The 72,089-nt window shown below is 39.8% G+C and overlaps 1 protein-coding gene, 2 non-coding genes and 1 pseudogene across 3 annotated transcripts; 2 read left to right on the forward strand and 2 right to left on the reverse strand.

Annotated features, from left to right (window-relative positions):
- Positions 1-15,979: 15,979 nt before the first annotated feature.
- On the reverse strand, positions 15,980-17,510 carry LOC148211944 (GDSL esterase/lipase At5g03980-like). Its single transcript, XM_088122957.1, has 5 exons — positions 17,249-17,510; positions 16,940-17,152; positions 16,688-16,836; positions 16,317-16,590; positions 15,980-16,197 (listed from the first exon to the last, which is right to left on the reverse strand). Exons 1-5 carry the CDS (start codon positions 17,508-17,510, stop codon positions 15,980-15,982), a joined length of 1,116 nt encoding a protein of 371 aa, XP_087979083.1.
- A 1,900-nt stretch (positions 17,511-19,410) lies between these two features.
- On the forward strand, positions 19,411-20,946 carry LOC148211945 (acetylajmalan esterase 1-like; annotated as a pseudogene).
- A 15,674-nt stretch (positions 20,947-36,620) lies between these two features.
- On the forward strand, positions 36,621-36,725 carry LOC148211946 (small nucleolar RNA R71). Its single transcript, XR_015790587.1, has one exon. It is a non-coding gene; the product is annotated as a small nucleolar RNA R71 (small nucleolar RNA).
- Positions 36,726-48,077: 11,352 nt separating this feature from the next.
- On the reverse strand, positions 48,078-48,184 carry LOC148211947 (small nucleolar RNA R71). The gene has a single exon (XR_015790637.1). It is a non-coding gene; the product is annotated as a small nucleolar RNA R71 (small nucleolar RNA).
- Between the last annotated feature and the right edge of the window lie 23,905 nt (positions 48,185-72,089).

Genomic DNA, 72,089 nt, shown 5'->3' on the forward strand with positions numbered 1-72,089 from the left:
ACGTGTAAACCCTCTCTCATCTACGTGATTCTTTGACAATTCAACAAATGACCTAATCTCTTCTTTATATTCTTTGCTTAACCAAATCCGGTCTTTTATCCAAGTTCTATCCATAATTTTTCTAATCAATAGTAGAATACAGTGGATCAATAAAGCAATAAATCTCTTCAACAAATATGCAAGCAGTGATAAACAATCAACCTATATATAATTGGCTATATATATGTTGTGACATATGACATTATTTATGTGTAATATAAATTGAGAATTTAAACACACAATTTTATACTATGATATCATGTCAAATTGTCAATAACCTCGAACAATTAAATTAATAGGTTACAATTAAAGGCAAAACATGTTACTTTTTAAAATAAATTTAATGATAATTTTGAAATTTAGAAAGGAAAAAAAATGGGGAAAAGGAAATCGTAATTTGTTGGAAGGATTAGGCCCACTTAGATGTGTGAAGAAAACGATTGCAGATTGCATGTCACTGTGAAGACTCTTATTTTGATTGAAATTTTAAAATTGAAATTTTTGTTTTTGTTTTTGCATTCGAAAGAAACTTTCACATTCACCACTCACCAAATTAAATCTACTTAGAGATATTATCATACAGTTCTATGTTCACAACATAAAGATTACGTCAGTCTGCATGTACAATGGCATTTCACAAAATGGAAATTTATTTGCGAAAATGAACAATGACATAAATCCAACATTTTCTTCCAAGAGTTCTAAGCATGCGGGATTTTAAATATAGCAACATTTTTACTATTCTCACAGAACCAGTCATGTACAAACTAGAGATTGGGGATTTATCCTATTTTTACACAATCTACTACCTGGACAAGAAATATTGTCTACTTGAAAATATGAGTCATATACAAATATAGAGGGAGAAAGATAGAGGTAGAGCTTACGAATTCGATAAGGAGACGACAAAGAAAAACATTCAAATGCTTCTCAATCCCTCAATGGGGGTGGCTACAGATCTCTTTTGCTTTTGAAAAACACCCAAAATAAAGATTACAATTTCAATCAAACAAATCAAAGCCGATTAAAAAGGGAGTTAAAAGCCAAAAATCAGATCTAGATTCACCCATCCTTCTTTCTCGAAAAAAACTTTCACGGCGGCGACAATAGTGGCGGCGACGAACGATGGTAGAGAATGTCACAGAAGCGGCGGGGGGCGGTCGGGTAGCGAGATTTTAACAGAAAAAAGAAAACTGGGGAAGACGCTGAGGGCTCGCGATTGGGGAAGAGGGGGGGACGAAGATTGAGGGGAAAAAAGAAAAATGGGGAAGAACTGAGGACAGCTGGGGGGGCTCGCGGCAAGGTAAGAAGGGTGGGACAGAGATTGAGGGAAGAAGGGGACCACGATAGATTTAGGGCAAGGAGGGATAAATGTCGCTCATCGCACGACGTCGTTTTCCCAGCGTTTAAGCTAAACGCCGGGAAACGTTGTCATTTAAAAGCGACGAAATAGCATTTTCGTCGCTTTAATCAGCGACGAAAACGCGTTTCGTTGCGTTTTTAAGCGACGAAAACACATTTCGTCGCTGTTTTAAGCGACGAAATACGATTTCGTCGCTACATATGCGACGAAACAAGTTTTCGTCGCTTTTCTAGCGACAAAAATGTTTTCGTCGCTTAGTTTCATCGCTGATTCCTACAATTCTTGTAGTGCAACGAAGTTTGGGTCAGAAACATTCAAACTTGATAGAGAATGGGTCATACCTTTTGAAAAAGAGGAAGATGATTCCTCCATAGCCTCATTTGAGACATCCATAGGGCGGATGCTCTTTCTTGCCCTTGTACAGGGGATTCCTCGTCATCTTGGGTTGACTCATGTATCGGAGTACGTATTCGCACTTCAAGGAATTACAGGACAGCCCGACCGACATTAATGGAATAGTTGCAAAGCGGCCCCAAAGACTTCACAGAGGAATTCTTTATGTTCCTTACTTTGATTTCGGAAACACACGACAGTTTAGAAGACCGTGATGGTAATAGTTTGAAAATTTTCAGTTCTTGATCTTAGTTTTGACATTTGATAGCCTGAGTGTCTGCGTTTGATTAAACCAAGACTCTTGTTGATTGAGTTTAGATTTAACCAAAGATTTAGTTTAGATTTTTATCTTTTAACCATCTTTATAAGTGCTTCAGATGAATTTAATCTTTTAGTTTAGCTAGGATAATATATTTGTTCTCTTTAAATGGAGAAGCCCGCCCATCACGCATTTTTCCATCAGAGAACTGAATAATGAAAATTTTCATATTTCTCTCTAAATTTAGTTTTAGGATTATTCAACAATTTTCATCATGTATTCACACTGTAACATACATTTCATTCTTATTCACCTTTATGATTTCTCAATAATCTGAGTTGTAACAGCATTTTAACTAGGAGATAAAATAAACAAAGATTTTGTCTTCCATAAATCATTTTTTCTATTTGAGCAGCGGTGGCTCGGCTGGCGGCCAGATGTCTGTCTGCGGTTAGTGCTTACGATAGAACATTAGAATATGTGGACACATTGGATTCTGCGCAGGCCAAATTTTATGATATACTGAATTCTCCCTCACTGGATGTGGCTTGTGAGAAGATTGAAAGTCTGGCAAAGGCAAAGGATGATTCATCATTGATTCTTTTGATAAACATTGCATGGGCTTCTGCAAAAGAATCCACAACCATGAAGAATGAGGTAATGTTTAGGTTAAATCTTATCTTAGTCCTTAAACGTTCATATTTATATCATTTTAATACCCGAACTTCCAAATAGTTTGCTTTAGTCGTTCAACTATCAAGTGTTGTGTTTTTGTCTTTGGACTTTAGCTTAAAACATTAATTTAGCCCTCACTTTTAATTTCTCATTAATCATTAAACGAAAGTCTAATTCCGTTTAAAATTAGTAATTACATTGAAGCCCTTTTTCATATAGACATTTATTAATTAGGTAAAATGCACGCAACAAAGAAAAAGTACCTATGTCAGATTTGTTAAAATATTAACAGACAAATAATAAAATAGTTATTTTATCTGAAGGCAGAAACTAAAATTGAATGTTGGAAAGTTGAGGGACAAAAATATAATTAACACAAGAGTTGAAGGACTAATATAGAATTTAATGTGTATCAAACAACAATTAAATTTGCTCATTCTGCTTCTAAACTATAATTTAATAATGCATTGCCCACAATACTTGTCCAAAATATTAATTCCTGGTTGTTAACTTTGAAGTCGATCTATGAAAGCGTTGGGGAGCTCTCTCTTGTTTTAACATTAACCATGTCTATTGTTTGGGAGAAAGAATACCCTAGACACGTGGAGGACAGCCATTGGTGCCCCAAGGTGACCATGAGTCATGCCCCAGCTCGGACCGCAGAGATCACCACCACTAGCGTTGACAGATACTAAGTATGAGGGCCGAGGTGAACCTGGCCGAGGTCCGACCTACCGGGAAGCTCAGTGGGGGCCGATGTGAGCTACTGTCAGCGGCGTGATTATCGGGTCTAACCGTCGGTCCCGAGATTACCGGGTGTAACCGTCGCGAGATTAGCGGGACTACCACCCATAAGTAGAGGACTTCACTCCACGATCAGGTACGATGATTTCTGACCTCGAACTAAACTGGGAATCCGACCTATACTGACTTGATCGTCGGAGTGCTCACCTTTTTGTGCAGGTCCGCCCAAGTATTCAGATCGGTCCTGAGGCCGAGTTCGAGCTGCAATCTGAAATACACTGTTGTGCATATCCTTGCATAAACATTTGGCGCCGTCTGTGGGGACGACAATCTAAGTCATCCCAATCCTTTTAAACCAATACGCGAGCGAAAATGGTTCAACCAGCAAACTCGACCAATACGGCAGATCGAAGGACTCTAGCTGCCAGCGATGCCCACCAGAGGGAGGTCGGAGCAGCAGTGGTAGAGGGGCAAGGTCACGACGGCCTAGCAACAGAACCCCTCCGCAGGTCGACACGAATCACCGGGCCTGTTCTACCACCTGCGCACCCCCCAAGGACATCCAAGGCCACCCGTGGCCGAGGTGGAACCTCTAAGAAGGGCACCCGGGGTCCAGCCCCGGCCCCGACAAGTGAGAACTTGGATGCACTCCAGAGAGAAATGGAGGCAATGCGCACGAAAATGCGGTCCATGGAGGAAATGTATAACGAAATGATATTAGCTGCAGGCGCAGGGTCTCGACCTGAGAACCGAGTGACGCGAGTTGGCATACGCGAGCAAAGGGGTTCCCACCTCGGCCCAGTTGAGGAGGAACATCCCGAAGACAACGAGAGCGAGGGACACACTCGCCAAAGAGGAGACCTCCGTGAACACCTCAACAGAAAGAGAGGCTCATCTCTCCGAAAAGGACAGTCACCATCCCGCTCACACAGGAGCTCCAACCAGCAGGCTGAATCCTCTCGCAACCCAGCAACTCCTGCAGGAGTGATTACAAGGGAGGAGTTCGACCAGCTGAGGGGCCAGCTCGACGCTCAGGTGGAGGCCTTAAAGGCCAAATGTGAGCAAAAAGAAGGTTCACTGAACAATGGCGACTTGGGAGAATCGCCCTTCACCTCGGACGTTTTGGAAGCACCGATCCCTCCGAAGTTCAAAGCTCCTACCGTGAAGTCTTATGATGGGTCGAAGGACCTCAAGGATTATGTTGAGGTCTTTAAAGGCCTCATGGATTTCCAAGCAGTATCAGACGCAATCAAATGTCGCGCCTTTCAGATCGCGCTTACTGGCAGCGCGCGATTGTGGTATCGGAGACTGGCAGCCAGGTCGATCTCGACCTACTCTCAACTGAGAAGGGAGTTCCTCGCCCAGTTCTCTTCTCGGCATTATGACAAAAAGACAGCGACCCATTTCGCCACCATCAGACAGAAAGAGGGTGAGACACTGCGAGAATATGTCACCAGATTCCAGGAGGAGCAATTGAAGGTCGCACACTGCTCCGATGACTCGGCCATGTGCTATTTTCTCACCGGTCTAGCCGACGAAGCCCTCACGGTGAAACTTGGAGAGGAGGCCCCGGCCACCTTCGCCGAGGTGCTTCAGAAGGCGAAGAAAGTCATCGATGGATATGAGCTCCTCCGAACCAAAACCGGCCGACCAGAACGAAAGATCGGCTGGGGCAGAAGTGGAAAAGATATAGAAAAGGCAGATCCCAAGTCCAAGGACAAGGGATCCTTTTCCAGCGGCCGAGCTGAGTATCGAAGGGCGGAGAACGGACCTACCAGGAGCCGACCTTACGAACGCTTCACCCCGACCACGATTCCAATTTCCAAGATCCTAACGAACATCGAGGAGTCTGGAATGGAAAAACTACTCAAGCGTCCTGAGAAGCTTCAGGGAGCCCCGAAGAGGCGCAGCAAGGACAAGTATTGCCGCTTCCATCGGGAGCACGGCCACAACACGTTGGACTGCTGGCAGTTGAAGCGCCAAATTGAGGATCTAATTCAAGATGGCTACTTCAAGAAATTTGTGGGAAAGCCCAGGACCAGCTCGGCAGAGAAAAAGGAAGAGCGGAAGCGTTCGAGGACGCCGCCCCGGCGCACTGACCGACCTACGGTCATCAATACCATTTTCGGAGGGCCAAACGGGGGTCAGTCCGGACATAAAAGAAAGGAGTTAGCTCGTGCAGCCAGGCGCGAGGTGTGCATCATCAGGGAGCAGAGGCCGACCTACCCAATCACCTTCGACAGTACAGACTTAGAGGAGGTCCACCTGCCCCACAATGATGCACAGTGATCGCTCCCTTGATTGATCATGTGGTGGTCAGGAGGGTGCTGGTAGATGGAGGCGCATCTGCTAACATCCTGTCCTTACCGACCTACCTCGCCCTGGGATGGACGAGGTCGCAATTGACGAAAAGCCCGACACCGCTGGTTGGGTTCTCTGGAGAATCGGTCATCCCAGAGGGTTGCATCGACTTGCCGGTCACACTTGGGCAGGACCAAACTCAGGTCACCCAAATGGCCGAGTTCGTGGTAATTGACGGTAGATCGGCCTATAACGCCATCTTTGGGAGACCCATCATCCACTCATTTCGGGCCATTCCCTCAACACTTCATCAAGTTTTGAAGTATTCCACCCCCAATGGCGTCGGCACGGTCCGAGGAGAACAGACCGCTTCGAGGGAGTGTTATGCCTCCGCACTCAAAGGCTCATCGGTCTGTGCCCTCGAAACTCTCGCCGGTAGGGATGGAACGCTCGAGTTCGAGGCCGACCTGCCGATGAGGGAGTTTACCGCACCCACTGAGGAGCTCGAGCTTGTTCCTCTACTCAGTCCCGAGAAGCAAGTAAGCATAGGAACCAAGCTGGGGGCCACCGACAGAGAGGAGCTAATCCACTTCCTCAGATCCAACTCAGATGTCTTTGCGTGGTCCCATGAGGACATGCCTGGCATTGACCTGAAAATTATGACGCATCGCCTCAGCATAGATCTATCATTCCTACCTGTAAAGCAAAAAAGAAGACCTATAAACAAGGAGCGGAGTGATGTAATTGTTGAGGAAGTTAGCAAACTTTTGAAAGCTGAATAGATAAGAGAAATTTTGTATCCCGAGTGGCTCTCCAATGTTGTATTAGTTAAAAAATCTAACGGAAAGTGGAGAATGTGCGTAGATTTTACGAACTTAAATAAGGCATGCCCGAAAGATTGCTTCCCACTGCCGAGGATTGATCAGCTCGTGGACGCCACAGCCGGGCACGAACTGCTCACCTTCATGGACGCCTACTCTGGGTACAACCAAATCAAGATGCATGTCCCAGATCAAGATCATACCGCATTCATAACAGACCAAGGTCTGTACTGTTACAAGGTCATGTCCTTCGGTTTAAAGAATGCAGGAGCGACCTACCAGAGAATGGTGAACAAAATGTTCGCCAAGCAGATCGGCCGGAATATGGAAGTGTATGTGGACGACATGCTTGTCAAGAACAAGCAGTCTAAGTCGCATCTCTCCGATCTGACCGAAGCCTTCGAGGTTCTGAGAACATATCAAATGAAGCTCAACCCAGCTAAATGTGCCTTTGGAGTCTCTTCGGGAAAATTCCTTGGCTTCATGGTGAACAACCGGGGAATCGAGGCCAACCCCAAGAAGATTAAAGTCGTGCTCGAGATGGAGGCACCTAAGACGCTGAAGCAGCTTCAGTGCCTCAATGGCAGAATTGCGGCCCTGAACCGGTTTGTTTCAAGATCGACAGATAAGTGCCTTCCTTTCTTCAAAGTCCTATGAAAGAAAGGGTCGTTTGAATGGACAGCGGAGTGCGAACAAGCATTTCAGCAGTTGAAAAGTTACCTCTGCTCGGCACCTTTGCTCGCCAAACCCCTGCCAGGGGACAAGCTCCAGTTGTACTTAGCAGTGTCTGACAGTGCCGTCAGCTCGGCCCTAATCAGGCAAGAGGAAGCGCGGCAAAACCCGGTCTACTACACAAGTAAGGCTATGACCGAAGCCGAGACCAGATACCCTCAAATGGAAAAGTTGGCTCTAGCTTTAGTCACCTCGGCCCGACGGCTTAGACCATACTTCCAAGCCCATACTGTGGTGGTGCTCACTAACTTGCCCCTAAAAAACATCTTCCATAAGCCAGAAGCTTCTGGACACCTGATGAAGTGGGCAATGGAGCTAAGTGAGTACGACATCTAGTTCGAACCCAGAACTGCGTTGAAAGGACAAGCAGCGGCAGATTTCATAGCCGAGCTCACACCGCCTTCCGAGCTGAGCGAGTCCGACCTACCGTGGACAATCTATGTCGACGGATCCTCCAATGAGAAGGGGTGCGGGGCCGGGGTCCTCTTGCTCGGACCAGGAGGCGAGCGATTTGAGTATGCCTTGCGGTTCGGCTTCCAGACTTCTAACAACGAGGCTGAGTATGAAGCCTTTATTGCCGGTCTGCGAATCGCTAGAGCATTGGGGGCCTCTTGTGTTAAGGTCTTCAGCGATTCCCAGCTGGTTGTGAGCCAGATCAAGGAAGAGTACCAAGCCAAAGACTCCCGAATGGAGAAGTATTTGGGCAAGGTCAGATCGTACCTCGCCCAGTTTCGAACTTACGAAGTAAGCCGGGTTCCCCGAGCAGAAAATTCTAATGTTGACGCCTTGGCCAAGTTAGCATCGGCGTACTAGACCGACCTGGCCAGGTCGGTCCCCGTCGAGATCTTAGATAATCCCTCGATCTCAGAGCCAGATCTGATGGAGATCGGCGCTCCAGAGTCCTCATGGATGGACCCGATTGCGGACTTCATTAGGGGCAATTCACCACAAGACCCCAAGGAGCGCAGAAAGTTGGCAAGGCGAGCAGCTCGGTTCGTGGTCCGAGGTGGAGCATTGTACCGACGCGGCTTTTTCTGCCTGTATTGAGATGGCTAACCCCTGAAGAGGGCCTGTACGTCCTCAGAGAAATCCACGAAGAATTGTGCGGCAATCACTCAGGCGTCCGGTCGCTGTCAGCCAAAGTGATCCGACAAGGATACTATTGGCCGACCCTCAGCCAGGACGCCAAGAAGTTCGTTAGAACTTGCGACAATTGCCAACGCTACGGAACCATAATCCACCAACCTCCCAAGCTGCTCACCCCCATCTCGGCCCCGTGGCCATTCGCGCAGTGGGGGGTAGATATCATTGGTCCTTTCCCTTTGGGCAAGGGCCAGACCAAGTTCGCTGTGGTTGCTGTGGATTACTTCACAAAGTGGGCCGAGGCCGAGGCGCTCTCCCACATAACGGAATCCAGAGTCACGTCCTTCGTATGGACAAATATCATATGTCGCTTTGGTATACCGTAGGCCATTGTGACAGACAATGGGAAGCAGTTTGACAACGCGAAGTTCAAAGACTTTTGCAGCAAGCTTGGCATAAGTCACCTTAGCTCGTCCCCCGCACATCCGCAAGCAAATGGACAGGTGGAGGCAGTGAACAAGATCATTAAGCGAGGCATCAAACTTAGACTGGACTCCAAGAAAGGTAGGTGGGCCGAGGAGCTACCAGAGGTTCTATGGTCGTACCGGACCACCCAAAGAGAATCGACGGGTGAGACCCCGTTCTCCCTGGCCTTCGGCTCCGAAGCTGTAGTCCCGGTTGAGATCGGCATGCCATTTGACAGAGTAGAGCATTACGAGCCTACAGCAAATGAGGAAGAGCTGCTCCTCAACCTCGACTTGTTGGAAGAAAGAAGAGCAATGGCCCAGCTACGCCTGGCGGAATATCAGGGCAGAATGGCCAGACATTACAACGCCCGCGTTCGACCTCGGACCTTCCAGGTCGGACATCTGGTCTTAAGGAGGGTCCAAACCCATGTGGGTGCCCTTGACCCGACCTGGGAGGGGCCGTTTGAAGTCAAGGGAATAGTCCAACCTGGGACGTACATGTTGGCCGATCTGAAAGGAGACGTCCTCGCGCACCCATGGAACGCGGAGCACCTGAAGCGTTATTATCCTTGAAATGCCGAAATGGTTTTCAATGGATCTGTAAAAACTTTTTCAATCGGAAATGTGATGATTTAATTTCATGATTCCGAGTTCGATCAGAAATTAAATGGGGGCCACGGACTCCCACACGGTCACATTCCAACAATCGGTTAAAATCCAATCCTCCAAAACCTAAGGGTACGAGGTGCGATGCCAAAACCACTGACGAACTTAACATTCAAACCTTCAAGGTAAAGGGGCGATGTGAAAAGTTCAAAATGATCAAGCCTTTGAACTTGAGGGTACGAGGTGCGATATGAAGAACAGCTACAGACTTAGGATTTTAGCCTTTTAACGTTTTTTAAGTTGAGGGTGCGATTTTAAGAAATCCAGAGTTGGTACAATGTATTGAATACTAGACAGAGATTCGAATTCAAAATTTCAAGTATTTTTGAAGGCGCGACCTCAAAAGTACGAGGTGTGAGGTGACATTGGCTTTAGCTTAAAGAAAAAGCAAAGAAAGGAATGCAACAAAGTAAAAACAAATGGGAGCTTCTTTATTGAATGGAGAGCAGAACCAAGGCTTATAGACCTTGCAGCTCTGCCCTGACACTTACAAACAAAGGAGAAGAGAAGAAAGACAGAGAAAGGCCTCATGAAAGATGATCGCCTAAGAGCCTGCCTGAGGAGCGCCCTCTTGAGTGGTGCCGACCTGGTCCTCTTCGAGATCGGAGTAGTCAGAGTCCAGATCTCTGACATACTTATCCACCAACGCTTGGGGGCCAGGGGTGCCGCCAGGCCCAGACGCCCACTGCTCGGCATACCACTTTTTCAGACCACTGAGATCGATCTGAAGGTCAGGCATGTCGGAAGCAATGCCCTTCATGAGGAACTTGAAGCCCGCGTCAGAGAAGTCTTTGGCAAATCCATCGAAGTCAGGATGTTGCCTAAACGATTCCTCCAATATGACTCCATTGCTGAGACGCTCCTTCGCCGTCTCCAGCTCGGCAGTCGCATGCTTCAGCTCCTCATCCTTCGCTTCAAGCGCCTAGAGCATGTCGTCCTTCTCCTTCAGGAGTTGGAACTTCTCCTTCTCCAAGCCCCTGGTGATAGCATGGGCAGCTCGGAGCTGGGCCTTGCGTCTGTCCTCTTCCTTCTTCAGCAGCTCGGCCTTGGTCTCCACCTCGGCCTTCAAAATTTCCACCTCAGAGTGAGCCTTCAGCAGCTCATCTTTCATGGTGGAGGAAGCAGCCTCCAAGGCAGCAGAGAACTCCTCTTTCTCCCTCGCTGCCAGAACTTCCCTCCTATCCAGCTCGGCCTTTACAGCCAGAGCCGATTGAATGGAAGCAACAAACGCCTGAGGAAAAACACCAAGAAGAAAATTAGACCGAGCTACCTGTTAGGTAAATTGAGCAAAAATGGAGACACCAGTCTTACCTCGGCGGCGTAGTCGATGGTCCTCTGCAGAACGGACCCTGGGTCACTTACAAATTTGGACGCCCTCCTTAGGCAGCGGTCCAAACTTGCAGCCGAGATGCGGGACACCTGGTCCCTCACCTCAGAACTTGACGGCTCAACTCTGAACCGTGCCGTCACGTCGGACGTCCCGCCCATCCTGGCTTCAGGATCGTCCACCCGATCTGCGAAGCTCGCAGGCAGGAGGACCCCACGAGCTCTGACCTCCAAGGGGGAGGTGGTCTTCTTCTTCTTCCTCCTTCGCTTCAGAGGGACTTCCTCCCTCACCTCCTCGCCCAAGGGCGAGACGTCCACCGCCTCGATCTGATCCCTGGGGCGCTTCTCCCTCGAAGGACCCCCAGAAGACTCCAGCTCGATCACTGGGGCTGGATCTTCCGAGGCTGGCCCTACCACAGCAGGAGTGGCAGGTTTCGAATTCTGGGCGACCTCAAGAGCATGGGCTCGGCCCTTGGACTTGCGTTTCACGTTACTCGCAAACCCGAAAACCATGGCTGCAAAACAAAGGAAAGAAATCAGCACAAAGTTGAGGAAAAGGAGGGGGTAGCAAGCTCGGCATACCTAATTCGGAGTTCGGCCTTGAAGATTCAATGGGACGAACTGCAGGGTTGTAATCTAGCAGCCCGGACTCAAGCAGCAGCTTGTCGGTCACCAAGGTTCCGACCTTCCTACCCCTCGAAAAATGCTCCTTGTAATATTTCAACGTGTCGAAGGAGGCTTGCGTAAGCTCGGGGACTGGTCGGATTGAAACTGCGCGAAGACAAAATCCGAGTTAGACTTGAATGACAGGAAAAAAGATCACAAAAAGTAAGAACTACTCCGTACCTAGGTTCCCAAACCTAGTGGGAACGTCAAAGAAGGAACGACCTGACTCGTCCTTTGCAAGCCATTCCCCAGAAGCGTAGAACCACTTCCTCACCCATCCCTTGATGGAGGTCGGCCCCTTAACTATACCGCCTGCGCCTTTCCTTGCGCACATATAGAACCGACCAGGCTTCTTAGCTATCCTTTTCGCTTCGAAGCACGCGAGGAGCTGGTCTACGTCCAACAGCTCGACCTCTTCACTATCCCGAGCTCGTAGCCAAAAAAGGATGGCCAAAGCGAAAATGACAACCCACCCATTGGGGGCCACTTGAGCCGGAGCCAACCCAGTCCGGAAGAGAAATTCTTGGACAAAAGGGTGAAGGGGAAGCCGGAGGCCGTACTCAAACATTTTGAAGTAGAGAGTGACCCATCCCTCTGGAGGATTGTCAGCTCTCTCCCCCTCCTCCGGAATCCTAAGGAGGATGTTCTCAGGGATAGCGAACCCCCTACGAAGGGATCCGAGGTAGTGCTCAGGTATCCTAGAAGGGTATTCCAAACCCTGACCCGAGGTGGAGGCATCACTATCCTCCCCGTCATCGGAGAACCTAAAGTTTTCTATCTCCTCGAGCTCGGACTCTAACCTACGAGCTAAATCCTCATCGGATCCTAAGTTGCTGCTAGAAGAGGACGACATGGCAACTACGTTCGAAAGAGAAAGTGAGGGAAGAGACCGACTTACCAAGGGTTCGAGCTGCCTTCAGATCGAACTCCAAGAATTCAGGAAACGTAAGGTATGACCTGAAGGGTTGGGGGTATTTATAGCTCGTCGGAAAATTTCCCCACCGTACATGTGTAATCAACGAGCGGCTAGGATCCTCCCGGAGATCCGAAGCGTCGGAATATTTGAATATTCCGATGATAAATCCACCGCAACGGTTATGTTTTCCCACGAATGGGGAGTCGCCACGTGTCCGAAGCAAATCAAATGAACTTCTCTGCCAGGTCAAGATCGGACCAGACAGAGAGGGGGCCAATGTTTGGGAGAAAGAATACCCTAGACACGTGGAGGACAGCCATTGGTGCCCCAAGGTGACCATGAGTCATGCCCCAGCTCGGACCGCCGAGATCACCACCACTAGCGTTGACAGATACTAAGTATGAGGGCCGAGGTGAACCTGGCCGAGGTCCGACCTACCGGGAAGCTCGGTGGGGGCCGATGTGAGCTACTGTCAGCGGCGTGATTATCGGGTGTAACCGTCGGTCCCGAGATTACCGGGTGTAACCGACGGTCCCGAGATTACCGGGTGTAACCGTCGCGAGATTAGCGGGACTACCACCCATAAGTAGAGGACTTCACTCCACGATCAGGTATGATGATTTCTGACCTCGAACTAAACTGGGAATCCGACCTATACTGACTTGATCGTCGGAGTGCTCACCTTTTTGTGCAGGTCCGCCCAAGTATTCAGATCGGTTCGGAGGCCGAGTTCAAGCTGCAATCTGAAATACACTGTTGTGCATATCCTTGCATAAACATCTATGTTGAAACAAAATACTGTGTCATTTGTCGTATGCTTGTGTCAACTATTTTATCGTATTCTAACGAGTATCGTATCATATAAAATAGATGTTGTACCTTCTCATTATGATTGATATATTGAAAATGTTTCTATGTTCCAAAACTTCTAAATGAAGTATTATGTCGTCCCCTTCTATCTCTATAATGTAGGTGAAGGAAATAATGTATCAATTATACAGAGGCACCAAAATCAGTCTTAGAAGCATGGCCCCAAAAGAAATAAAGCTGTTAAAGCATTTGCTAAATATCGTTGATCCCGAAGAACGATTTTCTGCTTTAGCAACAGCCTTCGCCCCTGGTGATGGAAGCGAAGCCAGAGATCCGAATGCAATGTACACGTGAGTAAGCTTCATCTCCATCATATTGAAAACTTTCTCAGTGTGATTACATATTTCTCCTACAAGTTTCATTAGTCACTAGTCTGCAGAGTTTACCTCATATATTAGCCAAAATTCAAAGTGGGGAATCCACCTACCACCCCTCGTTTTCGTTTTGAACTTTAAAATTTATTCTGTGTTGGTCTCTGAACGTTTAAAAAAATTACCATTTCGATCTTTACTTTTGTTTTGTTATCAACAAATAGATGACGTAGCTTCAAATATGTATATCAATGTGTTTTGACATAATGAAGCCACATTGGCCGGCTAACACAAGTACTCGGTATTGTATGACACGAACACTCAATACATGTCCACATCATCCCCAGTACCCATCTTAGCCAGCCTATCAAGTCCCAATACATGCCCATGTCAGCACGTTAACATACAAATTTGAGGCCACATCATCCACCTAATAGGCGTAATTTGTGAATATTTGTTTTGTGCTAGCATTGCTCAAATATATATATATATATATATATATTTTGTGATTGAGCAGAACTCCAAAAGAGCTGCATAAGTGGATAAAGATAATGCTTGATTCATACCATCTGAACCAGGAAGATACAGAGATGAGGGAAGCAAGGAATATGAATCAGCCTGTAGTCATACAAAGGCTGTTCATCCTCAAGGATACCATTGAAACTGAGTATTTGGAACAAACTGAGTTTTAGAATTCTCAAACAAAACAAAACTAAACACTGTCTCTAAAGATCAAATATAGTTTTGGGAGTCACCATTTTTGTAATCTAGCCAACACTTTCAGCATCCACCTGGAAATTACAATAACAATATTACTTTTTATCTTTACTTCTGTCCTGAGTGATTTCGCTGGGTTTGGTACATGTTCTAAATTAATTACTTCTTTGTTCTTAAACTACAAAAACTGCCAGGAACAGGTTAAAAATTACTTTTGGTCCATCGACTTTGAGAGAAGTGATGAGTGAGCTTTTGCCTTTTTTTTTCTTTTATCTTCGAGGTTTCATTATCTCCTTTCAACAAAAGATGAAACCTTCAGATGTAATGGTGGATCTTGATATGGAAAGAGTCGAGAACTTCCTTGGTCTTTGCTCAAGAATTGGATGAAGGATTGATTTTGGTATGTCCATTGATGCTGGAATGTCAGCAAATTCATCAGATATTTTCTCGAGGGATGGATTTTCTACATCTTTCTATGAGAAAGAATGGGGATTATTCGCCAATCGAGTGTCCTTGTACTTTTACTAAAGTAATGATTTAGTTTATAACTTTAGTTTTTAATAAGTTAGTCTCTATACTTTCCAATTTGTAACAATTTAATCTTTGTATGATGTGAAAATGTAAGGTTAACCTAAAATTTATTTAAAAGAATTTTGGAGAATTTAATTAGATAATAGAGACTGAAACAAAATCGAGTATAAATTAATCGAATTAACTTTTTTGATTGGATTTTTTTTTTAAATGATTGTATTCTTTTTCATTTTTAGTCCCAATATTTGTTTTAAACGAAATATCTAAGCTTTGAAAAAGATTTTACAAAGATTTGTTTTAACGTTGTTGGCTTAGTTACAAAAAATACTTTCACTTTATCAATGGTTCATTCATATTCTTAAAAACGATACTATCCTCAACTTTTCATAAACGTTTTGAAAATATCCGTTAACGTTTCAATTTTAACCTAAAAATATTCTTAGAAACGATAATTTATTCCACATTTTCTCTCTTTTTTCAAACTTAACCTATGTAGGCTTCCACATTAACTATTACGTTTTGCAAGTATAGAAGTATTTTTTAAACCAGTGACAAAATTCACGAATATTTTTTGTAATTTAACCTATATTGTTTGGTGAGATGAAAAGAAAGTGAGTATCAAAAATTTCGACTCCATAAATTGAATTAAAAACTTTGATTATATTGCCGTTAATTATTAGGGGACAAAATTATGCATATTTAATTATATTTTAGATTATATTTAATATTAATTAAAGTACATGAAATTTTTATAAACAAAATGTGCATGTGGCGGAGACTTCTGAAATTTACTTGAGATTTCATTGACAAATAATTGGAAAAACATAAATTTCTATTGGAGTTGATGATTTTTAGTTTACTGCCAACTCGGTTTTTTTAGGCCACAGTACATGAAAAATATGAAAGAAACGGTTAAAAAGAAAAGAAAAAAAAAAGTAAACATGGGATTGTATTATAAATGTAATATTTGAATTTCACTCATGAATCAATAAGGACCTAACTAAACCATAAACATTATCATCGAAAAAAATAATAAGGACCTAACTAAACTAAAACATAAAAAAATAATAAAAATAGAAATAAACAACTCAAACTAAATTTAAAAAATGCAGTGCAATTTTGGGAAGATGTCGTTGATGATCCAATATGCCATGAATTTGTAAGCTTTTTCCGTTAAATGGATTCCGTCCCAACTTATATGTTCATGAGGGTTTGGGCAAACTGGTACACCAGGAAGTCCGCAAATCTTCATGAGGTCAAAGTTGTAGTTGCCCCCAATCCCGCAACATGATTTTTGCAAAGAAGCTTCATCAAATCCTGCTCATATGAATATGGATAGGAAACAAAATATTAATAATTTATAGAAGAACAATACCAAATAAACAAAATCTTAATTAAGATCTAAATTTTATTTTGTAAAATGTAGAATAGCATACCGAGCACAAAAGCATGGCGAAGAATCCAAAGCAATGCATTATAGTAATCGCCATACACAATAACAGTATGTGGATTCTCCATTCTCAGTACTTCAATGACTTGCTTGATTCGATCGTTGTGATAACTTGCCAAACTATTCAAACCCTTTAAGCAATGAAGTTCATCATAAGCGGTTGTATCATTGGTTTGGAATCCAGTAAGATAGATAGGTAAACATCCAATTGGAAAGTTTCCAGGAATGATGACTCGAGTAGCACCATAACTGATCACTTTCTGCAAACATCATCATAAGCAAAAAGAGGAGATTAGATTAGTAGGGAAAATCTCGATAATCAACATCACTTTTAAAAAATATATAAATATAAATTACCTCAACTGCATTCTTTATGGTTTGAACAATATCCGGTACCATATCTTTCACCTCTTGCATAGTTTTACCTTGGAACAGTGCATAATTATAATCATTCCCGCCAATCTCGCCCACCAAGAACAAAGCACTCCTTAACTTCTCGATGCAATCTATAGCATATAAATAAAAAAAAGATCAATATGTATAATAACAAGAGAAAAAGAAACTGAAAGTATTTACGTATATAAAAATAGAAGGTTAGTGAACAATTACCTCTCTCATTTAGACAAATAGAGTTAAAATGAGAGTGCATCCAACCAAGCTGATGATCGAGAGAAGAATTGGTAACTGGAGAAAAGATTTTATTGCGGAGAAGAGCCTCGAAAGACAAAGCTGTAGAACCAGCCACTGCAAAATTGACTCCGTGATTTGTCAAAGCGTCCCTATTTAGATAAGGATTCACCAATGGAAGTCCCGCGTCTAAAGCTGCAAAATCACCATTAACAGAAGCCTTTATTAGAAAAATTGCAATGAAAGTGAAATTAGAGAAAGAAAGAGAAGATAGAAGTAGAAATAAGTTACCGAAGTAATCGAGTATGAGCAAGCCGTTGGAGCAACGGCCAGTAGCACCATGAAAAAAGGTTTCACCATAGGGAAGGTGAGAGAAGGTAGTATTAGGATTTTCACGGATCAGATTTCCGGTGTCAGAGATTGAGTCGCCGAATTGGTATATTGCGTCAAACATACAAGCCCTTAGTGGATGTGCGGTGGAAGGAGAAGAGAGAAGAAGAAAAAGAAGAGGAAGAAGAAGAGAGAAAGATGATGTTGTAAAGGAAATCACCATTGCTGCAAAAGGAAGAGAATTTTGGTGTAAAGTGAATTCGTATGGGAAATTGTGAATGAGTGAAGAGTGGAATAATGGTGAGGCCTTATTTATAGATTCTGATTTCTTCCCACCCATTTTGGGATAAAAGAATTTTGAATTTAATTTTCAATTTCCTTATCCTTTTTTAAGATTGGGAATTCCTTCCCATTATTTTTTAAAATTAATAAAATAAAGTAAAATTATTATAATGATTATTTTTAAAAGAGAAACACATTTTGAGATTTCAAATATCATAATAAAATAAAGCTATTAGATTTAACCTGGAATCAAAGGCCTTAATATCGGCACGAATACGCCGACATGAATATCCTGAGCCCTGAAAAAACAGCCCGAGGATCGACCTATGCTACTACCAAGCTCACCACTACCAAGTAAGGGATGACAAACCCGAATAACGTCCGATCTTGTTTCTGGATTGATTATTACCTCTAATTATATTAAATTTATTTTAAGAATATTATTATATTAAATTTAAGAATATCCAGAATCTTGAATTTTAAAAATATTTAGAATTTAAAAAATTGTGTAAAAAAGTTAATTCTTTATTGTATACTTCTACGCCAATAAAGTATACATTTACAGTTTAATGTTATTTGTTATGAAATTTTTTAACATGTATTTTTTTTTAATAATACTTGAATTAGTCTAAAATATTATTAAACTTTTGGAAAAATTATACTTTTAGTCTTAGATTTGAAGTCTATTTAGTTTATTCGATTTCAGAATCTAACAATTTAATTCCTAATATTTTTAAAATTGTTTTAAATAGTCACGTAGTATTTTTATGTGCAATATATGAGACATAATTTTTAATTTAACATGGAAAAGTTGGATTAAAAATTAAAATATTCTTCTCTTAACTCTTGTAGGCACTTAAATTTATCACATATTTTATTTTATTTATTTCACTTTTCACTATGTTTCATTGATTTTGCGTCGCAATAAATTTGTTCAACGGGGTAAAAACAAAAATATCAATTAACCTCTTTCCCTCTTTTTACGTTTTAAATATCAGTAAACAAAAAATACAATTTGAATAAATAAGATTCCTTTTCTTTTTATTTAAATAAAATATTTTTTAATTAATTTTTTCCTTATTTTGAAAATTTTAATTAATTTAGCCCGAACAATTTAAATAATCAATTAAAATCATTTTATGTTATTTCCTTTTCAACTTTGATTGTTTAATTGGTCAAGTAAAATCATATTATTTTGTTTTCGACTGAAATTTGATTAATTAATTAAATTGAATAATTTTCGATTTTGATCATTTGATCTTTTCTATTAATTAAACCTAATTATTTATTTTTGACTTTTGTGTTTCCATAAATTGTCCAGACTTCAGTCCAAAGAGAATTTTCATTCATACACATATAAAGAAATTCAAAATTAAAATTTAAAATCAAAATTCAAACTCTTTTATCCCATTAGAATTCGGAAGAATCAAACGTATAAATAATATTTTACTTTTTTTAATAAATAATATTTTAGACTAATTATAAGTATTAGTAAAAAAAATAAATGTTATAACATAATGAATAGTCATTATTAAGCAAAGCGGCTTTATTTTATTATGATATTTGAAGTTTCAAAATGCGTTTTTCTTGTAACTTAAAAAACAATCATTTTGATTTTTGGATTTTTACTTTTTTTACTTTTAAATTTAAAAATTAATGAGAAGGAATTCCGAATCTTAAGAGGATAAAGGAAATTAAAAATTAAATTCAAAATCCTTTTATCCCAAAAGGAATGGGAAGAAATCAGAATCTATAAATAAGGCCTCACCATTATTCCACTCTTCACTCGCAATTTCCCCTACGAAATCACTTTACACCAAAATTCTCTCCCTTTCGCAGCAATGGCGACTTCATCTACAACATCATCTTTCTCTCTTCTTCTTCTTCCTCTTCTTTTTCTTCTTCTCTCTTCTCCTTCCGCTGCCCATCCACTAAGGGCGTGTATGTTCGATGCAATATATCAACTCGGCGACTCAATCTCCGATACTCGAAATTTGATTCGAGAAAATCCTAACACTCTCTTCTCTCACCCTCCCTATGGTGAATCCTTATTCCATGGTGCCACTGGTCGCTGCTCCAATGGCCTACTCATGCTCGATTACTTTGGTAACCTATTTCTACTTTTATCTACTTTTTATTTCTCTAATTTCACTTTCTTTGCAATTTTTCTCATAAAAACATACGTTAATGGTGATTATGCAGCTTTGGCCGCGGGGCTTCCATTGGTGATCCTTATCTTAACAAGGATGTTTTGACAAATCATGGAGTCAATTTTGCAGTGGCTGGTTCTACAGCTTTGTCTTCCGAAGCTCTTCTTCGCAATAAAATCTTGTCTCCCGTTACCAGTTCTTCTCTCGATCATCAACTTGATTGGATGTTCTCTCATTTTAACTCCATTTGTCTTAATGAAAGAGGTAATTATGCACTTACCTTCTATTTTTAGGTATAATATTTTCATTATTTTCTCTCATTGTAATATTGACTTTTTTTTTTTAATTTTTACATTTATATGTTACAGATTGCAACGAGAAGTTAGGGAGTGCTTTGTTTCTGGTGGGCGAGATTGGCGGGAACGACTACAATTATGCACTATTCCAAGGCAAAACTATATCAGTGGCGAAAGATATGGTGCCAAATGTTGTTCAAACCATAAAAAATGCGGTTGAGGTAATTTATAGTTTGATACTTTTTACAAGTGGTGTGGATTGAGATTTTTCCTACTAATTAATATTCTAATCCCCCCTCTTTTTTTTACGATGATGTATGCAGAAAGTGATAAGTTATGGTGCTACTCGAGTCATTGTTCCCGGAAACTTTCCAATTGGATGTTTACCCATCTATCTCACTGAATTCCAAACCAATGATACTACTGCTTATGATGAACTTCATTGTTTAAAGAGTTTGAATAATTTGGCAAGTTATCACAATGAACAAATCAATCAAGTCATTGACGTATTGAGAAGGGAGAATCCACATACTATTATTGTATATGGCGACTACTATAATGCATTTCTTTGGATTCTTCGCGATGCATCTTTGCTCGGTATGCTATTCTTACATTTTACCTAATAAATTCAGATCTTAAGACTTTGTTTGTTTGGTATTGTTCTTCTATATAAGTTATTAATGCTTTGTTTGCTGTCTATATTTATATGAGCAGGGTTTGATGGAGCTTCTTTGCAAAAGTCATGTTGCGGGATTGGGGGTGACTACAACTTTAACCTCGTGGAGATGTGCAGACTTCCTGGTGTACCAATTTGCCCAAACCCTGATGAACGTATAAGTTGGGATGGAATCCATTTGACGGAAAAGACTTACAAATTCATGGCTTATTGGCTCATCCCAAAATGTTCCCAAAATTGCAATGCATTGTTTAAATTTAGTTATTGTTATTTTTTTTTCTTTTTTACTTTTTCAGAATGTTGTGTTAAAACCAATTAAACTGTGGCCTAAAAAAACGGAGTTGGCAATGAATTAAAAATTTTATTTTTTCAACTTCAAAGAAATGTGAAAATCAATTAAACTGTGGCCTAAAGAAATAGAGTTGGCAATGACTCAAAATTATCGACTCGAGTAGACATTTATTTCAGATTTTCTCAAGTAAATTTCAGAGACTCCACATAGTTTGTTAATATATATTATTTATTACTTTAATTAAAAATTTCGCCTCCAAATTTTCTATTCACTTTATCTAAATTATCCTGAAGGTTAAATAAAAAAAAATCCATATACTTTGCTATTTGTTTTTAAAAATAGCCTCATTTTTCTTAAGTTTCAATTACTATCTCTAACTCGTTTCGATAATATAGTAAACATCCATAACATTATAAAGAAAAAATCGACATTGTAGAATCTAGTATATCGATCCTCTCTTTTAATCCTCAAAAGAGCGATTGTCAGCAATAATTCCAAGACTCTCTTTTTCATGTGTGAAAACCAAACTATTTTCTTCATTATGATCCAACTATCTTTCAATATATCTTCGCGTTAGTTGAACTACTTTTTAAAATTTTAGAGACTTAAAATGTCTTATTATGAAGAAGAGATTAAAAATGTTCATTTCAAAATTTCATGACTAAAAATCTCCATTGACTTAGTTCCTCAAATTTAGGGACGGAAATAAAACATAAATCTTTTATAATACAACAAATTGAGAATATAGGAATAATCTAGGGAACAAATGAGTGACAATTACCTCTGATTTATACTCTTGTTGGTAAATCAAGTATAAATTAATCAAATTAATTTTGTTGATTGAATTTTTTTTTTTAAATGATTGTATTCTTTTTCATTTTTAGTTCCTATATTTGTTTAAAATTAAATATCTAAGCTTTGAAAGATTTATAACGTCATTATTATATGATTACTCAGTAAGTCATTTTTAATGTAGCATGAACATAAACAGATGATAGGTAATAGTACTCGAATTGTATTAATATATAATTAATAAGGTTACAAATTGTGTAAATATAAACCATTAAAAAATAACAAAATTACAAAATTTATACAATGCAATATTGGAGAGAGAAAAAAAATTGTCATGTAAGTCTTTTACGTCAAAGAGGCCGCTTCATCCCGACTAATATACTTATTATTTGGTCAAACTGGTATTTCAAGAAGTCTGCACAATTTCACGAGGTTAAAATTGTAGTTACCCCATATTAATAATCATGGGGTTCCATCTCAAAACCAATTGGCAACGAGAGGAGTAGTTCATGTCTCTTTAACATGCCTCCTCAAGATCATGGCTCTTTTGGCTCATCGATCTTGACCGGATCCCATTTTTTGGACCGGATGCTCGTTTGAGTTTTGGGCTCTGATACCATATTAATATTCATGGGGTTCCATCTCAAAACCAATTGACGATAAGAGGAGTCTATGTTTATTATAAACTCATATAAATTAAAGTCCCTTCTTTTATCAATGAATTCTACCACATGGTTTTTGCAAATAAGTTCTATCAAATCCGGTGTAAATATGGCAAGCAACAATACTAATAATTGAGAAATTTAATATTTTGTTAATCAAAGATAATACGAAGCAACAATCTTACAATTTAATATTATTTTTTAGGATAAAATATATTTTTTGTTCCGTTTGAATTAGATATCTATTTAGTCTTGAAGTTTCAAAAGGTGCACTTTTAGTTTCTAAAGTTTAGAAAATGACTTTAAATGGTCCTTGAGATAAATTGAACTAAGATGATATGACATAACTGACGTGGCAAATTTTAAATGAAGTGTCATTTTTTTATTTTAAATTATTATAACTTTTGTGGCTTTTTATTGGATTATGTGCATTTTCTCAGCTTTTCCTTATTTTTTTCTCTTTTAACTCTCTCTTTCTCAGTGTTCAAAATGTCGATGTCGATGAAAATATCAAGGTCTCTATTTTACGAACATGTCGATGTCGATGGATATTTCGAGAAAAATAATTGAAATCGTGGAAATTGATGAAAATTTTTTGAATTAGGAAATAAAACTTAGATTGTAGCTTAATTAGCCTATAATTGATTACCTTTAACCATTAAATGTAAGAAAATGACCATTTTACTTATGAAAATGTCGATCTCGATGGAAACATCGAAAAAAGACTTTTTTCTTTAATGAAGATTGATGGAAATTATTTGAATATGTAAAGTAAACTTTAATTGTAAACTTTTGACTACTTTTTTAGTGTTTTTCATAATAGGATTCATTTGGAAGTGAGATAATTACCGAGGTTTTCAAACACATTTCTAAATTCCAATTAACTCGTACCTGTTTACTTTTTACCTACTTCTCTTTTCAAATTTGAATTTACTCATTTTTCAAACACATTTTCAAATCAATCATCAATTCAAATTTCCAATCAAATTTACACAATTTTCAAACACCTCAACCTCGTGATTGTGTCATTTTTCCAAATTATCTATCAATGAGATCCATATGTTCTTCATATTCTACTCATTTGAGCAACTACCTTCAAAACTTTCCGTTTAGAATAATCGGGGAGAACTATTGTAATTTATATCAAACTTATCAGGATAGTGCACTAGATCCTCCGAGATCATCTTTTTGGTATTAATTAAGTTACCTATTCTACTTCATGTTTCACCACTATTTGTATATAATAATATTTTATTTTTTAAAAATTCTAACATTATTTCAATTTTTATATATGTCAATATTTCACATATATTGTTCATAAGTAAGGACTAGATTGGATTAGAAATTATCAATAAAGCAAATTCCAAATCTTATTAGTTATACTTTATACCGTATTAAAATTCGAATGTCTCATTGATGAAATAAAATAACCTTAAAGAATAAGAAGAAAAAAAAATACAAGTCGACATTTGAGTCGACATATGGACACTTTGTCGACATTTCGACATGTCGACGAGAGGGGGGGAAAATCAATTTTTCCCCCTATGTCGATGTCGACATGCTCGACATGTACCATGTCTCTCGATATTTTGAACCTGCTCTTTCTCCTTTCTTCCCCATCTCTTCTCCTTCTTCGGCAATAGCTTGCCGATGCTCCGCCGATCAACGCCGACCACCGGTGTCCGGCACCACTGCCGTTTCAGAATATACCGGCGACCGCTCCACGCCCACAACCACTGGCGACCACGACGACCTCTGGTCATTTCAGATCCGAAATAAATTTGGTTTTAGATCTGAAAAGAATGTTCGGTTTCAGATCTGAACAACGTTATGTAGGTGCGAAGAATGATGGTAAAAATAAGGGTAAATGAAGGCGTGGATTTTCAGCGCAGTGGCAAACTTATGCCGGAGATGAAGAAGAAGAGAGGAAGGAGAAGAAAAGAGAGAGAAAATTCGTTGGCGCGGAGTGGTCGCCGGTATATTCTAAAATGGTAGTGGCGTCGGACACCGCCGGAGAAGCAGAAGAGACAGAGGAAAGGAGAAAGAGAGAAAGAAGGAAGAGAGAGAAAGTGAAAAAGAGAAAAAAATAATAAAAAGAAGAAAAATGCCACATAATCCAATAAAAATACCACATCATTAGTCAACTAACAGTCAATTTAACTCAATGACCTATTTGGAACCATTTTATAAATCTTAGGAACTAAAAGTGCACCTTTTGAAACTTCACAACTAAATAAACATCTAGTTCAAACCACAAAAATGTATGTTGCCCTATTTTTAAATATAGAATAGCTTACCGTATATAAAAGTATGTCGGAGAATCTAAAGCAATACATTATAGTGACAAAAATAAATATTTAAACTTTTTAAATAGTTAAGCTCATCATGTAACATGACTTAAAAATTTGTTTTATAAAGTGTCATTTTCATAATTTTTTTTAGTACAACATTTAGGGGGATTTGAACTTGCAACCTCTTGATTGGTGAAATATACCAATTATCATTGAGCTATACTCGCTTTTATAATAAATTGATTGAAGACTTGTCTCACAAAAATTGGAATACTTGTCTCATAATATATTGTTTGGCTTAAAATAAATAATATGACTTTGTCATTGGTCTGTTCATACTCTTTAAAAATTTTCAATACTACCCTTTAACTTTTTACAAAGGTTTTAAAAATACAGCCTTTTGAGAAAACATATGTATGAGTCAATTAACGTTTCAAATTTACTTTAAAAGTATTCTTTCTTCATTGTCAAGAGAGTTTGCTTATATATTGTTGGTCAAAATAGACTTTTGGTCCTTATACTTTTACTAAAGTAACCATTTAGTCATTGAACTTTAGTTTGTAACGGTTTAATTCTCGTACTTTCAAATTAGTAATAATTTAGTTCCCGAACTTTAATATGTAACAGTTTAGTCTTTGTAATTTAAGGTTTGTAACAATTTAGTCTTTATCGTGATTTTTTTTTTAAGATTCTTATATGATTGATAAATCAGACCAAATATGTTTATAAATTAGAAAGATTAAATTGTTATAGGATAAAAATGGACGCTTAATTTTAGTAAGATTTTTCATGATAAGGACTAAATTGTTACAATTTTTAAACTACAGTGGACTAAATCGCTACAAACTAAAATTCAGGAACTAAATCGTTACTTTATTGAAAATACAATGACTAAATCATTACAAATTAAAGTTTAGAGACTAATCGTTTCTTTAGTGAAAGTATAAGGACTAATTGTATCTTTTAACCTATATTGTTTTATTCAATTTTACCCTAAGATCCTCTTAAAAACAATAACTTCTTCCCCATTTTCTCTATTTTTTCAAACATAATCCAAGCAAATTTTCACATTAACTATCACGTTTTGAAATGATAGAAGTTTTTTTTAAACCAATATCAAAATTTAAGGGTATTTTTTTATAATTTAGCTTAAAAACTGTTCAGAGAGATGGAAAGAAAATGAGTATCAATATCTGAAATTTGGGCTTGATAAAGAGAATTAAAAATTGATTACATTGCCATTAATTATTAGGGGACAAATTATGCCTATTTAATTATATTTTATATTAATTAAAGTACATGAAACTTTTACTAATAATAAATCATATATATAAACAAAATGTGCATGCGAAGTCTTCTAAAATTTTCTTGAGATTTCATTGACAGATAATCCGAACAAACATTGTTAGAATTTATATAAACGAATTAAATTTACCCAACCCATCAATTTAAGCTTTTGGGTTGGAGTTGATAATTTTTAATCAGTTCTAACTCTGTTTTTCAAACCACAATTCACGAAAAAAAGGAAAGAAAAAGGTAAAAAAAAAAAAAAGTAAACATGAGATTATATAACAAATGGAATACTTGAATTTCATTAATGAATCAATAAAGACCTAACTAAATCATAAACATTACGAAAAAAGTAAAAAGGAAAAAAAAATCACTCAAACTAAATTTAAACAATGCAGTACAATTTTGGAAAGATGTCGTGGATGAGCCAATATGCCATGAATTTGTAAGCTTTTTGCGTCAAATGGATTCCATCCCAACTTATATGTTCACGAGGGTTTGGGCAAACTGGTACACCAAGAAGTCCGCAAATCTTTATGAGTTTAAAGTTGTAGTTGCCTCCAATCCCACAACATGATTTTTGCAAAGAAGCTTCATCAAATCCTACTCATATAAATATAGATAGGAAACAAAATATTAATAATTTATAGAAGAACAATATCAAATAAACAAAATCTTAAGATCTAAATTTTATTTTGTAAAATGTAGAATAGTATACCGAGCACAAAAGCATGGCGAAGAATCCAAAGCAATGCATTATAGTAGTCGCCATATACGATAATAGTATGTGGATTCTCCCTTTTCAGTACTTCAATAGCTTGCTTGATTTGATCATTGTGATAACTTGCCAAACCCTTCAAACCCTTCAAACAATGAAGTTCATCATAAGCGGTTGTATCATTGGTGCAATTTTTGACGTTGGCTTCTCCTTTTCTAAATCATAAAAAACTAAAGACATTTTAGTCAAAATAAGATCTGGAAAATTGGGGGATGAAATACCTTGTAGAGTGGCCGGTGGAGTATCCTCCAAAATTGCGCCAGGCGCAATTTGGCAATGTATTTCGACCATGGTTGAATCTGAGTGCTCCAATGACTTTGTGTCGTGCTCGGTCACCACTAACCTATTCTTGACCTTCTACATCCATATCAACAGTAGCGGAAAGAGGGGGAGGGATAGATAACTCTAACGATTCGGAAACGGGGTTGACTTGAGAGGAATTCAACCTATGGTATTTATTCATACTACCTAATTCAATTTGAATTTCTTCACTCATCCTCTTTGAGTTTTCCATAAATATTTGCCATTTTTTGTTTAACTCCATCTTGGCACAAATTTCCTCATTCTCTTTTATCCCTAGTTTCTTTTTTCTTATTCACAATCTCAACTCTCTCGTTAAGCCTAGCAATTCTCTCATCTAAATCAGAACCTTTATCACCCATGAATTGATTTTTTCTAAGGTAGGCCTTGCTAAATTCTTCTAATTTCTTCTCACTCTGGCCTCCTTCACTAACCCTAGCAACATGAGGTTCTAAAGTCACTTTTTCAGAATTTGCATTACCTATGGATAGGTTCTTTCTAGGGTTCATTCTTAAAGCATCATCTATTTTCTTTCATTGTTCCCTAGGATCAAAAATTAACCTTTCATGAGAAATCTTAGGGGGTTCAAGAGGAATCATACCTAGTGGAGTAGGTGGTGGAAGCATCGCCTTTTTCTTCCCCTACTCTTTGTCGGATGGTTTAGAGGAGGAAGAGTCTTCCATGGTTTTTGATTCTTGCTTCACGATCAACACAAAAACTCCACCTTCTAATCCTAAGTGTGTCAAAAAAGAGAGAGGTATGAGGGATTTAGGAGTTCTTGAAGATTTGATGAAAGAAAATTTGAAAACCAAGTTGGGATTTTGGAGGTGAAAAACGCAAATGAGGGAGAAGAAGACTTAGGGATTTTGTTTTCTGTTTTAAAACATATTAGGATTTAGTAATGGGGCTATTGGGTATAGTGTATGCGCTAGTTTATTGTATTTTCCTTTGCTTTATGATAATGTACACCCCACTCGAGTTTAGTTCAAGTTGGAGTTTGTTGGGTGTGTTGCCCTAAACTCGTAGTTTGTATTATGTAAAAATAAATGTATATTCAATAAAGTTTTATTCAATAAATTTGTTGTCGAAACATAGCATTGCATTGTCCAAATCCAATAAACTAAACTGCTAAGGTTATTTTAATGTAATCAGGACAGTATATCCTGGGTATATATTTGATATACCCCTGATATATGAATGAATAATATCCCGTGAATAACCTAAAGGGTCTATAGTATATGGATAAGGCTGGGTACCTTATCCTGGCAACACTATGGATACGACCCACTCTGTAAAGGTTACAGACGACTCGATCCAGGTCGTTCGTGTGGAGACATGCGAGTGGGGGCATCCTATACAATGAGTTTGTATAAGACCGGACCACGAAATAGACAATCTTTAGATGTAACACCATTAACTAATAGGTTGCTATTTCTTAGGATGACCAGGTAACTCATTCTCAATCCTGAGTGAGTTATGGACTCCTGCCCGTGAGGGCTCGTCCTTTGATATGTATGGGTGAGAGTGGCCCGAGATATGGCATACAATATGCTATATGATTTTAATTAAAATATACATTCATAATGCATAAAATAATTAAATAGTAAAGTTGGAACGGTTTTTGGCACCCTAAGAAAACGAAATAATACAAAATTAAGAAAACGACTGCAACCGCTCTCGAACCGCGAATCGGAGCCACGGAAACGCGCCGAAGAACACCCGGGATAGCGCCTCTACGCCTAAGGGCAGCGCCACAGCGCTGCTGCAGAAAAAAACTGCAGCAGCAGCGCCGCAGCGCTACAGTGCAGCGCCGTGGCGCTGTGTGCTGTCCCCGCAGCGCCATGGCGCTGTCTGCGCAGTTTGCTTCGTCTTCTTCGCTGTTTTCTGCAACTTTTTGCCTAATCCGACGCCACGAACGACTTTCGAGCGACCCGGACTTACAGAAACAAAGCAGAAACATAATGCCCAAAACACCGAGGCCTTACATGATCGAATCACGAAGAAAAACGCTATCTAAGTGCCAAAAACCGGAAATTTTTCAACCCGCAAACCCATATTTCGAAAATATGAAATCACCCACCAAACTTAGTGATTTTGATCCCAAAAAATCAGAACAACAACTTGGCTCTGATACCAATTGAAGGGATGTGATTCCCGGAGCGGAAGCGGATCTTCGTTGCTGATTTTCGGGATACAAAATCAAATTTCAAATAAGAAAAATACAGAGGAAACTTTACCTTTGAAGAACGTTTCTTCAACGAGTTTCCCTCGAACACCACCACTATGTCTTCCTCGCTATCCTCTTGGGTCTTGGGATCGTGCTGGTGGGAGCAATCCTTTGGAACGAAAGGGAAAAAAACGAGAGAAAGAGCTTGATTGAGAGAAAAAAAACTGGGAGTTCTTCTTACTGCAAAATACAAAACCAAAGCAGTGACGTGGGGTAACTCCCCACGTCACACTAAACTCCCACTCCCCTGCAATTTTGCAGGGGAGTTTAATATTATTAATATTAATAATATTAATAATATATATATATTTATATTTATATATAAATAATTAATATATATATATATAATAATAATAATTAAAATATAAAATTAATTTATTAATTAATAAATAATTATTAATTATTAATCCAATTAATATATATATATAAATCAAATAAATAATTAAAACTTAATTATTTATCACAAAAAATAGAATCATATTCTATAACATTTCTCTCGTATAACCTATAGTTCTAATGTACATCTTATGCACATTATTTTTAACCTATAGTTTTAATATGAATCTTATTCATATTAATTTTATTTGAATCTCATTCAAATAATTTCTCTTATAATATATAGTTTGGTTTTATAATTAACTATATATTATAATGTATCAATATATATATAATCCCTTAAGTAATTTGAACAATTCAAATTCCTCCAAAAACTTGATCTTCGTTTTACCCGTTATGAGCTAGCAAGGGGACCTAAGGGACCTACAGATCCGAAGCTCCAACTATGCAAGATTAATCGGTCAAACTCATTGACCGAGTTAATCAAGATTCGTTAACTACAGGTCATTCCACTAAAGACCCGCAGTTGCACTCTTCTCAATGCAGAACGTTTTCGTGTCCACGGATATACGACCATTAATGACGAGTCAATCCTTCACCAGTGCTCGTAACTCAAGTTGGGTCAAATTATCGTTTTACCCCTGAGTTACATCTTACTCCTTAAACACCACTGCTCCTCTAATGAACAACCCGGTTATGGTCCAACCAATAACCGGAAGTCCCTCTCGGCCAATGAGAGGGTGGGGCCCCTTGTTCAAGTCCCGGAGTCAGCATTTAAGGGAACACTCATCTACTCCCCTAAAGTCGGGGAGGAGTGAATTTCCTCTTGTGAAGTTATGTTCCCAGCTCCCCACTCGGTCTCGTCTCCAAAATGGTAGGAATGTTGAGTCGGCGACTCGGGCCACTCTCACCCATACAGATCAAAGGACGAGCCCTCACGGGCAGGAGTCCATAACTCACTCAGGATTGAGAATGAGTTGCCTGGTCATCCTAAGAAATAGCAACCTATTAGTTAACGATGTTACATCTAAAGATTGCCTATTTCGTGGTCCGGTCTTATACAAACTCATTGTATAGGATACCCTCACTCGCATGTCTCTACACGAACGACCTGGATCAAGTCGTTTGTAACCTTTACAGAGTGGGCCGTATCCATAGTGTTGCCAGGATAAGGTACCCAGCCTTATCCATATACTATAGACCCTTTAGGTTATTCACAGGACATTATCCATTCATATATCAGGGGTATATCAAATATATATCCTGTATATCAACTATATACCCAGTATATATACTGTCCCGATTACATCATAAATAACCTTGGATGTTTAGTTTATTGAATTTTGGACGATGCAAAGCTATGATTCAACAACAAATTTATTGAGTAAAACTTTATTAAATAGACATTTGTTTTTACAAAATACAAACTACGAGTTTAGGGCAACACACCCAACAGGGGCCTCTTATGTTTTAAAAATAGCCAATTTAAACATAACTCAAATAAAGCCCACAAAAACCATGCTCCATAATTCGAAAATCGATTTTTTTTTTTAAATTGCGCCTGACGCAATTTTGAGGAGGGTAGAATTTTGATCCTGCAAAATTCAAATTCAAAAACAAAAATTAGATTTGAAATCTACACAAAAAAGCCTTAAAGAAAATGTAAAAATTTTGCAAAAAGAAGACAAAATCTTTTTTACATCAAAACACCCTTAACACCGACAGAGGGACTGTTCTCACTGTTTTTTTCATGGATCTTTCAGTAGTACAGAGGTTTTGCCTCTGTAAATATGCTCGCCAAAGTATTTTTTTACTCAACGTCCATTTACCTTAAAAATATTACCTTTCAAATCACTTAAATCCACAATTCCATATGGATAAACACGTTCAACTACAAACGGGCCCGACCATCTTGACTTAAGCTTACCTGGAAACAACCTTAATCTAGAATTGAATAACAAAACTGAGTCTCCAGGTTCCAAATTCTTATTCATTATTTTCTTATTGTGCCATTTTTTGGTTTGTTCTATATACATCTTAGCATTCTCATAAGAAAACAGACGAAACTCATCCAACTCATGTAGTTGTATAGCAACCGAGCTTCATCTGCAGCAGAATAGTCAAAATTTAGTTTCCGCGTAGCCCAAAATGCTCTATGTTCTAATTCTAGGGGAAGATGACATGCTTTACCAAAAACAATGCGATAAGGGGACATGCCTAATAGAGTTTTATATGCAGTTGTGTATGCCCATAATGCATCATCAAGTTTAATAGCCCAATCCTTCATATTTACATTCATAGACTTCTATAAAATTAATTTTATTGCTCTATTGGATATCTCTGCTAATCCATTAGTTTGAGGGTGGCAATCTTATGATGAATATTATACTTTTTTAACAAATTACTCACTCTTCTATTTAAAAAGTGTGTACCCTCATCACTAATCAAGCATCTAGGTGTACCATATCTCGTGAAAATAAACGTTTGCAAGAAAAGAGAAACTACCTTGGCATCATTAGTAGGGGTGGCCAAAGCCTTAACCCATTTCGAAACATAGTCAACAGCCAAAAGAATGTAATTCTTACCGAATGAAGGCGGGAACGGACCCATGAAGTCGATGCCCCAAACATCGAACAACTCAACTTCCAATATTGGGTTTAAGGGCATCTCATGTTTCCGTATCAAGTTACCTGATCTTTGACACCGGTCACAACTTTAAGCGAATATATGAGCATCTCAAAATAGGGACGACCAAAAGAAGCAACTTTGGAGGATCTTCGCTGTAGTTTTACGTCCAGCGTAATGTCCACTATATGGTGATTTGTGGCACACCTCCAAAATCTCTTTCTGTTCATGCTTAGCAACACACCTGCGAAGAATATTATCAGGTACCAATTTGAATAATAAATGTTCATCCCATCTATAAAACCTAACATCATGAAAGAAGTTTTTAATCTGGTGCTTATTTAAGTCATTAGGAATTATGTTGCTAACCAGATAGTTCGCATAATCAGCACACGAAGGGACTTCAGAAATGGCTGACCGATGCTCATCAACCAAATGTTCTCTAATTTTCGAGTTATCATGTTGCAAAGAAGACTCTAGCCTAGACAAGTGATCTGCTACTTGGTTTTCTGTTCCTTTCTATCTCTTATCTCTAAATCAAACTCTTGTAGCAATAATATCCATCTAATTAACCTAAGCTTGGCTTCTTTTTTAGCAAACAAGTATTTTAATGCAGAATGATCCGTGAAAACTATCACCTTAGTCCCAATCAAATATGAACAAAATTTATCAAATGCGAAAACAACAGCTAAAAGCTCTTTCTCAGTCACAGTGGAGTTTAACTGACTACTATTCAAAGTCTTACTTGCATAATAAATAGGATAAAGAGCTTTAGCTTTTCGCTGACCCAACATCACACCCGCTGCAAAATCACTTGCATCACACATTAGTTCAAATGACAAGTTCCAATCTGGTTCAATTATGATAGATGCTGAACTAAGTGCATCTTTAAGTGTCTCAAAAGCTTTCAAACAGTTTTCATCAAAATCAAACGGTCGATCTACTTCTAACAACTGACACAAAGGTTTAGAAATTTTCGCAAAATCTTTTATAAAACGGTGGTAGAAACCCGCGTGTCCTAAGAAACTTCTAACACCTTTTACAGTAGTAGGAGAGGGTAATTTGGTGATCAGATCTATCTTAGACCTATCGACCTCAATTCTTTTTCGTGAAATTTTGTGACCTAGGACTATACCTTCACGTGCCATAAAATGACACTTCTCCCAATTAAGCACAAGGCTAGTCTCTTCACACCTTTTTAAATCATTCTCTAAATTTTCTAAACAAACTTCAAACGACCCACCAAACACAGAAACATCATCTATAAATATTTCTACCGTGCTTTCTACCATATCAGAGAAAATAGCAGTCATGCATCTTTGGCAGGCGGCGGGAGTGTTACAGAGACCGAACGGCATCCTCTGGAATGTAAATGTCCCGTAGGGACACGTGAACGAGCTTCTCCTATATCTAGCTCTTTAAAGACAGAAAGAGGCATAAGATTAATGTTTGCGCCTAAGTCACATAATACTCTTCCTAAGTTCTTACCACCTATCGAGCAAGGGATAGTAAAACTACCTGGGTCCTACACTTAACAAGCAAGAGATTCTCTAGAGTATCACTACTGCATTTTGTTAGGGCTACCGTCTCATGCTCACCTAATTTCTTATGCCTAGAAATGATATCTTTTAAAAACTTGGTGTAATTAGGCATCTGTTCTAAAGCATCTATGAGAGGGATATTTCAACCGTTTCAATATTTCAAAGAACTTCTTAAAATTACTATCTTGACTCTTTCTAACTAATCTTTCGGGGAAATGTGGAAGAATCTTAACATTACTTATGTGCGGACTAGTGCAAGGCACTACTCCTTTGTCGGTCTTCTTACCTTTCTCCTTTGAACTTACGGGTTCTGCTTTCTCTTCTGGTTGTGGAGTGGAGACTGATGTGGAAATAGGTGTAGCCACATCGGTTCCTCCATCTGGAAGTGAGGGTCCGTCATAACTTAGTCCTTTTCTTGTGATGATTGCCTTACATTGCTCTTTACCTTCACGATCTCGCTTCGGATTCTCTGTGTGTCCAGGCAATTTACCTTGTGATCTAGAGTTTAGGTCCTTCGCTAACTGCCCCTTTGCATTTCCAGGTTCCTCATCGCAGCTTCATTCCTTGTCATGTATTCTTTCATCATGGCCTCCAAACTTGTCTTGTTACCACTTTGCTGAGTGTTATTTTGCACTCTTTGTTGATTATACTGTTGTGGCGGCAAAATAGGTTGTGTCGGAAAACCAGGAAGAGTGTAGTTTTGTTTGAATTATTGAGCAGCTGCTTCCGCTCTGCTACATGCTCTTCCTTTGTTCCAAGAGAAGTTTGGATAGTGCAGGGTTGTAGGTGTTTGAATATGGATTGAAGTTCCGCTGGGTGACTGAGGTTATGCTGAACGCACGCACTAAGCGTGGTAACAATTCTATAGATGCAAGCGCACACCTGTCAGAGTAATATAAAATGGATGGAGTATCCAAGTATCGATCCTCAAGGACTTCTAAATAAATTCCAAACTCTAAAGTTTTAATGAATAGTGAACGTTGAAATGAGTGATTCTTGTAAAATGGGAAGTGGTCACAAATAATGGTTTTAGATTTGGGATTTGGTCTTATAATGGTAAAACCTAGCCCGAATTACTTCAAGTTAGCCAACAAAGAATCAAGGATACGCTAAGGACGATATGCATTTTACTTTAGGAACCAACGACTACGCTTTTAACTTGACTTATGTTTAAGCAAGTTCAAAGTCCTAAGACATTCCCTAATATGTCTATTATGAGAGATATCTTAGTTTTAGGATGGAAATAGTCGCAACCTCGGGTTAAGGTCTTATGTCTAGGCTACTTAACCGGAACCCTTATGTCTAAGGCACTCCTCTCCTCGATTTAACCACTCAACAATGCAAATAAGCAACCTTTTCAGTATTGACTTGTTAAGACTTACAGTGGCCTTCTTTAAATCCTAACTTTTTGGGAAAACATGTTGAGCAATGAGTGGAAAGCAAAAACACTACTTCTTAGTAACCCTTTTTAGAAATAAAAGGCTAACTATCCATAACCGGGCTAGAGACGGGAATTTAGAAAGACATATTGAAGAAAATACAGTAAGTAAAATGGTTGAAATTGAAATGCATGTGTGAAAAACAAAAGTTAACTAACGGAGAGTTTTGCTCAGAGCTTCGCCCTTCTCTTTCAAGCAAGAGGGAGTGTCACGTGCTCTTTTCTCCAAAAACACAATTCTCTTAACTAAAAATAAAGTAAAGGCAAAGTAAAGATAAGCTAAGTGCTGGATTTTTATAAATTTGAATAGGTAGAAAATAACTAAGTAACAACGGAAACAAAACAAAGCTCAATAAAGGAATGTAAAGTGCTCGGGATTTAAAAACTAAAGGCAACTAATGAAAGCAACTCAAAAGTACTTAGAAAGCAACAAAGAAACAATAAGAATGATCAAGAGAAGGAAGCAAGGCTTGATGAATTTGGTGGAGAAGCTGTGGAATTTATAGTTGTGCAGAATTGGTTAGGTAGGTCCTAAAACGCTGGTGGATCATCCATTTCCAACTTCTTTGACTGACCAAATCATGCTCAAACTGATAGTGGAACACTTCTTCTACACGTATGCATCGGTTGGAACCACCAAAACGCATTGGAAGACGCGTTTCATTAAGGGCAAAGTTGGAAGAAAACCAGGATTTCTGCAGCCTACCAGGCGCCTGGCGCCTCCAATGAAGGTTTTTCCGTCTTTTTGCTTCTTTTGATTAATTTGCACTCCCAAATGGTCCTAAAATGTCATAAATACAATATAAGCCAACCACAAACCATCATATATGAATTTTGCATGAATTGGAACTCAAACGACCGAGAAAAAGTCCGAAACAAAGTTAAAACATAGTAAAAACAGCATCTAAAACCTTCTTTTTACGCATGTAAACAAGCGTAATCACTGGGAACCTTGACCTACATAGAAAATAGACATTGGATTAGCTGGACAGTTCTCATACAGGTGATTATCACCACAATAAACACAAGATATGTTAGAAATTTGTAGAACAGGAGAGAGTTCAAGAATCGCCACTGATGTAGCGGGTTTGTTGGCCTTCTCCATTGTTAGTTGTTTCAACATCTGGTTCATGGCTGATATTTGAGCCTGCAATGAGCCTGATCCTGTTGATGCTTGCTTTTTCGCAATGACCTTCCTAATTCATTTTGATCATTGATGTTCGTCATCTTGTTCAAAATATCAACGATCTCATTAACTGACTTCTCTAACAAAGAGCCATTGGCTGCAGTGTTTAACATCATTCTCGATGGACGATCCAATCCTCTATAAAATTGCTCAATCTGCACACATGCGGGCAATCCGTGGCTCGGACATCTTCTGAGTAACTCCTTGAAACGCTCCCAAGCTTCTTAAACTGCTTCGTTTTCCCTTTGTCTAAAAGACAAAATCTTCTTGAAGGTTTCCGTTCCTTGTCAAAGTATGGTACTTTGCCAAGAATTTCTCCGTCAGTTCAGCCCATGTGGTGATAGAATTTGGTTCTAGTGCATTTAGCCAAGTCCTTGCACTGTTCCTGAGAGAAAAATAAAACATTTTTAGTCTTAGTGTATCGTCAGAAACACCAGGAAGTTGAAATGCATTAGCTATTTCAATAAAAGATTTGAGATGGGAATAGGGATCTTTGTTAGTCAATCTTCCAAACTGGCCCATCGTGTGCAACATGTGGAACATGACTAGCTTAAGCTCGGACTGCGCGGCTTGGGGTAAAGAATTACTTATCCCTGAATTTAAGTTGTGGAACGCATGAGTGACATAGTTTCGCATGGCTACATCTCGGTTATCAGCTAACAGGATTAGATTAAGAACTTCTCCTGCTCGGTTTGCTGCTCCTTCAACTGCCATATCTCCGTTCATAGGTGGATCTTGTGGAGGTGGAGGATCTTGTGCATTTCGATTCATCTCGATGGTCTCTTCTTCAACTTCTTTATCTTTTTGATTTTCTCAACCTCTACTCACGCCTTATCCTTTTAAGGGTTCTTCCAATCTCTGGATCAAAGGTCAACCAACCAGACCCTGTGTTCATACACAACTCCTTTAAAGGTTAGATATAACAATTAAGTCCAATGACAAAGATATGCAACAATCACACATGAAACAATTCACTTAAAGAAAATATATATTATTTTGAAAATTAAGTCCCCAGCAACTACGCCAAAAAACTTGTTGGGACTTTCTCTATCTTTAAAAAATAAAGACTCGTGCAAGTGCGCACGGTCAAAAGTAATACTTGAGAGTAATCCAAGGTCGAATCTTCACGGACCTGTTGGCTTTCAAAACAGTTTTTAAGAAGTGAATGATTCAAATATGCAATCGTGGTTTAAGGAGAAAATGGTGATCAAAAGTGTTGTTTTTGGTTTGAAATGTTAAGCAATTTTATAAAACTCAACCTCCTTGCTTCTTACCTTAGTTTTGATGCAAAATATGGAAGATACACACTGTTGGGAAAATGCGCCAGGCGCAATCTGGCTTTTCTTGAGAATTTGAGTTCTACTCTTTCACTACCGCTTTTGGTTGCTACAGAGGCTAGGGTAACCTACAATCATATTTCTATGTGTGATTACAATCCTAGAGAATATTTATCAACTCATTAATTATGAGCCAGGGCCTATGTATAGGACCATGTTTTATGCACTTATATCTAAGTCACATCCCATATTGGTTTCCTATTATTTTACCTAACCCACCATTCTCAGAGTTTGGGCTTTAGTGTATAAATCAAAATCCCACTGACCAAATCAAAATCCCTCCCAAAACTTAGCCATCATAACTCAATCACAGCATTCGGCGAATGCGACGGTGCAACTGCACCACTCTCTTATCTCGCATCTCTCTCTTTCCCTCTCAAAACTCGGGCACCTCGACGAAGGGGACTGGGCATTACATACAAATATACAAGTGTACCTCTCTATTATGCTTTTTATGGTGTTTATTATGAACGATCTTTCATTTGAATCTTATTTAGGTTTTTTATTTTTCATTTCTATTTGTAGGGGGAACAGAAAGAAGAAAGACATAGAGAATTTATTTTCTAAGACAAGGTTTGCAAGATCTAGAAACCTTTGGAATCATTTAGGACTCTGAAATTTTGTTATTTCATATGAGATGTTATAGTTTCTATGAACCTTGTTATTTTGTTCTTTCGTAAGAGATATTTTAGTTTCTATGAATCCTTTTAGACGATTTTCTTAGTTCATTCTGTTGGGTGTGTTGCCCTAAACTCATAGTTTGTATTTATGTAAAAACAAAATTATATTCAATCAATTTGTTGTTAAATTCATAGCATTGCATTGTCCAAATCGAATAAACTAAACATCCAAGGTTATTATCATGTAACCGGGACAGTATATATACTATTTGATATACCCTCGATATAGATGTGGATAATGTCCCGGGAATAACCTAATGGGTCTATAGTATATGAATAAGATTGGATACTTTATCCTGGCAACACTATGGATACGGTCCACTTTGTAATTGTTACAGACAACTCGATCCAAGTCGTTCGTGTGTAGACATGCAAGTGGGGGTATTCTATACAATGAGTTTGTATATGACCGGACCGCGAAATAGTCAATCTTTAGATCTAACGTCGTTGATTAACATATTGCTATTTCATAGGATGACCAGGCAACTCATTCTCAATCCTGAGTGAGTTATGGACTCTAGCCCGTAAGGGCTCGTCTTTTGATCTGTATGGGTGAGAGTAGCCCGAATCACCAACTCAACATTCTTACCATTTTGGGGACTAGATCGAGTGGGGAGCTGGGAACATAACTTCACAAGATGAAATTCACTCCTCCCTGACTTTAGGGGAGTAGATGAGTGTTCTCTTAAATGCTGACTCCGGGACTTGAACAAAGGGCCCCACCCTCTCACTGGCCTGAGAGGGACTTCCAGTTATTCGTCGGACCATAACTGGGTTTTTCATTAGAGGAGTAGTGGTATTTAAGGAGTAAGATGTAACACAGAGGTAAAACGGTAATTTGACCCATCTGTGATTACGAACACTCGTGAAAGATTGACTTGCCATTAATGATCGATATCTGTGGACATAGAAATATTCTATAGTGAGAAGAGTTCAGTTGCGGGTTTTTAGTGGAGTACCCCGTAGTTAACGTATGTTGATTAAGGTGATTAATGAGTTTAACCAATTAATCTCGTAACGTTGGAGCTTTTGATCTATAGGTCCATTAGGTCCCCTTGCTAGCTCGTAAAGGGTAATTAAGAACATTAAATATTGGAAGGAGTTTGAATGATTCAAATTTAATTAAAGGGAATTTGAGTTAATTGTGTATGACACAATTTAATATAATGTATGATGATAGATTATAAAACTATATATTATGAGAGAATAATGTGAATCGAGTCGAATCACAAGCGATCAAATGTTAGAATTCTAGCTCTTCCAGAGTGGTATCTCACTGATGGCTCGGGCCCCCCCGGAAGGAGGCCTTCTTCGCCCTCCACCTAAGCTGCGTAGGAAATGCCCAAAGCCAATCCTAGGGAACGGGGGATCTTGTGGAGTTCTTACGCTTTCATGTCTACAACTCAGTTCATTCAGAGCCTTCGGCCGGTGCGTGCTCCTTTTTCAAACCACAACAACTCTGAATGTTAGGGAAGATAAGGGAAGACCAGTTGAGCAAATCAACCGAAGGGACTTGACTTATTCGAACCAAACGATAGCGGCTTAAAACTCAACCTATCACGAGTAGTGTCGCTTCTTGATCGGCGGGGAGGAGCATCTCAAATTATGAGGCAAAGGATCAAGTGCTTTGACTTGTCTCCCTAGATCCACCACTGGTTGGATTTGAGAGCCGTGTCGTTTCCCTGAATCCATACGTGTTTCTGTAGGTCTTAGTGTAACCGTTTCCGCTGGGGATTCGATCCCTTCACTTTCCTTGTCAAATAATTTGCTTGTCATGCTTTGAATTTTGTTGTTAATGTGTTTTGCATAGATGATTTTCTCTTTGTTCGCAATTGTTTATGGTAAGCCTTAGAAAATTCCATGTAGTGAGGATTTTGAGTTTGTGGCACTGAATTCTTATGTACCAACGAAAGTTTGTTTTGGCCTAGACATGTTCATATTTTTTTCAATCAAGTTGGGAGCCAAACAGATAATTTTACAATTGAAAGTTTGGTTCCGGCCCTATTCACCTTATTTTTGGAAGAGAACGGTCGAGACATTCAAAAAGTAGAGTCCAGTCGGGAAATCATCTTATTACTTGTTTATGTCTTTTTATCTGCCAACTATATAACATCTTCAGGAACAAAGAAGGGTGACCTATTTCTAGCTGATGTTAACACTCAGCTGAAGAACAAAAACATCACAACTAATATCGAAGTCTCCAACATTAAAAGTACTTACTAAACAAAATTTTGGACGTTTGAAGACGGTCTGTTTGTTGAAACCTCTAGAGAAATTGTTGCATTATAATTGAAAATGTTACATAGCATCAGTTTAATTTTCTGGAAGAGAAATTATTGAATTCCATGTGCTTACAATTGATACAAGTCATGAGTTTAATTTTGCTCAGAAAATATGCTGATCATAATTTATCCTTCTTTGCATTACATTAGTGATTTTCTTCTTTGCATTACATTAGTGATTTTCTTATCTAGGTTTTTTTTTTTTTTTTTTTCTAGCTATGCTGTCTTGAACTTTGATATTCTCAAAATTCAATATAAAAGCTTTCCCAGACATTGATAATTTGCTTGTCGTGGTAGGTTTAACTAAACTATTTATGTGAACATCATTGGAAGGAAAAGAATTTTAAGTTAGGTTTAAATGAATATATTAACTTTTCCTCTTTGATACAATTACTTGCAATTTTATATTCGTACAATTTATTATTTCTATAAGCTTAATTATTCGTCTTGATTATCTAATATGCTTATCTCAATGTAACCAAAAGTTTATACCAACTCCAAAGAATAAGAGCATTTTGTTTTTTTATGAGTAATTGATTAAACATCTCAAGTCTGTTTCTGATTTGAGATAGTTGAATCCATATGATATTATTTTTTAAGTTTCCTCTATACAAAGAGGACATTCATCATTTCTTTCCTATTAAGCCAGAGCAATTTATTTTCATGGGATAGTTTTGGTCATGTTTATCTTTCTTTTACTATTGTTTCTTATTAGGCTAAAGCTAAAGATTAGTTGGGGTAGTTTTTTAATCTTCGTTCTATTGTCTCATTTTTTTTTTACATGTTTCATTTTTCATTGACATTGAATAACACCCATCTTTCTTTTAGATGAAATAAGGAATGAACGGTGGAAGAGTTCTTGAGAAGGAAGTTATTGAACCCTGTGCCTTTGGGGTGACCACAATGTGAATTTAGTAGAGTTTGGCTTTATAAGGATCATGCTTCTTAAATTAATTTAAGCAAGCATATTTTGATTCCTTCTTTTTAGAAATAATTAGTATTAGGATATCAATTTTAGGTAATCAACTAAATTTGTATTCATAGGACTCTGTAAAGCAGTTATATTAAGCAGCTTGTATGCGTTCCTGTAGTATTTCTATTTGAATGGATGAGCTCCACCTCTAAGGAAATGTCATGTTTATTTTAAAATATTGGTACACTTGTTGATAAGTACTTGTATATTGTAGATCTATTGTGAATACATAGAAAATTTGTGGTTCTTGCTTTGACTTTGGTAAATGCAGGTGCAATTATGGATTTTTGTCCTAATTTGATAATGATGCGACTGTACCATGAGACTTAACATAGGAATCACAACTTCGTACTTGTGTATCTAATTATAGATGCGACTTTTTATTCGTTTTCTTTATTTTGTAATTTATGGAATATGGCAGAGGATGTGACATTATCTTTATTGAAAAAGTACCTAAATGTGCCGAAGAAAGAAGTGATGTAAAGTAGAAGGTGGGACTAATTTGACAGAGCACATTTCAAAAATGTTGTTGCGAGTAGATCCTCACGACTTTGTTTGGGGAAGAGAATATCCTGGACACGTGGAGGACCCCTATTGGTGCTCCAAGATGACTCATGAGTCATGCCTAGCTCGGACCGCCGAGATCACCACCACTAGTGTTGAGAGATGCTAAGTATGAGGGTCGAGGTGAGCCTGGCCGAGGTCCGATCTACCGGGAAGCTCGGTAGGGGCCGATGTGAGCTACTGTCAGCGGCGTGATTATCGGGTGTAACCGTCGGTCCCGAGATTACCGAGTGTAACCGACGGTCCCGAGATTACCGGGTGTAACCGTCGCGAGATTAGCGGGACTACCACCCATAAGTAGAGGACCTCACTCCACGATCAGGTACGATGATTTTCTGACCTCGAACTAAACTGGGAATCCGACCTATACTGACTTGATCGTCGGAGTGCTCACCTTTTTGTGCAGGTCCGCCCAAGTATTCAGATCGGTCCGGAGGCCGAGTTCGAGCTGCAAATTGAAATACACTGTTGTGTATATCCTTGCATAAACATTTGGCGCCGTCTGTGGGGACGACAATCTAAGTCATCCCAATCCTTTTAAACCAATACGCGAGCGAAAATGGTTCAACCAGCAAACTCGACCAATACGGCAGATCGAAGGACTCTAGCTGCCGGCGATGCCCACCAGAGGGAGGTCGGAGTAGCAGTGGTAGAGGGGCAAGGTCACGACGGCCTAGCAACAGAAGCCCTCCGCAGGTCGGCACGAATCACCGCGCCTGCCTTACCACCTGCGCACCCCCCAAGGACATCCAAGGCCACCCGTGGCCGAGGTGGAACCTTTAAGAAAGGCGCCCGGGGTCCAGCCCCGGCCCCGACAAGTGAGAACTTGGACGCACTCCAGAGAGAGATGAAGGCAATGCGCACGAAAATGCGGTCCATGGAGGAAATGTATAACGAAATGATATTAGCTGCAGGCGCAGGGTCCCGATCTGAGAACCGAGTGACGCGCGTTGGCATACGCGAGCAAAGAGATTCCCACCTCGGCCCAGTCGAGGAGGAACATCCTGAAGACAACGAGAGCGAGGGACACACTCGCCAGAGAGGAGACCTCCGTGAACACCTCAACAGAAAGAGAGGCTCATCTCTCCGAAAAGGACAGTCACCATCCCGCTCATACAGGAGCTCCAACCAGCAGGCTGAATCCTCTCGCAACCCAGTAACTCCTGTAGGAGTGATTACAAGGGAGGAGTTCGACCAGTTGAGGGGCCAGCTCGACGCTCAGGTGGAGGCCTTAAAGGCCAAATGTGAGCAGAAAGAAGGTCCACTGAACGATGGCGACTTGGGAGAATCGCCCTTCACCTCGGACGTTTTGGAAGCACCGATCCCTCCGAAGTTCAAAGCTCCTACCGTGAAACCTTATGATGGGTCGAAAGACCCCAAGGATTATGTTTTGGTCTTTGAAGGCCTCATGGATTTCCAAGCGGCATCAGACGCAATCAAATGCCGCGCCTTTCAGATCGCGCTTCCTGGCAGCGCGCGATTGTGGTATCGGAGACTGCCAGCCAGGTCGATCTCGACCTACTCTCAGTTGAGAAGGGAGTTCCTCGCCCAGTTCTCTTCTCGGCATTATGACAAAAAGACAGCGACCCATCTCGCCACCATCAGACAGAAGAAGGGTAAGACGCTGCGAGAATATGTCACCGGATTCCAGGAGGAGCAGTTGAAGGTCGCACATTGCTCCGATGACTCGGCCATGTGCTATTTTCTCACCGGTCTAGCCGACGAGGCCCTCACGGTGAAACTTGGAGAGGAGGCCCCGACCACCTTCGTCGAGGTGCTTCAGAAGGCGAAGAAAGTCATCGATGGACAGGAGCTCCTCCGAACCAAAACCGGCCGACCAGAACGAAAGATCGGCCGGGGCAGAAGTGGAAAAGATATATAAAAGGCAGATCTCAAGTCCAAGGACAAGGGATCCTTTTCCAGCGGCCGAGCTGAGTATCGGAGGGCGGAGAATGGACCTACCAGGAGCCGACCTTACGAACGCTTCACCCCGACCACAATTCCAATTTCCGAGATCCTAACGAACATCGAGGAGTCTGGAATGGAAAAACTACTCAAACGTCCTGAGAAGCTTCGGGGAGCCCCGGAGAGGCGCAGCAAGGACAAGTATTGCCGCTTCCATCGGGAGCACGGCCATAACACGTCGGACTACTGGGAGTTGAAGCGCCAAATTGAGGATCTAATTCAAGATGGCTACTTCAAGAAATTTGTGGGAAAGCCCAGGACCAGCTCGACAGAGAAAAAGGAAGAGCGGAAGCGTTCGAGGACGTCGCCCCGGCGCACTGACCGACCTGCGGTCATCAATACCATTTTCGGAGGGCCAAGCGGGGGTCAGTCCGGACATAAAAGAAAGGAGTTAGCTCGTGCAGCCAGGCGCGAGGTGTGCATCATTAGGGAGTAGAGGCCGACCTGCTCAATCACCTTCGACGGTGCAGACTTGAAGGAGGTCCACCTGCCCCACAATGATGCACTTGTGATCGCTCCCCTGATTGATCATGTGGTGGTCAGGAGGGTGCTGGTAGACGGAGGCGCATCTGCTAACATCTTGTCCTTACCGACCTACCTCGCCCTTGGATGGACGAGGTCGCAATTGAAGAAAAGCCCGACACCGCTGGTTGGGTTCTCTGGAGAATCGGTCATCCCAGAGGGTTGCATCGACTTGCCGGTCACGCTTGGGCAGGACCAAACTCGGGTCACCCAAATGGCCGAATTCGTGGTGATTGACGGTAGATCGGCCTATAACGCCATCTTTGGGAGACCCATCATCCACTTATTTCGGGCCATTCTCTCGATACTTCATCAAGTTTTGAAGTATTCCACCCCCAATGGCGTGGACACGGTCCGAGGAGAACAGACCGCTTCAAAGGAGTGCTATGCCTCCGCACTCAAGGGCTCATCGGTCTGCGCCCTTGAAACTCTCGCCAGTAGGGATGGGACGCTCGAGTTGAAGGCCGACCTGCCGAGGAGGGAGTTTGCCGCACCCACTGAGGAGCTCGAGCTTGTTCCTCTTCTTAGTCCCGAGAAGCAAGTAACCATAGGAACCAAGCTGGGGGCCACCGACAGAGAGGAGCTAATCCACTTCCTCAGATCCAACTCGGATGTGTTTGCGTGGTTCCATGAGGACATGCCTGGCATTGACCCGAAAATTATGACGCATCGCCTCAGCATAGATCCGTCATTTCGACCTGTAAAGCAAAAAAGAAGACCTATAAACAAGGAGCGGAGTGATGTAATTGTTGAGGAAGTTAGCAAACTTTTGAAAGCTGAATACATAAGAGAAATTTCGTATCCCGAGTGGCTCTCCAATGTTGTATTAGTTAAAAAATCTAACGGAAAGTGGAGAATGTGCGTAGATTTTACGAACTTAAATAAGGCATGCCCGAAAGATTGCTTCCCACTGCCGAGGATTGATCAGCTCGTGGACGCTGATTACGCTTGTTTACATGCGTAAAAAGAAGGTTTTAGATGTTGTTTTTACAATGTTTCAGCTTTGTTTCGGATTTTTCTCGATCGTTTGAGTTCCAATTCATGCAAAATTCATATATTATGGTTTGTGGTTGGCTTATATTGTATTTATGACATTTTAGGACCATTTGGGAGTGCAAATTAATCAAAAGAAGCAAAAAGACGGAAAAACCTACATGGGAGGCGCCAGGCGCCTGGGAAGCCTGCAGAAAAACTGGTTTTCTTCCAACTTTGCCCTTAATGAAACGCGTCTTCCAATGCGTTTTGGTGGTTCCAACCGATGCATACGTGTAGAAGAAGTGTTCCACTATCAGTTTGAGCACGATTTGGTCAGTCAAAAGAGTTGGAAATGGGTGATTCACCATCGTTTTAGGACCTACCTAACCAATTCTGCACAGCTATAAATTCCAGCAACTTCTCCACCAAAATCATCAAGCCTTGCTTCCTTCTCTTGATCATTTTTAGTGTTTCTTTATTGCTTTCTAAGTACTTTTGAGTTGCTTTCATTAGTTGCTTTTGATTTTTAAATCCCGAGCACTTTACATTCCTTTATTGATCTTGTTTTGTTTCCATTTGTACTTAGTCATTTTCTACTTATTCGAATATATAAAAATCTAGCACTTTGCTTATCTTCCCTTTGCCTTTACTTTATTTTTAGTTAAGAGAGTTGTGTTTTTGGAGGAAAGAGCACGTGACACTCCCCCTTGCTTGAAAGAGAAGGGCGAAGCTCTCAATCCCGATAAAAACTCTCCGTTAGTTAACTTTTGTTTTTCACACATGCATTCCACATTCAACCATTTTACTTGCTGTATTTTCTTCAATATGTCTTTCTAAATTCCCGTCTCTTGCCCGGTTATGGATAGTTAGCCTTTTATGTCTAAAAAGGGTTGCTAAGAAGTAGTATTTTTGCTTTCCATTCATTGCTCAACATGTTTTCCCAAAAAGTTAGGATTTAGAGAAGGCCACTGTAAGTCTTAACAAGTCAATACTGAAAAGGTTGCTTATTTGCATTGTTGAGTGGTTAAACCGAGGAGAGGAGCGCCTTAGACATAAGGGTTCCGCTTAAGTAGCCTAGACATAGGACCTTAACCCGAGGTTGCGACTATTTCCATCCTAAAACTAAGATATCTCTCATAATAGACATATTAGGGAATGTCTTAGGACTTTGAACTTGCTTAGACATAAGTCAAGTGAGAAGCGTAGTCGTTGGTTTCTAAAGTAAAATGCATATTATCCTTAGCATGTCCTTGATTCTTTGTTGGCTAACTTGAAGTAATTCAGGCTAGGTTTTATCATTATAAGTCCAAATCCCAAATCCAAAACCATTATTTGTGACCACTTCCCATTTTACAAGAATCACTCATTTCAACATTCACTATTCTTTAAAACTTTAGAGTTTGGAAATTATTTAGAAGTCCTTGAGGATCGATACTTGGATACTTCATCCATTTTATATTACTCTGACAGGTGTGCGCTTGCAACTATATAATTGTTACCACGCTTAGTGCGTGCGTTCAGCATAAACGCCCAGTCAAGTTTTTGGCGCCGTTGCCGGGGACTTTAGTTTTAAAATTATTTTAAAATTCTTCTAGTTTTTATTTTTGTGAATTGTTGCTGGGTGTAAGTTCCATCCACCGTTTTTGTTCTATATTTTTGGTCGTTTATCTCACAAGGGTAAGTTAAAGTGCATGAGCACAAGATCTTTTCTTCTACCCCTTGACCCTGAGATTGAGCGGACCCTTCGAAAAACTCGAAAGGAGCAAAGACTTCGAAAACAACTAGAAAAGCAAAAAGAGAGAGAAGGTGAAATCAGTCCTGAAAGTGAGGTAGAGAGTACGAGCACATCAATGGCAGATATTCCACCTCGTGATCCGGTTGATCCACCTGCTGTTAACGGTAATATGAGGGATCATGCAAGAAATGATGAATTCAACCATATCCAGATGGCGGACAACAGAGACGTGGCAATGCGAGAATATGCCGCCACGGCTTTTCAGAACTTTGATTCAGGGATAGTCAACCCTATTCCAGCCCACGCAAACTTTGAGCTTAAACCAATGATGTTCCAAATGTTGCAGACAATTGGACATTTTGGAGGGCAGGAACATGAGGATCCACATGATCATCTGAAATCATTCATTCAAATTGCAAATGCATTTCGATTACCTGGTATAACAGACGATGCTCTGAGACTAACACTTTTTCCATTTTCTTTGAAGGACCAAGCTAGAGCATGGCTCAATGCATTTCCACCGGGATCCATCACCACATGGGGGTCGTTAGTGGAAAAGTTCTTAACAAAATTCTTCCCACCTACTCGCCACGCTGATATCAGAGAGAAGATCATCTCCTTTAGACAGTATAATCGTGAACCTGTTCACGAGGCGTGGGAGAGATTTAAAGAACTAATCAGGAAATGTCCGAACCATGGCTTGCCGGCATGCATCCAGATAGAACATTTCTTTAGAGGTTTAGATCATCCTACTAAGATGATGCTAAACAATGCTGCCAACGGAGCCTTTACAAAGAAGACATTCAACGAGATAGTTGACATCCTAAATGACTTAGCTTCACACAACGAACTATGGTGTTCGCAAAGATCTAGGGCAGCACCAAAGAAGCAAGATCCAGCTGGAGTTTTGGCTCTGGACATTGCGACCTCGATGCAAAAGGAGATGGTTACAATGAACCAGAGGCTAAAAGAGATGGCATTGGGAATAAAAAATCCATTAGCCACGCCGATACAACCTGTGCAGTCGGATTATTGCACTCCTGCCCCTGTTTGCCAAGTCAACGATCTCATTTGTTCATTTTGCAGTGAAAACCATATTTATGATAATTGTCCACATAACCCTGCTTCCGTTTTTTATGTAGGACATGGTAACAATAGGAACTTTAACCCATATTCGAACACCTACAACCCAGGTTGGAGGCACCACCCTAATTTCTCATGGGGAGGACAAGGAGGTTCGAGCGGTTTTAATCAAGGGCAGAGCCAGCAGAACAAGCAGCCCTATGTTCCACCTACACAGCAATACATCCCACCATCGCAACAGCAGTACAATCAGAGAACACAGACTCCACCAGTTCAAAATAACAACTCAAATCTTGAGAATATGATGAAGGAGTACATGGCCCGAACCGACGCAGTGATACAATCCCAAGCGGCATCAATGAGGAATTTCGAGACCCAATTGGGACAGCTCGCCAATGAATTGAAGAATAGACCACAAGGTTCTTTTCCAGGCCATACTGAATTACCAAAACGAGAAGGGAAAGAACAGTGCAAAGATGTGACCCTCAGGAGTGGACTGGCATATGATGGACCAACAATGCCAACAACAGATGTACAGATTCCGTCCACTGAACCAATTGTAAAGATACCAGAAAATCCAACAACACCAGAAAAAGAAAATATTAGAAAAGGTAATGAGGACACCCTGAGTGTTCCTCCACAGGTACAGCCTTCTTTTACCCCTACTCCCCCGTTTCCACAAAGATTAGTTAAGAAAAATAATGATTCCCAGTTTAGAAAATTTTTAGATATTTTAAAACAACTGCATATAAATATACCATTAGTAGATGCTCTAGAACAGATGCCAAATTATGCTAAGTTTTTGAAAGATATAGTTTCTAGGAAGAAAAAAATAGGAGAGCATGAACTGGTAGCCATGACAAAATGTAGTAGTGAAGCTGTAGGCAGCCCGCTACCCATGAAATGTAATGATCCTGGCAGTTTTACCATTCCATGTTCCATAGGAGGAAAAAACTTAGGTAGGGCATTATGTGATCTAGGCGCTAGCATTAATCTTATGCCATTATCAGTTTTCAAATCTTTAGGCATAAGAGAAGCTAGACCTACTACGGTTACCCTCCAACTAGCAGATAGATCTATCGTAGGACCTGAGGGACAGATAGAAGATGTTTTAGTCCAGGTGGACAAATTCATTTTCCCTGCGGACTTTATCATTCTAGATTGCGAGGCAGACTTAGACGTTCCCATTATTTTGGGAAGACCATTTCTAGCCACTGGGGATACAGTTTTTAATGTGAGGAAGGGAGAAATTACAATGAGGGTAAATAATGAAGAAGTTAAATTTAACGTTCTAGACACCATGAAATTACCAGGAGACTTTGAAGAGTGCTCTGCTATAAATAGCTTGAATTCTATTATGTTTGATGAGTTTTATGACTTATTAGTTACAGAGATTGAAGAAGAGTGTGATAAGATATCAGAAGGACCAGAAGATGTGGCTAATCCTATTGAAAAAATACAAAAAGAAGAATGCAAGTCGTTACTTCCGTCCATAGTGGAACCACCCATGTTGGAGTAGAAGCCATTGCCGTCGCATTTGAAATATGCGTATCTAGGGGATAACGACACTTTACCAGTTATTATAGCTTCCAATTTATCACCTACTAATGAATATTCTTTATTGCAGATTTTGGAGAAGCACAAAAAGGCCATTGGATGGACGATAGCATATATTCGAGGGATAAGCCCGGCCTTTTGCATGCACAAAATTCTATTGGAAGAAGATGCTAAGAACTCTATTGAGAGTCAAAGGCGGTTGAACCCGAAGATGAAAGAGGTTGTAAGGAAAGAAATTCTTAAATGGCTTGACGCCGGTGTTATATACCCAATATCCGACAGCAGCTGGGTAAGCCCAGTACAGTGTGTACCAAAGAAAGGGGGTATAACCGTGGTGGCCAACGAGGAAAATGAACTCATCTCAACCCGAACTGTGAGTGGGTGGAGAGTTTGCATTGACTACCGCAAACTCAACAAGGTAACAAAGAAAGACCATTTTCCTCTCCCGTTTATTGACCAGATGCTCGACCGTCTGGCAGGTAAGGATTTCTATTGTTTTTTAGATGGATATTCGGGTTATAATCAAATTACTATTGCTCCAGAAGACCAAGAGAAGACAACATTTACGTGTCCGTATGGTACGTTCGCTTTTAGGCGAATGCCCTTTGGACTATGCAATGCACCCGCGACTTTTCAGAGGTGTATGATGGCCATCTTCTCTGACATGGTAGAAAATATTCTAGAAGTTTTTATGGATGACTTTTCTGTTTTTGGAAATTCTTTCGACGCTTGTTTAGTTAATTTGGAGAGAGTATTGGAGAGATGTGAACAAACAAACCTAGTCCTAAATTGGGAGAAGTGTCATTTCATGGTACAAGAGGGTATTGTTTTGGGTCACAAAATTTCCAAGCAAGGAATAGAGGTAGACCACGCTAAGATAGACATCATTTCAAAGCTACCTCCTCCTACAAATGTCAAAGGGATTAGAAGTTTCTTAGGGCATGGGGGATTTTACCGCCGCTTTATAAAAGACTTTGCTAAAATTTCTAAACCCTTGTGTCAATTGTTACAACATGATAGACCATTTGTTTTTTATGATGACTGTTTAAAATCATTTGAAATGTTGAAAGTTGCTCTAAGTTCAGCTCCTATAATTATCGAACCTAATTGGGATTTACCTTTTGAGCTCATGTGTGATGCCAGTGATTATGCAATAGGAGCTATGTTAGGACAACGTAAAAACAAGATCTTGCATCCTGTGTATTATGCTAGTAAGACTCTGACCGGTGCACAACTCAATTACACTACTACCGAAAAGGAACTGTTAGCAGTTGTGTTCGCCTTTGATAAGTTTAGGTCTTACTTGATAGGCACAAAAGTCATTGTTTTTACTGACCATTCTGCTTTAAAATATTTATTTGCTAAAAAAGATGCTAAACCACGTTTGATACGGTGGATTTTGTTACTTCAAGAGTTTGATATTGAAGTTAGGGACAGGAAGGGTACTGAAAACCAAGTTGCTGATCACCTGTCTAGATTGGAATCCCCGCTCTGTGATGATGGAACTGTTATACATGAACAGTTTATTGACGAGCAACTCTTGCGAGTTGATTCAGTTCCGTGGTATGCCGATATAGCAAATTATTTGGTAAGTCGAATAGTTCCTTATGAGTTCAACAAGCAACAGGTAAAAAAATTTCTAAATGAAGTTCGATGTTATCGTTGGGATGAGCCTTTTTTATATAAGCTAGGATCTGACAATATCTTACGCAGGTGTGTCGCAGAAGAAGAGCACGAGGCGATATTAGACGCTTGTCATATGTCTCCATATGGAGGACATTTTGCAGGACACAAAACCGCAGCCAAAGTTTTGCAAAGTGGGTTCTTTTGGCCCACTCTGTTCAAAGATGCACATAAGTTTGCCCAGGTTTGTGACAAATGCCAACGGACAGGTAATATATCTAAACGCCACGAAATGCCTCAAACCCCGATCCTGGAGATTGAAATATTTGATGTGTGGGGTATAGATTTTATGGGTCCATTTCCATCTTCTAATGGTAAGCTTTATATATTGTTAGCAGTAGATTATGTTTCGAAATGGATAGAAGCCATTGCAACTGCTACCAATGATTCCAAAGTTGTCATTCGTTTTCTGCAAAAGCACATTTTTACGCGTTATGGAACCCCGCGTTGTCTGATAAGCGATGGGGGGGCTCATTTTGTGAATAGGTCTATGCAAAAGTTGCTGACTAAATACAATGTGCGTCATAGGGTTGCAACAGCATATCATCCTCAGTCGAATGGGTTAGCCGAAATATCTAATAGGGAGATAAAAAACATTTTAGAAAAAACTGTAAATCTTAACCGTAGGGATTGGTCTTTTAAGCTTGATGATTCACTTTGGGCATATAGGACAGCATTTAAGACTCCCCTCGGCATGTCCCCCTATAGGCTAGTTTTTGGAAAAGCATGTCATTTGCCTCTTGAGCTAGAATATAAAGCATTTTGGGCTACTAAGAAATTAAATTTTGATTTGTTGGCTGCAGGTGAAGCGAGGAAGTTACAATTGTTGGAATTAGAAGAACACAGGCACTTTTCTTATGAGAATGCTAAGTTGTTTAAGGAAAAAACTAAACAGTGGCATGATAGGCGTCTTCGGCCGAACAATCTTCAAGAAGGTGATCTGGTTCTGTTATTCAACTCTAGGTTGAAACTTTTCCCTGGAAAACTTAAGTCTAGATGGTCTGGTCCCTTTCAAATTTTTAAAGTCTACCCATATGGGGCAGTGGATCTAGTTGACTCTGAGGGAAATGTTTTTAAAGTAAATGGGCAGAGACTTAAGCCGTATTTTGGAGAACCAGTGGATAGAGGAAAAACCTCTATTCAACTTTCAGGTCAATAAATTTTTGCGAAAAATGTTTTTTCCTTCTTATCCGTTTTTGAAAGAACAAAAGTAAAGGAAGGAAGTCTTTGTATCTTGTATTTTCTCTTTGTTTCATTATAAAGTTTTTCTTATTAAGAGAATGTTTTTGAAAACGTTGAAAAAAAAAAGAAACAAAAAAAAGAAAGAAAAAAAAAACGTTGAAAAAAAAAAAAAAAAAGAATTACGCAGGCGCCTGGCGCCTGCCCTTTGCGAAAATAAATCACGCAGGCGCCTGGCGCCTGCCCTGTTTTTCCAGCAATTCGAAAATATTTTCCTTCACAGTTTGGGTTTTAATTTTCGATAATATGGGCTTTATCTTGGGTCAAACATTAATCTTCTATGATTTAGCTTTAAAAACTTCTCTTCAAACTCAAATTTTGTTTCCCTAATCCTATTTTGTATTCAAATTTGTTTTCTTTTCCTTTTAGGTTTAGGAAACTTAGTTGAACTTAAATGTCAATCCCTTTCCATTTAGAATTTAGTTTGGGGAAAGCTTTAAATAGACTCATTGCCTAAGCTTTACAACTCCACCAAAACCCACACAACTCTCTTCTTCCCCTTGTTTTTTCGGCAAAACCCACTCCCTTCATCACCCTTGTTTTCGATTTTCAGCCATCACCAAAAAGAAGAAGAAATTTCCAGCATTTGCTTACATCTATGGCTTCTTCTTCTCAACATACTTCACTTCCTACCTCTTCTACTCAAGCTCCAAATGCCACAAGCATTCCTTTTCCACCATTGGAGAACTTCCAATACCACATAGGTTCAGATTCTAGGCTAGCTGCTGTTAGGGGAGGAAACCCGCTTCAAACATTTGAATGTCCTCCATCCCAAGCTCCTACACAACGTCCTATAATGAGCCCACATGGTTATGTTAATTTTCAGCAACTACCCACCCTTAATATACCTCAAAACAGTGAGTTTAGGGCTGAAAATCCTCAACAACTTCCTCCAATGATCAATCCGGGTATGTACCAACCGTTTATGTTTAACCCGGTTCCTTCCTATCATTTTCCCTTGTCCCAAATGCAAATTTCAGCTAGTGTTCATCCTTATGGAATGCCAAACCCATCTACTCTATTTCCTAGCCTTCCACCTTATTATGGAATGGGTCATTGGGTACCTCCACATAATTATGGTATGATTTCACCTAGAGTTTCCCCACCACCTCAACTTCCATTCCTAGAAAGAGGACCTCAAGCACCCCAATTGAACCCTAACATATCGAGTACCTTCAACATGGGACAACTAAAACCCTTAGAGCCTCCTAGGATGCCAACCCCAACCAATATGCCAATGGATGCAGGAGATGAGCATGGAGGAGAGCAAGAGAAGAGCCATAGCCATAGGCTAGAGCCCGGGGTTTCGATAGGGCAAAAGAGGAAGGGCAAGGAGGTGATGATAGACCCAGAAATTGAGGAAGATGGGAGTAGTAGGCGTCTGACGCCTAAGGATTCATCTATGGAGAACAGGGACAAGGAGCAGTTTTATTCATCTCCATTGATTATTACACCGGAAGATGGTAATGATGATTTTCTACTGGTTTCACGAGGACATTGTTCAAATATGCCAGAAACAGAGGATACCGAGAACGAAGTGGTGAGAACAGATACTCAGGAGCCTTCCCCATTGGATACACCTACAGAAGGAGCGTTTTGTAGTCACCAAGAGTTGCCTACTGGGGCAACTGGATCTACTCCGTTGGCAACGGATGAGTATGTCACATCGATGGCCACTCTACCAGGGGTAAGGGATGCTCACACTATTCCTTCTAATACAGTTAACCCGCTTGGGTGTGATACAGGTAGATCCAAGGTTGGGGAGAATAGTACTCAAGAACCTACCAGCGAAGAAGATCTTTAGAACACGCAGACGATAAGGGAAATGTTCCAATACAAGAGGCGGGAGAGAAAGAGTTCAAAACGTCGTGCAGTTCAGGCTAAGAAGCCAACAGTGCCCATGAATGAACCTAAAACGAGAGCTGTGAAAGCTAAAGCAGCTGAAGCTAAGAAGAAGGTAGTGGCACCTGGGCCAGTTGATACAATTGAACTAGACTTGTCTGAGGGAGAGGAGGTCGAGACGAAATGGAACGCGGCAAATTTAGCCACTCGAACTTCATTAATGAAATCCCGTAAGATTATGACAGAATTGGGATTCGATCTCACTCTAGGAGATGTGCCTGATGATTGGAGGGAGACCGCTAGAGACAAAGAGTGGAGACCACTCATTCAGCTTATACAATGTGAGGCTTTGGAGTTAGTCAGAGAGTTCTATGCTGCTGTCCATCCCCAGTCACATATAGCCATAGTGCGCGGGAAGGAAATACGGTTTGATGCCACTCAGATCAACTACACCTTTAACATTAAGAATATTAGAGATGCTGTGGGCAATAAGATGTTAGTGACTCCGACTGTAGCACAGCTTGATGAGGCTCTAGCATGTGTTGGGAAGCCCTCTGCTACTTGGGATTTGACTACTCATGGCAAGGTACGACTAAAACCCGAGGATGTTTCCCTAGCTGCTGCAGGATGGTTATACATAGTCAAAAACAGAATTCTGCCAACGGAGCATGATGAGCATGTCACTCAGGATAGGGCACTGCTGGTTTATGCCATGCTAAAGGGCATAGATGTGAATTATGGAGAATTGATCAATACTAGTATCCATGAGTGTGCCCACCGAACACGTGGTAAGCTTTATCACCCACGTTTGGTCACTTCATTATGCTTGCGACAAGGTGTACAGCTCCCTGAGGATCAAATTAAGAGAGATGCCCCAATTGTGGAAGAGAAGAATATTCGGCGTATTATCGCCCATGCGTTACAAAGAAGGGAAGGTACTGGGATGTCTCCTACATCGGAGATCCGTCGTCTTCGAGAGGAGAACCAACAGCTGCGAGATCAGGTTCGAGAAGTCGTGCAACATATCTACAACTTAAGGGCTTCATTGGATTTTGCGGTTTTACCTTCATGGCCTCCAGCGCTAGCTGCTATCCTTGGTCATCCATCTCCCAGTACTGACACTGATCCTAGTCCACAACCTCCGACTTCATGAAGGGGAGGTTCCTTCTTTGCTATTTTTTGTGTTTTATTCTTTTGGTTAATGACGTAGTTGCATATTCTAGCATTACTACGCATGTTTTTTTTTGTATTGATTATGTTTCGAGCTCAGTTGAAGCATGAATAAATTAGTATCGTTTATCTTCTGATCACTTAAAGTATGCCTTCACTTAACCTTAGTTTAGCTTTTCACATGCCTATTTTGAAGCATCTGTGCTGTGCATGTGATTTCATGTCGATGATGATTATAAGAGATTGTTGAGTTTTCGGATCTATGCCTGACTAAGCTTTGAGCTATTTCCTTTGTTTATGTGATAAACTCATTTTCTTTTATGTCTTTTTGATCTTTACAGACTTTAAGCTTTTTCTTTGCCCCTATATAGGAAGTCCTTGTCCTTTTTACTGTTAAGCCTTTTTCATCCGATGCAAAAGTCTTTTCCCAGTGAGGACACTGTCTCTCTTAAGTTTGGGGGGGACAGTCGTTGTGTCAGTCGTTGTTTCAGAAAGATAAGGTGTTATTTATATTTGAAAATCATGCTATTTTCTTTTGAAAAAGAGTCAGTTGGAAAAACAAATGCTATTAAAAAAAGAAAGTGTTGAAAAAAAAAACACAAAACAAAAAAAAACAATAAAAAAAACGAAAGAAAGAAAGAAAAAAAAAGTTGCAAAAGAGTAAAAAGAGTCTTGTTGAGAGAAAATAAGAGTGGGGAAAAGACTTGTGTTAGAAAGAAAAGAGTGGTAAAAACAATGAGAGTTAAAGAAAATGTATTTATGATTCCCGAGTCCTACTGTAGACACCCATTTAGTTTTAGGTTGGGTGTTGACTTTGAAAATAGCAGTAAAGATGGTGATAAGTGACTTCGTGTTTCTCATTGTCGTCGTTTTATGACCTAGCTGTTAGTTCAAAGTCTTTCTACGAGTAGCTGTGGTTGAAACCGATGTTAGTGTGTGGAAACCTCAGGGGCTAGTAGCCGGTCTTTCAGATGTAAAAGTCTTAGTGTAAGGAGGGAGTGTGCAGATTCCTTAGGGGTATTTGAAAACGTTTTCTGTTTTTGAAAGAGAAAAAAGATTTTGAAAGAAAAAGTTTTTATCATTTCAAACTTGGTTTATAGTGACTAAGTTTACAAAGGCAATAGAATGGTAGGCTTTGACATCTTTTCCCTGAGACAATTTATGATTGAACATCTCGGTTGCTTTTGCTTTTCCTTGTCCATGTGTTAGAAAGCTGATTAAAGTTGCTAAGTTTTGCTTGAGGACAAGCAAAAAGTTAAGTTTGGGGGTGTGATTACGCTTGTTTACATGCGTAAAAAGAAGGTTTTAGATGCTGTTTTTACAATGTTTCAGCTTTGTTTCGGATTTTTCTCGATCGTTTGAGTTCCAATTCATGCAAAATTCATATATTATGGTTTGTGGTTGGCTTATATTGTATTTATGACATTTTAGGACCATTTGGGAGTGCAAATTAATCAAAAGAAGCAAAAAGACGGAAAAACCTACATGGGAGGCGCCAGGCGCCTGGGAAGCCTGCAGAAAAACTGGTTTTCTTCCAACTTTGCCCTTAATGAAACGCATCTTCCAATGCGTTTTGGTGGTTCCAACCGATGCATACGTGTAGAAGAAGTGTTCCACTATCAGTTTGAGCAGATTTGGTCAGTCAAAAGTGTTGGAAATGGGTGATTCACCATCGTTTTAGGACCTACCTAACCAATTCTGCACAGCTATAAATTCCAGCAACTTTTCCACCAAAATCATCAAGCCTTGCTTCCTTCTCTTGATCATTTTTAGTGTTTTTTTGTTGCTTTCTAAGTACTTTTGAGTTGCTTTCATTAGTTGCTTTTGGTTTTTAAATCCCGAGCACTTTACATTCCTTTATTGAGCTTGTTTTGTTTCCATTTGTACTTAGTCATTTTCTACTTATTCGAATATATAAAAATCCAGCACTTTGCTTATCTTCCCTTTGCCTTTACTTTATTTTTAGTTAAGAGAGTTGTGTTTTTGGAGGAAAGAGCACGTGACACTCCCCCTTGCTTGAAAGAGAAGGGCGAAGCTCTCAATCCCGATAAAAACTCTCCGTTAGTTAACTTTTGTTTTTCACACATGCATTCCACATTCAACCATTTTACTTGCTGTATTTTCTTCAATATGTCTTTCTAAATTCCCGTCTCTAGCCCGGTTATGGATAGTTAGCCTTTTATGTCTAAAAAGGGTTGCTAAGAAGTAGTGTTTTTGCTTTCCATTCATTGCTCAACATGTTTTCCCAAAAAGTTAGGATTTAGAGAAGGCCACTGTAAGTCTTAACAAGTCAATACTGAAAAGGTTGCTTATTTGCATTGTTGAGTGGTTAAACCGAGGAGAGGAGCGCCTTAGACATAAGGGTTCCGCTTAAGTAGCCTAGACATAGAACCTTAACCCGAGGTTGCGACTATTTCCATCCTAAAACTAAGATATCTCTCATAATAGACATATTAGGGAATGCCTTAGGACTTTGAACTTGCTTAGACATAAGTCAAGTGAGAAGCGTAGTCGTTGGTTTCTAAAGTAAAATGCATATTATCCTTAGCATGTCCTTGATTCTTTGTTGGCTAACTTGAAGTAATTCGGGCTAGGTTTTATCATTATAAGTCCAAATCCCAAATCCAAAACCATTATTTGTGAGCACTTCCCATTTTACAAGAATCACTCATTTCAACATTCACTATTCTTTAAAACTTTAGAGTTTGGAAATTATTTAGAAGTCCTTGAGGATCGATACTTGGATACTCCATCCATTTTATATTACTCTGACAGGTGTGCGCTTGCATCTATATAATTGTTACCACGCTTAGTGCGTGTGTTCAGCATAAACGCCCAGTCAGACGCCACAGCCGGGCACGAACTGCTCACCTTCATGGACGCCTACTCTGGGTACAACCAAATCAAGATGCATGTCCCAGATCAAGATCATACCACATTCATAACAGACCAAGGTCTGTACTGTTACAAGGTCATGTCCTTCGGTTTAAAGAATGCAGGAGCGACCTACCAGAGAATGGTGAACAAAATGTTCGCCAAGCAGATCGGCCGGAATATGGAAGTGTATGTGGACGACATGCTTGTCAAGAACAAGCAGTCTAAGTCGCATCTCTCCGATCTGACCGAAGCCTTCGAGGTTCTGAGAACATATCAAATGAAGCTCAACCCAGCTAAATGTGCCTTTGGAGTCTCTTCGGGAAAATTCCTTGGCTTCATGGTGAACAACCGGGGAATCGAGGCCAACCCCAAGAAGATTAAAGCCGTGCTCGAGATGGAGGCACCTAAGACGCTGAAGCAGCTTCAGTGCCTCAATGGCAGGATTGCGGCCCTGAACCGGTTTGTTGCAAGATCGACAGATAAGTGCCTTCCTTTCTTCAAAGTCCTACGAAAGAAAGGGCCGTTTGAATGGACAGCGAGTGCGAACAAGCATTTCAGCAGTTGAAAAGTTACCTCTGCTCGGCACCTTTGCTCGCCAAACCCCTGCCAGGGGACAAGCTCCAGTTGTACTTAGCAGTGTCTGACAGTGCCGTCAGCTCGGCCCTCATCAGGCAAGAGGAAGCGCGGCAAAACCCGGTCTACTACACAAGTAAGGCTATGACCGAAGTCGAGACCAGATACCCTCAAATGGAAAAGTTGGCTCTCGCTTTAGTCACCTCGGCCCGACGGCTTAGACCATACTTCCAAGCTCATACTGTGGTGGTGCTCACTAACTTGCCCCTAAAAAACATCTTCCATAAGCCAGAAGCTTCTGGACGCCTGATGAAGTGGGCAATGGAGCTAAGTGAGTACGACATCCAGTTCGAACCCAGAACTGCGTTGAAAGGACAAGCAGCGGCAGATTTCATAGCCGAGCTCACACCACCTTCCGAGCTGAGCGAGTCCGACCTACCGTGGACAATCTATGTCGACGGAATCTCCAATGAGAAGGGGTGCGGGGCCGGGGTCCTCTTGCTCGGACCAAGAGGCGAGCGATTTGAGTATGCCTTGCGGTTCGGCTTCCGGACTTCTAACAACGAGGCTGAGTATGAAGCATTTATTGCATCCGATCTGCTTGGCGAACATCATGTTGACCATCCGCTTGTAGGTCGCCCAGCATTCTTCAGACCAAAAGGCATGACATTGTAGCAATACAGCCCTGGTCGGTAACAAAGGCGATATGTTCTTGGTCGGGCACATGCATCCGAATCTGATTGTACCCGGAGTACGCATCCATGAAGGAGAGTAGCTCGTGCCCTGCCGTTGCGTCGACAAGCTGATCTATCCGAGGTAGGGGAAAACTGTCTTTTGGACACGCCTTATTGAGGCTCGTGAAGTCAATACAGACGCGCCACTTGCCGTTGGACATTTTAACTAAAACTACGTTAGACAACCACGCGGGGTAATGAACTTCTCTTATGAATTTAGCTCGTAGCAACTGCTCGACTTCTTTACAAATTACATTACTTCGCTCGGCGTCGATAGGCCGATGCTTTTGCCTCACAGGCCTATAACTAGGATCTACATTAAGCCTATGCACCACTATACTTGGGTCTATGTCCGGCATGTCGTCATGAGACCATGCGAACACATCGGCATTTGCTTTCAGAAAACCGACGAGCTCTTCTTTCACCTCGGCCCCCAGTCTGTTGCCGACGCTGACCTGCTTTTCTTGCCCCAGCAAGGGGACAAGTTTTAGCTCTTCAGCTGAGGTACCACGGCTCGGCTCCGGTTCGTCGGCACACGGCCCTGCCGCGCCCGTGACCGCTGCACAAGTGGTTGTTCCCCTTCATCGCGGCCGCGTAGCATTCTCTGGACATTTTTTGCTCACCTCGGACTGCGCAATTCCGGCCGAGGTGGGATAATTCAAGACCTGGTGGTAAGTAGATGAAACTGCCCTGAGATCATGAATCAAGGGCCGACCAATTATGGCGTTGTACGCAGAGCTCCGATCTATCACAACAAATTCTGCAACCTTAGTTACTTGTTGATCTCCCTCGTCGATGGTAATAGGGAGCGAGACACATCCTTCCGCGCTGACTGACTCCCCTGCAAAATCGACCAAAGGCGTCGGGCTGAGCTTTAAGTGCTTCCTCTCCCACCCCAGGGCCGTGTAGGTCGAGAACGATAAGATGTTGGCCGACGCTCCACCGTCGATAAAAACTCTTCTCACCTTTACGTGATCTATGAGTGGGGCGATTAATAGGGCATCATTATGGGGCATATGTACTCCCTCGCTGTCTTGGTCGTCGAATAGGATCGGTATCCCGGGCTCCTTAGGGTACGAGGTACAGACCTCGTGTGCTGCTTCCCGAGCCAAAGCTTTCCTCTTCTGCCCCGACTGTCCCCCACTCGGGCCCCATGGATGGTATTTATCATTGCGGGCCGATCCTCCTTCCGTCTCGGCGGTGGTGACTTCTCTCGCTTCTCCTCCAGAGCCGACCCTTCTGGCTCTGCCCTTTCACGCCTACCGACGTATTTCTTCAGATAACCCCTTCGAATTAGATCATCGACCTGCTCCTTCAACTGGAAAGAGCGTGAAGTGTCGTGGCCGTGATCCTTGTGGAATCGGCAGTACAGTCGCTTGTCTCGTTTCCTTGGAGGTCGGCGGAGCTTTTCTGGGGTTGCGAAAAGCGCCTCCAGGTCGGTATCTTTGGCCGCCGCGTAGATCTCTGCGATTCAGGCGTTCAGCGGAGTGAACTTGTCGAACTTCGGTCCTCGTCGGTCTAAAGGAGCTTTCTCGTCTCGAAGACCTCTACTCTTATTATCGTCGGCCCGTCGAGACGAGCCCCAACCATCGCTGCGTTACTTCTTGGGAAGAGGGGACTTTTGATCCCGATCTTTACCACGGTTGCTTCGCCGAGCTCCATTGGCTTTCCACAACTCCAAGTCGTCGATGTACTTGCGAGCCCTTGTGAGCATCTCGTTCAGTGAGGCCGGCGGTCGGCTTCCGAACTCTATCGTCAAGTTCCTGTCGTTTAAACCTGTGGTGAAGTACATCATGGCAATGTCATCAGTGCAACTTACCACTTTGACATGCTCGTCCATGAACCGAGCGATGTACTCTGTCAGGGACTCATTGTCCCGTTGCTTCACTGTTCCGAGGTGAGAGGGCGGCAACTTCAACAACTGCCGAGCTGAGAATTGGTTGATGAACAACCTTCTCAGCTGTTGATAACTGTCGATGGATCGGGGCTTCAACTGTCGGTACCACAACCTTACCAAGCCTTCCAAGGCTATTTAAAATGCTCGGCACTTCATAACGTCGCTTGCGGCCAAGAAATCCATCTTCCCCTCGAACACCTCTACGTAGGAGATCGGATTTCCAGACCCGTCGTAACAACTCATGACCAAAGCCTTGAACCTCGGTAGGATAGGTGCGTCCAGGATCGCTTGGGAGAAAGGCGGTTCCTCTTGCTCGGCCACGCGATGCAGATCTACAGGCCTGCACTGCCGCTTGAGATCTTCTATCTCCCTCTGAAACTGATCCCGGAGGAGGTCCACTTCAGACCGAAACGAATGGTCAGCGTGGGAGGACCTCTCTTGAACGTCGACCTCTGGGCTTTCCTCCTCATCGTCAACCAGATACTCCCGATCTCCGGGTGCCACTACTCGTCGCCTCGACGTCTCGTCACCTCGACCTTGATGGGCGTTGGAGCTATCGAAAGATGCCAAGGGAGTCCGAATTGGTCGGATCCTCAGGCGTCGGCCCTCGACCCGGTTGTCCTGCTGAGGGTGGTCACGAACCTGTGCTTCCATGGCATTGCCTGTCCTCACCCGTTGCGGCTTTCGCGAGGGTGCTCCAGCTCGGGCCTCCCTGCGAGGTCGGAACTGATACTCCGTTCTTTGGGTCAGATGCATCGGTCCCTTTCCTCGAATGGGATCCCTGGAGACGGAAGAGCCAGAGACCTTGCTGCCTCTCTCGATCGCCTCGAGCCTTGCCTTGACTTCCCTGAGCTCGACGATCACGTCGGCTACCACGACGGGGTCCACGCCCGCATCGGCACTCGCCCCGGAGCGTGCACCTGTGTTTCCCCACCCGCGGAGGCGAGGTGCACGGGGCGGCAACCCGTTTCTCTGAGGTTGCAGTGGCGGGAACTGATCTGAGGCGAGGTGGAAGTCCCGGACTGCTACTGGATCGGATGTGGCCAGCCGACCTCCATTCTCCTTGACCACCCCCGCCTGGGGTCGTTGTTTGATGACGGGAGTTCCTACCACCTGAGAGTACGTGAGTCGAGGATGGGCTCGAGAAGTGACAGCATCCCTCATCGGAGAGCGGGTTGGTGAAAGTTGAGATCGTGACTGCTGGGAGCGGGTTTGGGCCATTGGCTCAGATTGCAAAAGGTGAGACTGACTTCTAGATGTGTCCTTCCCACAGACGGCGCCAGATGTTTGAGCCCGAAATTGCTGAGCTTAGATGTAACGTAGATCAGAACGTTCAGGATGAACTATGGCCAACAGTCCAAATGTTAGAGGCGAATCCTGACCTGCCACGTGTCATGATCGGAAAAGTGAGTTGGGTGAACACGCAAACGAAATGTAGAAATTGACTCCACAATACTCAGGTCGGCAGTCAGGGTAGGACCTACAGTGCCGAGCCAACCTGAGGCAAAGTCTGTAACAATGTCCCTTCCGTACCCGACAACACACCGCGATTTTAGGGTGTGTTAGAATCCCTGTCGGGCCTTGTTTCTATAAATAGAAACTCTTGCCTTAAATGCACGGTACGCAATCCTAGATAGACTCGGCAAGTTAGCTCGGACTAGAACTGACTTGCTCGTCGAAGTGCTAACTTTGTTTTGCAGGTCTCTAGAGTGTTCGGGGAAGGTGTTGGACCGTTGGCCATAGTTCATCATGAACGTTCCGATCTACGTTACATCTGAGCTCAGCAATTTCGGGCTCAAACACCCCCAAACAACAGCCGTGACGGAAGATGTAAAGACGACCTTTTGTATGGTCTGAATTTGAGCTGCCCTCGCCTCCACTTCTTCCATCATTTCCTACAAAGTTATATTTTTCGATCATTTTCATTTTGGAATTTGGATGTGACTAGTGACTACACCTCAACTTTTAGCCACTCAATTTCAAGTTGTTCCAAAATCTATACACACATTTTATACATGTACAAATATGATGTAAGAATGGAATTTCACCATGTCATTAACAATGATTACTAATTATTAGTTAATTGTAACGAAAATGTAGCTTCTGAAAGCTTAAATATATAAACTTTTTAGATTATTCTCAACTTCGTTCGTAAGTCTCATAAAATTCTCAATTTTGACCTGGATTGAATAAAAAATTGTGTAAATTTCAATTTATATCCCGAACAGTAAGTCAATTATAACCTTAAATTTTCAATTTCATGAATTTAAATAAGTAGTGTAATTAGTACTTCCTCACAACTAAATTTAAAATTCCCCATGAACCAATCTAATGGAATAAAAATCAACTAACATAACACTGAAAACCATAACCATGTCGAAGAAATGCACGAAAGTTAGCACAAAATTGCGTAGGTACAAAAAAATGCTCAGAGTTAGCAAAAAAATGCTCGAATCCAACTAAGTAATAGTATCTAGTTAACACAATTCAAATAACCACAATACTTGTAAAAATAGTTTCATTCAACTAGAAAGATGCTGCTAGCGCTCATAAATTCTGAAAAACATAAAAGTTTTAAGTAAACGAGAGTATTAATTGCATTACTTATTCAAATATTAAGTTTAAATTGCTAAACATATTTAAGTTCAAGTTTTAAATTTGATAAAATCAAGAGTTTAAGTTTAAAATTAACTCGGTACAAATTGAAGTTTTCCCTAAAATTTATCAATTAAATCAATCCGTGAAGAATCGACAAAAATTCGCTAATCAAAAGTAACACACAGGTTTGCTACTCTGATGGAAGCTAGCGGAAGGAGCCATGTTCTTCCCAAAAAAAAAAAAAAAAACAAAGAAAGAGAAACTTGAAGTTGGGGTTGAAGTTGGGAGGGAGGGAATATATAGAAAGAGAAGGGCATTGAAATTATAATTGGGGAATGGGATGGATGGTTGGCTGGAAGGGAGGTGGTGGTTGTTGAGCAAAGAGAGAGAAAAAGTAAATGAAGTGAAATAAGAGATGATGAAATGGGAAAGGGGAGAGAGAAAGTTCACGTGGCCTTGCTAACCCGAAAAATGTTGTACGGATATTCCTGCTATTGACTTCACGTCAACATCGTATTAAAAATGAGATACATTTCGTTATGAATCTTTCTTTTGAATACAACATGTCGGATGAAAAATTGAACTTACAACCTCTTGATTTAAAATATATGTCGAGATATACTCGCTTTGGTGGATAGTCTATATATCTTATAACTCATGAATTATATTTTCGATATGGGATTCTTTAACAGCAAGGACAAAAGGAATATGGTACAGACTGGAATTTTGGCGGGAAAATTTCTAGTCTTCCCGTAATAGGGAGAACTTTCATACTACTCCAACTCAAATTGTACCATGGGTAAAGAAGTTATATTATTATTGAAATACAAATATTTTTAGTTTTTATGTTAGGCCCACATGGGCAAAATTGATCAACCATTATCCCACCTTCTCTCTTAAATTAATTGTACATTCTCCCTCTTATTAAATATTATGTGATTATTTATTTTCACTTTTCTAATTTATTCATCTTTTTATTGTTAATTACATCTTCACTTACTTCTCTCATCTTCTATTTTTATTTTTTGAAATTCACTTACTTCTCTCTTCTTCTATTTTTTCTTTTTTGAAATTTTCTCCATTCAAACTAAATTTCTTGTTTCTTTTTCTTAATGATTTATGAAAATGTTTTATTTATTGGCGTTATTTTTGGATTTCTTTCATAATTTCCTTAAGCATTAATTATTCATTTTTGGTATTTTTGTCTAATGGATTTATTTGAAATTCGTCATATTTGATTGAGAGATTTATGAATTGATTGTTTTCCTTATCTCATTGCCTTTGATTTGGCTAGTCTTAATTTTGATTGATAAATTTAATATTTTCCATAATATGGTGAGTGGTTTTATTCTTTAAATATTGAAAGGTAGTTTACACAAAGGCACATATACAGCAGTATTTTTCTTACTTATTGTTGATCCTTTGTTGGTGAAAATCGAAAACAGATTATTTGCTCTCTTTTAGTTATATATATTGACAACGTACTTCGATTGAAGACGGCGAGCTTCATAAATGGTTGTTGAAAACATTGAATCTAACACAAGGGAAGCTTGTGAACATAGATCGTCAAAGGGATTGGAGCAAGGGATTGCGGCATAAAAATAAAGAAGGGAGTTCTTCTAAATTTATGCATAAGACAATATGTATTGTGTACTAATCTTTTGATAATCTATTTTAAATCTCTGGGCGTGGCCTCGTGGAGTAGGTTGTGAAACGAACCACGTTAAAAATGTCGTATGTTCATCTACCTTTTTAGCTTTCCATATTTTTAGCATTTTTACAAGTGAAATTAATTTTTATTTATACAATAGAAAAGTAAATTTTACATTCATTGTTATCATCTCATCAAGTCATTAAATAACTTAGATAATTAGGTCGTTTCAATTGGTATCAGAGCAGTGTCGCTATTTTTTTAGTGAGATTTTGGGACATTATTGACCTATAATCTTTGTGTTTAATACTATGTCTATTTCAGAGGGCTTTTCAATCGCTAGACCTCCATTGCTGAATGGAAGCAATTATCCATATTGGAAAATTCGGATGAGGGCGTTTATTAAAGCGATTTGGATGAAAAAGCTTGGAAATCCATTCTTGTTGGTTAGACATATCCCACTAAAGAAGATGGAAAAAATATTGTTATGAAATCGGAGATGGAATGGACTGCTGAGGAAGATAAGTTATCAAATTCAAATAGTAAAGCTCTTAACGCTATTTTTAGTGGTGCAGATGCTGATCAAATCAAATTGATTTCAACGTGCGAATCAGAAAAGGAGGCTTGAGATATTCTTTAGAAAACCTATGAAGGCACTGGTGATGTAAAACGAACCAAGCTTATTATGTTAACCTCTAAATTTGAAAATCTTACAATGTTGGAGGATGAATCTTTATCTGAATTTTATGCTAAATTGTATGACATAGCTAATGAATCTTTTGCTTTAGGAGAAAAAATAACTGAATCTAAATTGATTAGAAAAATAGTTAAATCTTTACCTGACAGATTTTCTCCTAAGATAACTGCTATAGAAGAAAGTAAAGATTTAGACAACATGAAAGTTGATGAGTTAATGGGTTCTCTTAGGACTTTTGAACTTAATCTAAAGCAGAGAGAACAAGAAAAGTCTATTGCTTTGCAATCTTCTTTTTGTGAGAATGATGTGTGAAAGAGAATGTGATGAAGACGCGCTTGCACTGCTTACAAAGAATTTTGGAAAGTTCATGAGAAAAGTGGCAAAAACCACAAATACTTCACAGCGAGGAACAAAAAGCGGGAACCAAAGTTTCAAATCTAGTGAAAAAAGGAAGGGAATACAATCCCGTGAGTGTGGAGGTTATAGTCATATACAAGCTGAATGTGCAAACACCTTGAAGAAAAAGAAAGCTATGGCTATCACATGGAGTGATGAAGAATCAAAAAATGAACTCGAAGAGAATTTAGTAAGTAATGTTGCTCTAAGTGCTTCTATATAACAACACTATGCAGGAAACAATGGAGCAAAAGGAAGAACTTGATGATGTAGAAGGTTATGCAAGTGATGAATCTGACCTTGACCAGAAAGCGCTTAAAACATCATATCAGAATATGTATTCAGAATGGCTAAAGGTTTGCCAAATTAACAAAACTCTACCAAGTCAAAATAATGATCTGCTTAAGTTTAAAGAGGGGCTTCAAGATGAGATAGAAAAATTAAATAAATTGCTTATTGAAAAAAATTTAGAAATTGAGAAAATTAAAGCTGACCTTGGTACCTCCAAATTAGACTATATTTTGAGTACAGGAAAGTCTCCGAGCAATAAGAAAGGTTTGAGGTATGAAGAAGAAGATGTGAAGAGATCTACTATTTTTTAAAAGCACAAAATACTACTGCAATTCTAAAAGACCCATCGACTTCAAATTTCAGTGCTACAAAGGTACAACAAATAAATGTACTAAGTGAACCAAGTAAGTTTATTCTGGTATGTTATTTCTGTGGTATACATGGTCATATACGTCCAAAATGTTTTAAATTAAAAAATCTTATTAAGAATTTTTTTTTCAAGTTTATGCCCAGAAATCAACATATTCATACTCATAGGTGGGTTGAGAAAAATAAAATTAACAGTTTTGTTGCTCTAACTTGCTTAAAAAGTAGCTTTGCAAATACATGGTATTTTGATAGTGGGTGCTCTAAACACATGACAGGAAATCAAAGTTTTCTTTCTAATTATAAGAATATTGAAAGTGGAGAAGTAACTTTTGGAGATGGAAAAAATGGAAAAATTTTAGGAAAAGGAACTCTTAACCTAAAGGGTTTTCCAAAGCTTAAAAATGTTTTTCATGTTGAAGGGCTTGCAGCAAATCTAATTAGTATAAGTCAAATATGTGATTCTAATCTAAATGTTTCTTTTAATAATAAAGAATGCATTGTTACCAATGAGGAAGGAGAATGTGTGCTAAAAGGATATAGATCTCCCGATAATTGTTATACTATTTCATTATCTCATATAAGTTTGACTGCTACAAAAAATAAAGCTGACCTATGGCATGAAAAGTTAGGTCATTTGAATTATAAAATCTTGAGTAAGATCTCTAGTGCAGGATTGGTTTGAGGATTGCCAAAATTAGAAAAGAAATCTCCTGGTATTTGTGAATCTTGTCAGCATGGAAAACAGATCTCCTCATTCTTCAATAAATCTTATTACCACCTCAAGATTGCTAGAATTACTCCATATGAATCTCATGGGTCCAATACAAATTGAAAGTATTGCTGGGAAAAGGTATATATTCGTGTGTGTGGATGATTTTTCTAGATTTACATGGATAGACTTTTTGAAAGAAAAATCTGACGCTTTTAGTGCTTTTAGAAAATTATGTTTCAGGATTCAAAATGAGAAGGCGTCTAACATAGGAAAAATTTTTCGAATTAGAAGCGATCATGGAAAGGAATTTGAAAATAGTTACTATTTTGATTTTTGTGATAAATATGGGATTTCTCATGAATTTTCTGCTCCTAAAACTCCACAATAAAATGGAGTTGTAGAAAGAAAAAATAGGACTCTTCAAGAAATGGCTAGAGTTATGTTAAATAATAAAAAGTTGAGTAAAAGGTTATGGGCTAAAGCAGCCATCAATACTGCTTGTTATACAATAAATATGGTGTACTTAAGGCCTGGTACCACTAAGACTCCTTATGAATTGTGGAAAGGGAGAAAACCTAATGTGAGTTATTTTCATGTGTTTGGGAGTGCTTGTTATATTCTAAATGATAGGGATAAACTGGGTAAGTTTGATGCGAAAAGTGATACCGGTGTTTTTTTGGGTTTCTCTAGTAACAGTAAAGCATATAGAGTCTATAACATGCAGACTGAAACTATTATGGAATCTAACAATGTGATTGTAGATGATTATAAGGATTTTGCAGAATATTCAAAGGAGATAGAAATCTTAAGTTTCGTAGATGGATCAAATGAAGATGAAGCAAATGTTGTTGAAACTTTAAATGACAGATGTGCAAAGTTCAATTGAAATAATACAAGGAGATGATCAAGAGAATCAAAATATTACTTGCGACATTAATGATGAAGTTTGAAGGGAACCTTCTGCTAGAGTTCGAAACAATCATCGAACTGATCTTATAATCTGTAATCTAGAGGATGGAATGATCACAAGAAGAAGGTTAGTAAATCTTTTTCAATATGTTTGTTTTACCTCTCTAGTTGAATAAAAGAATGTGAAAGAAGCTCTTTTAGATGAAAATTGGGTTAACGCAATGCATGAAGAATTAGAACAATTTTCCAGGAATGATGTTTGGGAATTGATTCCTCGACCTCAACACACTAATGTAATTGGAACAAAATGGATTTTTAAAAATAAAAGTGATGAGTTTGGAAATGTAATTAGAAATAAAGCTAGATTTATTGCCCAAGATTACACCTCAAATTGAAGGAATAGATTTTGATGAAACATTTGCTCATGTAGCTCGTCTAGAATCCATAAGACTTCTTCTTGCTATTGCAAGTTCTTTGGGTTTTCAACTCTATCAAATGGATGTTAAATCTGCTTTTCTAAATGAAGTCTTAATGGAGGAAGTTTTTGTTGAACAACGTAAGGGGTTCTTAGATCCTCAAAACCCTAATCATGTTTATAAACTCAAAAAGGCTTTGTATGGTTTAAAACAAACTCCTAGAGCTTGGTATGATAGGCTAACAACTTTTCTTATCACTAAATGCTATAAAAGGGGTAGCGTTGATAAAACCATGTTTATCAAGAGAACACATGTTGATTTTATTATTGCTCAAATTTATGTTGATGACATAGTGTTTGGTTCTAATTCTGAATGTCAGGTTCAAGAGTTTGTTGATGATATGAAAAAAGAATTTGAAATGAGCATGGTAAGAGAGCTTAATTATTTTTTGGGTCTTCAGGTCAAACAAATGAAAAATGGAATGCTTATTACTCAAAGTAAGTTTGCTAAAAATATTATTAAGCATTTTGGGTTAGACTCTGGAAAACATGTGAAAACTCCCATGGGTAGCACCACTAAACTTACCAAAGATGAAAATGGTGTAGATTTTGATCCCACTCTCTATAGAAGTATGATAGGAAGCTTACTTTATCTTACAGCTAGTCGTCTAGATCTATCTTATAGTATTGGAGTTTGTGCTAGGTATCAAGGCAATCCTAAAGAATCTCATTTGAATGCTGTAAAAAGAATTATAAAGTATGTAAATGGGACCATTAATTATGGGCTTTGGTATTCAAGAGATTCCACTTTTGGATTATGTGGGTTTAGTGATGTCGGTTGGGCTGGAAATATAAATGATCGGAAAAGTATGAGCGGAGGTTGTTTTTATTTGGGAAATAATTTGGTGTCATGGCATAGTAAAAAACAAAATTCTATTTCCCTATCTACTGCGTACTCAACTTCTATGGATGAAACAAATGTTAGAAGATTATGGTATTCAAACAAAAACTTTAATTATTTATTGTGACAATACTATTGCTATCAATATTTCAAAAAATCCAGTTCAGTATTCTCGTACTAAACATATTGATATTCGGCATCATTTCATAAGAGATTTAGTCGACAATAAGTTGATTCATTTAGATTATGTTTCATCAGAAAAAGAACTAGTTCATATGTTTACTAAGGCTCTTGATTTTAATAGATTTGATTTTTTGAGAAAGGGGTTGGGCGTCTGTTTTGTTAATTTTTAGTTAATTCTTTCTTGTGTTTTTATTTTTTGTTATAGTCTTTAATTCCATTTTTTCCTAAATACTCCTATGGCTCTCACCTACTGTATCTTTGTTGCCTTACATGTCTTAATGGGTGTATTTTTGTTCTCGGTAATGCCACATGTTGAAGGGGTGTTTGTATAGTGGCATGACTCTTGTTCTTGGTAACTCTTGGTATATATATATATATACATACATACATATATACTTTTTTTGTGCTTAATTATTTTTCTCTCGGGCCTTGTTTTTATCAAAATCAGGGGGAGATATGTGTTTAGGGGGAGTTTCTTTTGTTTAGGGAAAGTTTTTTATTTGATTTGATGTTACTTCCTTATGGGGAGATTTGTAGAATTTTTTAGCTAAATGCTTTTGCCAAAAACAATGCCGGGGGAGATTGAAAAGGTTTTATTTATTGGCATTATTTTTTGATTTCTTTCATAATTTCCTTAAGCATTAATTATTCATTTTTGGTATTTTTGTCTAATGGATTTATTTGAAATTCGTGATATATTTGATTGACAGATTTATGGATTGATTGTTTTCCTTATCTCATTGCCTATGATTTGGCTAGTCTTAATTTTGATTGATAAATTTAATATTTTCCATAATATGGTGAGTGGTTTTATTCTTTAAATATTGAAA

This window comes from Momordica charantia (genome assembly GCF_013281855.1).
Source record: "Momordica charantia cultivar OHB3-1 chromosome 4 unlocalized genomic scaffold, Mcharantia_2.0 BLBB01000004.1, whole genome shotgun sequence".
In the NCBI taxonomy this organism is placed as follows: Eukaryota; Viridiplantae; Streptophyta; class Magnoliopsida; order Cucurbitales; family Cucurbitaceae; genus Momordica; species Momordica charantia.

Bases quoted from the DNA above. Each gene is read 5' to 3' on its own strand.
- LOC148211944 (XM_088122957.1), bottom strand. From the start codon at position 17,510: ATGGTGATTTCCTTTACAACATCATCTTTCTCTCTTCTTCTTCCTCTT. The intron at 17,153-17,248 runs GTAACTTATTTC...GTGATTTTGCAG, and splicing joins GCTCATACTCGATTACTTCG to CTTTAGACGCGGGACTTCCA. The intron at 16,591-16,687 runs GTAATTTATATT...TGATGTTTGCAG, and splicing joins CCATAAAGAATGCAGTTGAG to AAAGTGATCAGTTATGGTGC.